Genomic DNA, 72,089 nt, shown 5'->3' on the forward strand with positions numbered 1-72,089 from the left:
CCTTAGAGGCAATCGCAAAAAGTCTAGTCTCATTCGCCGGTAGTTGGTTGCAGTCATGAAACTGTAAGTTAGAACAAACAAATTATATACTTCCGCCAATTTATAGTAGATAGAGTTTAATAAGTAGAAAAATCATATTGGCATTCAAATCGTTATTAACTTTATCTAATATGTAAAATTCTTCTGTCACGGTGTTAGAGGCTTAACTCCTTCGAAACGGCTGAAACGATTCTCATGAAATTTTGTGAGCATATTGGGTGAGATTCGGCCACCGTCTACCTTTTTTTCGCTACGTGCCTAGAGTCTTGAGATCGAAACGTGGAACCGGGTACCCCTAGAATGTGTTTATACAATATGGATAACAAATGAACGCTGTTGATGAGTGACTTAGTACAGGATAATTTTCATACAACTGGGTGACTAGGGTCTCGAGATATAGACCAAAACGTGGATCCGGGTACCCCTAGAATGTGTTTATACAATATGGATGTCAAATGAAAACTGTTGATGAGTGCTATAGTACAGGATAATTTTCATACCCATGGGTGACTAGGGTCTCGAGATATAGACCAAAACGTGGACCCGGGTACCCCTAGAATGTGTTTATACAATATGGATAACAAATTATCGCTGTTGATGAGTGCTATAGTACAGGATAATTTACATACCCCTGGGTGACTAGGGTCTCGAGATATAGGCCAAAACGTGGACCCGGGCACCCCTAGAATGTGTTTATACAATATGGATAACAAATGAACGCTGTTGATGAGTGACTTAGTACAGGATAATTTTCATACAACTGGGTGACTAGGGTCTCGAGATATAGACCAAAACGTGGATCCGGGTACCCCTAGAATGTGTTTATACAATATGGATGTCAAATGAAAACTGTTGATGAGTGCTATAGTACAGGATAATTTTCATACCCCTGGGTGACTAGGGTCTCGAGATATAGACCAAAACGTGGACCCGGGTACCCCTAGAATGTGTTTATACAATATGGATAACAAATTATCGCTGTTGATGAGTGCTATAGTACAGGATAATTTTCATACCCCTGGGTGACTAGGGTCTCGAGATATAGGCCAAAACGTGGACCCGGGTACCCCTAGAAACTGTTTATACAATATGGATAACAAATGAAAGCTGTTGATGAGTGATTTAGTAGAGGATAACTTTCATTCCCCTGGGTGACTAGGGTCTGGAGATATAGGCCAAAAGTGGGCCCGTGAACGCCTAGACAATGCTTTTACATTGTGGGTATCAAATTGAAGCTGTTGAAGAGTGCTTTAGTACAGGGTAGTTTTCATACCTATTGGTGACTATGGTCTCGAGATATAGGCCAAAACGTGGATCAGGGTAACACTAGGATGTGTTTATACATTATGGGTATCAAATTGAAGCTGTTGATGTATGCTTTAGTACAGAGTAAATTTTACACCGCTGGGTGATTACGGTCTCGAGATAGAGGCCAAAACATGGACCCGGATACCCCTAGAATGTGTGTGTATTATGGATATCAAATGAAAGCTGTTGCTGAGAGCTCCAAAGTTCATTGTGATATTCGATTTAGTTGCATCAACCTGGCAACACTGATAAATATGCATGCGAAGCCGAAATAAAGACAAGAATTAATAATACCCACATATTTACTTACATACGTCGATTTGCCTGAAATTTCGTATATAAAATTGCCTATATTAGTATTTACGATGCTTTTTTCCGGGAAGTATACCAGAGACGGACTGGGACTGGGATTAGGGCTAGGAATGGGACTGAGACTGAGACTCGGAGTAGGACTGGGACTGAGACTCGGAATGGGACTGGAACAAAATACATACCACCCTCTGGGACTGGCAATAAGAGATGAAGAAGAAGGAGAAAAACTTGAGAGAAAAGAAAAGAGAGAAGGAGACTGAGAAAGAGATAGAATGAGACGAAGATGGAGATGAAGCGAAAAAGATGGAGGGAGGAGTGAATAAAAATATTAGGAAAAAGTGTAGAGGGGTAAGGCAGAATTAGACGGAAAAAGCTTATTAAAATGTATGCAGATAGGCCAAATTTAGGGCAGAACAACGTCTGCCCGTTCTGCTAGTTATTAATAAAATCCTTAAACACTATAAAACTGCCTTAGCTATAAAATATTTATTATAGCACTCTCTCAAGGTAGCTTTAAGCAAACCTAATTAGATCGTTAACCCATTCGCCAATAAATATTTCAACGGAACAACTTCACATTCTTTTAACTATGTTTATCATTATTTGTTGTTCTACTTCTATTTAATAAATAGCTGATTACACGCATTGGAATTTAAGGAATTGCAAGCAAACACTTCAAATCAATTGGTTTTAGCGCTTACTTAGCAAACTAGGAATTCTCAACTTGTTTATCTTTAGTCTAGGTCGCACTTATGCGCGTTATACTTAGATCTATCAGCTACATATTTTGTTATTGATGAGCAAAGGTTTTCCCGCTGTCAACAACTAAATAAATATTAAATATTGTAAACAATAAACAGCTCGTTTTGTTCTCGTTATATTGTAAATTCTCTGCGGCCACTTCATAAATGACATTTCGCAGCTCAACACATTTCAAGGCGCACTTCACACTGTGCTTTGAACGATAGGTGTATCTATGTTTCTGAAATATATATGTATGTATGTACCTAAATATCTAAAAGACTTGTAAATGTTTTACTGATTTGTTTCTGTTTTTTACTGCTCACATTGCAATTATTACGAGCACTACCAGTGAGTAAAGTGCGGCCAGCAACATCTCGATGTTAAGCGCATGTGAATGCTCTAATTGGCAGGTGATATATTATTTTATGGCACGGCATATATGAGGCACGATGTAATCATAAATGTTATGACAGATTTACATATTTGTATATGTGAACAATGGCTTACGAACGGAAAGGGAGCGGGGGTGTGGGACATTGTAAACGCTTACATGTAAGATACATATGTATCCGCTGTTCGTTCACACTTGCGCTCATCTGACCACAATGCTTGTTCTATCTCATGTTTTGTGGAGGCTATTAGGCAGCGTTGTAAAACTTTGCTACACAATAGAGTAGTAGCTGTGGTACTGTGGAAAACTTTACTTCTGTGGTTGGATTCTAATAAAATTTTAAATAGGTCTCATATAATGCAAAGTGTCGAATATCATGTCTAGGTCTTACAACTTTGGACCAACAAAGCAACTAACTTACTTAATTTGCGCTTAACCGTTTAAATGGTTATGACCGTCCAACAAGGCGCGCCAGTCACTTCTTCGATCTGCCAACTGGCGCCAATTCATCACACCAAGGGAGTTTAAATCGTTTTCCACCTGTTCTTATGCTTCTATAGGCGGGTTGCGATAGAAACCCTTTCTTACCCGGTGCGTCACAATTCATTCACACAAAATGGCCTAGCCAGCGTAGCGGCTGCGTTTTAATTTGCTGGACTATGTTTATGTTTGCTTACATCTCATAGAGCTCATCATTAAATCATTTTCAGTACCCGCCATCGCCAACGCGTAGAGATCCGTAAATCTTTCGAAGAACTTTTCTCTCGAACACTCCCAGAGCCGCTTCATCTGCTGTTGTCATGGTCCATGCTTCTGCCCCATATAGCAGGACGGGTACGATAATTGACTTGTAGAGCATGATTTCGTTTGCCTAGAGAGGACTTCACGGTTCAATTGCCTACCTATTCCAAAGTAGCATTTATTAGTAAAGGATTAGCTGGATTTCAGAGCTGATGTTGTTGTTCGTGTTAATGCTGCCGTGGTTGCCAAGGCGCAAATGCGCTGACCATTTGCTGGATGATAGCAGATATTTCGTTTTATCCTTATTCTCATTCTTTTCCAGTTTGGAGTTGGCAGAAATTACGGCGCGGGTATTTGGCCGATGATATCAATGTCGGCAGCATGCGCCAGTAATTACAAGCTTTTATAAAATAGTATTCCAAAGAGTCGAGTTCTGCAGCTTGTATTATTTTCTCCAACATCAAATTAAAGAAATTGCATGATAGGGGGTAACCCTGTCTGAAACCTCATTATATTAACCAGGTCTGAAGCCTCATTTATAAGGTCCAATCAGCCGATTCACGGTGGACTTCAATCTATCGCCCAATTCACTTAACAGGACCTTATATGCGATATTAAGAGTGTTGATTCCATCACAGTTGGCGCAGTTTGTAGGATCCCCATTCCTTGTGGACTGGGCATAGGACACTTAGACTCCAATCGTCGGCATTAAAACAGAGAGGATTATAGACTCATGACGCCTATTCTGACTGGACAGAGCCTTCTGGCGCCACATGCCTTTGAATAAGGCTTGCTCAGTAATATCAGATGTACGAAGTGCACGTTGGTGGAGAAAACGATCGAGCGCGTTTTATGTACGTGCTCTGCGCTTGGCCGGCTAAAACTCTAGCTTTATGGAGTGATACGGCTGTCAGATGTTAAAGCAGCAAGTGGCATAGGTCCTAGAAATCTACTAGTATTTGCAAAGATGACGGAGGTTTTTTATAACATGGGTTCTGGTTTTCGATAGAGTTTTTCAGTACGGTCGTTAAACAAACTTCTGGTAATACTATGGAGTGGTGAGGTACTCACGGACCGGCGGTTCAACCTAACTTAACATTCCTTACTGAATTTATTACACCCCCTTACATTTTTTTCCCCGTGTGCCACTTCATATCGCTCAACATCCATGATTTGGTTTACACGTTTGTTAGTTGATATGTTAATATATAGATGAATAAAAGGGGGCAATTGTTTTGAATTTGTCTATTGAGTTGCTAACAGAAAATGTAAAGCAAATTGGGTTATAAAAAGACCAATAGTATTATGGAAATTTACATACATATGTATCTATAAATAGATGTACTAATTATACTTCAACATGTTTTGTGCCCATTTGGTTTTCAAGTGGGTTGCATGGGAATAGGGAAGGTACGGTATTACGAGTAACGAAGGCTGATATTGGTTTTCTCTTTTTACTTATCCTTTTTTCTTCTACTCTAGTTCTCCCTCTCTCTCTGCCCTCCCTCTCCACCCCTTTTTCTGCCAACCAACATTTTTCTGTTACGTAAGCCGCTCCTTGATGACCTACTGCGCAATCTAAAATGAACGAAATCGGACTATAACCACGCCCACTTTTTTGATATCGAAAAACCAAAAAAATTCATTACCAAAAAGTTTTGCAAGCTGTAATTTGGCAGTTGTTGATGCAAGATATCATGATGATTTTTGGCAGGAATGTTATTCCTATTACTCTATGTGTTCTAAATAAAAATTAGGAAAATCGGATGACGAACACGCCCCCTTTAAAAAAAAATTTAAAAGTAAAATTTTAATAAAAAATTGAATATCTTTACAGTATATAAGTAGATTATGTCAACTCCAATAATGATATAGTTCAAGAAAATACAAAAATAAAAGAAAATTTCAAAATGGGTGTGGCTCCGCCCTTTTTCGTTTAATTTGTCTAGAATACTTTTAAAGCCATAAATCGCAAAAAAATTTACCACTCCTTTGGTAAGGGCATAGCTTCTATGACGATAACTGTTTTGTGTGAAAATGGGCGAAATCGGTTGAAGCCACGCCCATTTTTTATACACAGTCGGCAGTCTGTCCTTCCGCTCGGCCGGTAACACGATCGCTTGAGCAAAAATCGATATATCTTTACTAAACTTAGTTCAACTACTTATCTGAACTCATTTTATCTGGGTATTAAAAATGGGCGTAATCCGAATATGACCACGCTTCGATATCGAAAATTTCGAAAAATTAAAAAAATGCCATAATTCTATAAAAAATACGAAAAAGGGATGAAACCTGGTCCAACTTTATGGCGATATCTCGAAAAGGCGTCCACTTATATAACTAAGGCCCACTCATTTTTAAAATACTCTTTAATAGCTTTAGTTTGATACCCATTTCGTACAAACAAATTCTAGAGTCACCCCTGGTCCACCTTTATGGCGATATCTCGAAAAGGCGTCCACCTATAGAACTAAGACCCACTCCCTTTTAAAATACTGTTTAATACCTTTCATTTGATACCCATATCGTACAAACAAATTCTAGAGTCACCCCTGGTCCACCTTTATGGCGATATCTCGAAAGGCGTCCACATATAGAACTAAGGCCTACGCCCTTTTAAAATAATCATTAACACCTTTCATTTGATACCTATTTCGTACAAACAAATTCTAGAGTCACCCCTGGTCCACCTTTATGTCGATATCCCTAAATGGCGTCTACCTATAGAACAATGGCCCACTCCCTCTTAAAATACTCTTTAATACCTTCCATTTGATACAGATGGTGATTTTCCCTTATCTTGTCTCCATAGCTCTCAGCTGAGTATGTAATGTTCGATTACGCCTGAACTTAGCCTTCCTTACTTGTTTAATATTACCATTTGTATGTATCCATGAAAAAGACAATTTTGTCTCTAAAGTTCTCCGCTGAGTATGTAATGTTCGGTTACACCCGAACTTAGCCTTCCTTACTTGTTGATAATATATATTTTTATACAACGAATGAAACTGCGGATTCAATTAACCTCACCCCGTTGGGATTTGGCTGACTGTAGTGGTTGTCGCAAGCACCTACTCTTCTACTGCTTTGCTCCGTCTTATCATAGTTATTACTGCTGCCACAGCTTATTGTCATTTTCAGTCACTGCGCGTTAATGGGTTAACAGCGGCCGCCGTTATGACTGATTTTATTAGCATGTAAACTCGTTATCAGATCGAAATACTATATCAACAGCAACAGCCGGTAGAGTAAACAGAAAGGGACTTGTTGTGCTCAAGGGTTGATGAGTGTTGTGATTTTGTTATATGAAATAACAGCTCAATTCAATTAATATTTATCTCTCTTTAACACACCTGTAAATATTCACTTAGTGCGTGTGTGCAAATGCTGTTCTATCTCGTTATATGACGTATGTACATATTGTAAACACTCTTTTATTTGTGTATTTACAAACATTTTCGATGTCAACCAAAAGGTTATTGGTGCATGTACACGGAAAACACTTGAAATAAATATATACAAAGGTTTGACAGTAGAGATATGGATGAGTATTTGCGCGGGGGTTGACGCATTCTTCTTCATACACATGTTGAGCGCTGATAATTCCATGAAGTCACAATGCCATAACTAAGTCTACAGAATAAAGTTGTCATGTTAAAAAGGTGGCAACTCCACTAAACGACCTAGTGATGTGTGTGATCGCGCTGCCTCATTCATTTGACGATTATTACCCGAGATGTTATTCGCACAGCTCTCGTCATTCAACTGCAAGTAAATTACGAAGTGTGCGGTAGTGGGGAGCGAATACTTGGTAAAGTGAATATTAACCGTGTTTTTTAACACGCGTATATCCGTTTACGCTTAAACTTTATATTGACTGCTAGTCGACAAACTATAAATACACCTCTGAAATTGCTGAGCATAAATTGTGTCCTACTAAATTTCAATACGCATTATACTCAGATGTAACTGAAATATGTGTCTTTGTTTCACCCTCTACACTAATTCTATGTATTCTATGTGTGTCCACAATTCATCGCAACTGACTCAGCTATATGTTATACCCTATGGCCATCAGAGCGTTGCGTCTCCGCTTTTCGGTACACCCTGTTGCTGTAGCTAGTTGTTTAACCACAGCCGCTAGATGGGTCTCCTAAGCATTATCTAAGCGAAGATAGGCGTTTTTTAACACGCGCAAACGAAACGTATACGCGCGTGTTAAAAAACACGGCTATTGATATTTGGAACGTTCTTCAACCTCACTGGCGCACTGGTGAACAATAGTCGGCAATCGCACTCGGATGAGCAATCGAACATTGGCTGGTTTACTTTTCCGAACGAATGATAATCTTATCTTGTGTGTACCATAAATTAAACGGCCGTACAAGCAATTTGTACGATATCGATAGGACGCCAGCAACAGCACTATACAATAATCATTTCAGAGATAACATTTGTACTGTTGCGGTATTTTGAGTTCGTTTAAAAGATTTTAGCAATGAATATTGACTAACAGTTGAAGGAGCAATTTTATAGCGTTAGCACACGCAGCAAATCAAAAAAGAAAAAGAAGTTAACAAGTTTCGGAAGTGAGTTTTGCTATTGGATCAAATAAAATTGATGTGTTTAAGTGAATTTTTGAAGAAACTAAAAAGTTTAATTCAAAAAAGTAAATAATTGTATGTAAGAAAAAGACGGCGGTAAATTATCAAAAGGAAAACTACAAGCCGTAAAAAGTCAATCAAAAGAGAAAACAACAAACAAAAGAAAACCGAATATAAAGTCGAATACGCGACAAAAAAGTGCACAAAAAAAAAATTGCTAGGGAAACTTGCAATTTGTGTAAAAATTTATATAACTAAAGATTATCAGTGCTTTTTCAAAATTTCCTTTTGGAAATATTTTCGTTTCACAAAAGCTACAACAACGTTGGCCAGAATGAAGTTAAGGTAAGTGAGAAATAAAATCGGAGTAAAAATAAGATTTTTAGTTTAGTTTGTGGATTTTCGTTCAGAAAAATAGCAGTAAAATTTTAATTTAACTCAAAAGTTTTAAGTTTAAGTAATTTGAATAGAAAAGTAAATTTCAATTTATTTTATTTATTACTTTTAATATAGACGGAGTTTTTTTAGTATTGTTTAGATTAACAAAATTTAAGTCCTTTGCGTTAAAAATAAAAGTCAGCTTATTTGATAAGAAAACTTTTAAGCTTCGTTTATTCAGGACTTAAAATTAAATTGAAATATTTTAGTTTCGTTTTGATTGAAGAGCTTGAGAACAGATTGTTTAGTCTTTTATTTGATTGGGAAGATTAAAGTCAGACTATTTAATGTTGCATTTAATTGAAAAGATAAAAATAAGATTTTGTAATATCGCATTTGATTGAAGAGATAAAAGTTGGATTATTAACTTTTGCATTCGATTGGAAAGACTAATTATTGTTAGGCCTTGAGCTTGGTTCGAAACCGCGGTCAAATGTCTTAAAATCAAAGTCAAATTACAACAACTAAGGCATGACGTAGCTGAATGCGTTTGTAATCATTTCAACTATCGTATGAGTACAGGTTCGAATCCCATTCCAGGGAGAAAAGGCTTCTTTGAAGAGATTTACAAGGTATAATCGAAACAGCTGTCGCCTTGTCCGTCCTGATGTCACGTTGTTTAAATTTTTCCAAAATTATTAAATAAAGTCAAATTATTTGATAGGGAAAATATTCAGATTATTTTATATATGACTTAAAAATAAAATTAAAAATTTTTAGTAGGAGTAGATTAAAGTCAGATTTATTAGTATTTTATTTGATTGGATAGATTTAAATCGGATTTTTAAGTTTTTGTTGTTTTGGTTATAAAAAAATTTGTTTCCGTTTAGAAAAGAAAGTTCCTGATTACAAAAAAAAACATTTTCTTAATAATTAAAATAATGCAAATTTCTTTGGTTTTGTAGTTGATTGACGATTTTTTAGCTTTAGTTGGTTTTGATTTTTGATTATTGACTTAAATAATATAAAATTCGAAATTTTTAGTAGGTTGGCAAGAATAAAGAATTTAAGATTATTTTATTCAATTTAAAATCACATAATGAAGATATGTTAGTAATGTTCAAGAAATTCATGTGTTATGCCAAAAAAATAAAAAAAGACTATTTGATAAAAAAATTGAAATTCTCTTATTCATGACTAAAAAATTTTACTGGTTTTGTATTTGATTGAGGAGATTAATTTCAGGATTTTTGGCTTTGTAATTTATTCTATTTTTTAACCTATGCCAGCTAATTTTTAGATTTTATGTTGAAAATAATAGCCAATCATATTTAAAGTTTATAAAATTTAAACTTTATCAGCAAGTACAACAAAAACCGAGTATCTGCGGACCAACGAAACTTGTTTATCAAATTTAACTGCTGGTAATTTAAACAAACACACATACAAATTTACATAAATTCAATTAACAGTATCGTAGCTATCAACTTATAACTCAATTAAAATTGTAAATATTTGTCGGTTGGATTTATTTGATTTTATCGAATTGGCTTGTGATCGGCCAGAATTAATTTATTATTTTGAGTGACTAAGTCTATTTACGCTTTTATGATTGGACTTTAGCGTTGAATAACCAATCTGAATATTAAGTTTAATCTTCTAGCATTAATTTCAATCTTTTGATTTCAAGTTTCTTAAAATTTTCATTGCCAAACTGACTGAACTCAGAGAGAGGGGTCGGATGATGGATAAGTAGGGGCGGGAGGGGGTCATATGTTTACAGAGTGTAGGTATGTCAAAATTTAAACTTAATTGGAAAATCTAAGTGGCTTTCCAAAACCAGTTAGCGTACTTAATCAAATTTAGTTCAAATTAAATTAGTATGCTTTGATATTTCGTCTAAACAAATGATGCGCCTAAAGTGTGTTTCTTCCACGAAAGAGATGTGTTTCTTATACACACATATACCGCTTAAATAGATATCTCTTCAAAGTTCGAAGTGTATTTTATCTGCACACATGAACTGTTTTTCTTCAACACAGGAAATGTATTTCCTCCAAAGATAAACCTGCAGCGTGTTTCTTGCAGCCCAAATGTATTTCCTCCACCCATCAAGCTAGGGTGTTCCTGAATTAAGGTTCTTCTTGACGCAAGATGTGCTTCTTTTTCATTCCAAGTGTGCTTGTTTTTCAAGAGAAAAATGTTCGTTCTACTAAAATGGGTCTCTACTACATTCGTGTCTGTTTTCTATATAATTAGTATTTTTCTTGATTTCCACGCCACATAACAGAAATGGTTGACCTCTAATACTACTTTACTCTATCCAAGCAAAATATCCAAGAAAAATTCTTCAATAAAGCAGTTAAACCAAAATATATGCCTCTTTACTCTTATTTCTACGAAATCAAAAACATCGTAATACACATTACAGCCAGATTTGTAAATAAAAGAAAAAAATGTCATAAACAATTTTAACATAAAATCGATCAGTGCACTAATGTGGGATTTAAAATTAACTACCCATTGATAGAGTCAATAAAAAAGTGATTTTCCTTATATATTTATGTAGGTATTACTGATATTTTGTTTATCAAAAAGAAAATGATTACATATTTACATATACATATCTACGTGTATTCTGTGTGTATGTGTGCATGTACCCATAGGAAGTTCTCTTATCTACAATGGCGTGCTGTTGAAAGAAAATTATATTCCCTTATCATTGGTGCTAATTGTATATAATTGAGATAGCTAAAGTCTACATGTGTTTATGCTTATATGTGTGTGTAAGGGTGAAAACATTGTAGGCGTTTCTTTCATTTAAAACGATATTTGGGCGTTAACAGCTATTAAGAGCTAATTGCTATGACTTCGTATTAGCCTTTGTATTATTTTACATACAAACTGTTGAAGGGTAATCGCGAAAAACGTAAGCGCCAATTTCTGCCAGCAATGACTTCTGGCAAATAACCTTTCTCATTTCCACTTTTCTCATAGTTTTAAAGTACTTGAAAACGAATAAAAAGCTCCAGCTGTTAATGTCAAAAATGCAAATTTGTGTACGCCAACATACGACTTTTTGGAAAAAATACTGTCGTTTTGGAAATTTATTTCTCACCATTTTTTTCTTACATTTTTGACCTTTGGTGAATTGTAATTTTTAGGCATAGTTCTGCAACACTTTTTTCTACTTTTCAGAAAATTTGAACAATTAACGAAGTAAGTAACGAAGGCTAAGTTTGGGTGTAGCCGAACATTACATACTCAGCTGCCAAATTACAGCTGGCCAAACTTTTAAATTACCTTCCTTTAAAAGGGGGCGGTGCCACGCCCATTGTTCAAAATTTAAAAAATTTTCTATTCTGCGTCATAAGGCCAACCCACCTACCAAGTTTCATCGCTTCAACCGTCTTTGGTAATGAATTATCGAACTTTTTCGGTTTTTCGAAATTTTCGATATCGAAAAAGTGGGCTTTCGTTCATTTTAAAAAGCGATCTGAGTGCCCAGGAACTTACATACCAAATTTCATCAAGATACCTCAAAATTTACTCAAGTCATCGGGCTTACGGACAGACGGACGAACAGACACGGCTAAATGAATTTCATTTTTCGCCCAGATCATTTTGATATATAGAAGTCTATATCTATCTCGATTAGTTTATGCCGTTACGAGGTACCGTTACGCGAACAAAATTAATATACTCTGTAAGCTCTGCTCAGCTGAGTATAAAAAGTAACTGAGATGTTTTTTTATTTTTCGACTTTGGGAAAAACTTAAATATTTGGCGTAATTTTGCAGAGCTTTTTTTCCATTTTAAATGTTTTAGAGCTATTGAGAGCGTAACTTACTCAGAGCAGTTTCTTAAAAATTTGTTTAGTTTGAAAAATTAGGAGTTTTTTTTAAATTTCTTTTTACCTAAAACTGTTTTGAACTTTTAGGAAAAAAATGAATACTCGGTATAATTCCGCAAAATATTTGATTCTCTTCAGGGGCTTTAGAACTTTTGAAGAGATTTTCAGAATAGGTTTTTTAATTTTTCGACTTTGCGAACATTTTCAGCTGTTGAAAAGTTCTTCACAATTTTTTGTTAATGTTTTGTAATTTTTGGTTTTTTGGAAAAATTTGAATATTTGGCTCAAGAACTAGAATTATTGCAAGGTTACTCCATCAGCTTTTGCTAATTTTTTTAACTTTTTTAAATTTAAGAAAATTTAAATATATGTAGTTTTGCAAGACTTTTTATATATAAATTTTATATAAAAAAAAATTGCAAGACTTTTTTTTTGCTTTTGAAGAATTCTAGACCAATTAAAAAGCTATTCAGCGTGTTTTGTTTAAGTTATTTTTAAACGTTTGAGAGAAAATGTGAACTTTTGCCGCAATTCCGCAAAGCTTTGATTTCTCCTTGAAAAGTTACTCAGACCAGGAAGAATTCTTGCTTTGTGCAACGATGTCATATAATTGAACACATTTTTCCGTCCTGATGTCACGTTGTTTAAATTTTTTCCCAAATTATTAAATGAACACATTTGAAAACTTTTCCATTGCACCACTTTGCAGGACATGAAATCCCCCATGCTTTTAAACTTACGTGTTTAACATTTCTAGTTTTCGCCAAATTTGAATTCTTGTCGTAATTTTGAGAAACTTTTGGTATTTTTTTTCAGCAATATAAGGCTGCTCAAAAATAGTCAGATTTTTTTTTTTAACTTTTCGACTTTTGGAAAAATTAGAACTTTTTTCATAGGATCTTAAGAGCTACACGATCAGTTTTAAATGTGAAAACCCACAGGTTATGTAATATTTGTTTGGCGCATTTGGCAGAACTACTTTGATAACTTCAAATTTATTGGACTGCTTTATTGTTTATAAAATGGAATACCTTTTAGCTCATCAAATTAGTCACGGAATAATCCTCAAAACAAGATTTGTACAAGTCCTTTTATGAATAAACTACATAGAAATGTGTGGTGGTAGCATGCCTACCACACCAAAAATCCTAGGTTCAATTCCCGGACAAAGTAACATCACATATTTAGAAACAAGTTTTTTCAATCAGAAGAAAGGTTTTCTAAGCGGGGTTGCCCCTCGGCAGTGATTTGAAAACACTCCGCGTGTATTTCTGCCATGAAAAGCTTCTCAGCCTTGCAGATGCCGTTCGGAGTCGACGTTAAACATGTAAGTTCCGTCACGCCAAGTTGCAAGAAAATCTAAAAGGAGCACGGCGCAAATTGGAAGAGGTGCTTGGCTTAATTTCTTCGGAGGTATATTGTGCCTTGCGTTTTGTTAGTTTGTTGTTTATATAGATGTGTGTTGTGAATGATTGATTTAAAAATTTACTGCTTAAATTTAACTCAAGCTAAGTTATAAATGTGATGCCATTTTTTGATATATTTAAATTGATTACTTGATAAATATTAAAACACAGAGGGAAAAGTATAATGTTTTGTTGTATATAAGTATTTGCTGAAAAAATGATATTCCGCGGACACTTGCTGGGTTAAAATGAGGGAGTTTCGATAAGGGTCTAGCAAATATAGGATTGGCTAATTTATAAAAAACAGATTTCAAGTTATTACAAGTTTAAAAAGAAAAAGCGCTTCCCTTGTCTTCGATTAAAAAGTAATAAATGAAACCGTAACCACAACCGTAACTGGACTATTTCAATTCACAAAAGTCTCATACTCATTGTAAGGTCTAAAGTTGTTTCATTTGTTTCCAACATAATAAAATTTGTTTAAAATATAGCACATGGGACGAGCATGAGACTTCGTGAATTGCTTAAAGATTTCTCTTAATTGAAATTTCATTTGATTAGTGCATCAAATGAAAATGAAGAAAAAATAAATAATGGAAAAAGAATAAAAAAAAAGAAAAGAAAATTGATTAAAAATAAGAAAAAGAAATAAAACAAGTAAGGGAGTCTAAGTTCGGGTGAAACCGAACATGACATACCCAGCTGTACACTTGAAATGCTGTAGTTGTTTGTTTTGTGTGCTTAATAGTGTTACAAGGCAATAATACATATGCATATGGTTCTATTATGAACTAATTTTTCTTCGAGTTATGGCTCCCGAAACATAGAAAATTGCTTAGTCATAAACGGGGCGGTGCCACGCCCATTTTTTTAATTTGAAGTTTTTCCTATTTATTGTTATAAATCCACTTGGCAAATGAAATACCATTGATATAAGGCTGTTCTTTGCAAATATATAGCTTATTTTATTCGTCCACGACCTTTTTAAAAATCTTTTATATAAAAGTGGGCGTGGTCCTTAACCGACTTCGCTAATATTTCTTCAAAGCATTCTTTACAGTAAAGGCAACATCTCTGCCGAATTTTGTTACGATAGGTTGAACGATTTTTGATTTATGATTAGATAATAATATTTGTAAAATTGATTTTATCACAAGTGCACGGTGCCACGCCCATTTTAACTAATTTTTTCAAATTTTTATCAAGAGTCTCAATATCCGTCCACGCGTCAAATTTTAACATTATTGGTGTGTTATTTACTAAATATTCAGGTTTTTTGTGTTTTCCATATATAAAAAGTGAGCGTGGCTATCATCCGATTTTGCTCATTTTCAATACCAATCTATTCTGGGTCCAGTTATACTAGGTACAAACACACACCAAATTGGCAATTTATACCATTTGGGCAATTTATTACGCAATTTATCATATAATAAATTGTAATAACAAATTGCCAATTTAAAAAAAAATTGCGTAATAAATTGTTTCAAACTGCAAATACAACCTTGTAAAATGTGTTTATTTAGTAGATTTAAACGTCAATTGCGCATGGCTCAACTATATGGTTGGCTCATCTCATCAGCTGATATTAATTTTTGCATTTCACTGGAGTAGGAATTGTCAAAAGAGGATGGCAAACTCAATGAAACCAAAACATTGAATACATTTTCTTGCAACACACAAAAATTTCAAAGTTTTATGTTTTCCATTCCATTCCATTCGCCTAATTCCAACACGCACATTTTGCCATTCTGAACAAAGGTATGTTGTTGCTGTAGAAATGAGCCAACCGGCTATCAAATTACTATTGTGCAAGCTAAATTGAGTTGTATGAACACCACTCAATTTAAATTGAAATTGCCTCAATTTATTTTTCTGTTTGAACATAGTATTAGGCTCGTGTACCAAATTTGGTGAAGATATATCAAAATTTACTCAAGTTATCGTGTTAACAGGCAAACGGACGGACGGACAGACGTACGGACGGACGGACATGACTGAATCAAATTTTTTTTTTTTTTGATACTGATGATTTTGATATATGGAAGTTTCTTTCTATCTCGATTCCTTTTTACCTGTACAACCAACCGTTATCCAATCAAAGTTATAATACCCTGTGTACAAGTACAGCTGGATATAAAAATTACAAGAAATTATCATAACAACAGTAATCACGAAAAATCGATGTTAAGACTCGTCTTCGAGCCCACTATCTCGAAAAATTAGTTAAATATTTAGTTCGCGCGTCATTTCTTCGAGTAGTTCGACAAGTTAAATGACTAAAGTCTTAAGCAATCAGAGATAATAATTTGTACTTTAAAACATAGCTATTAATCAATAATGTTATATTTTAATTAGTTTACCTTAAAAATTTTGTCAGTCGTGAAAATATTGCCTTCACTCATTTTGCCTCGAATTTCGGTGTAAACTACAAAATACCAGAAGGTTCCCCTGATAATTAAGTTGCGATTCACACAATCATTAGTTATCTGGGTAATTAATCTTTTGCCTGCTAGTTCAATTAAGTTAAATATATTAGTATTTTTTTGTCGTCTTCTTTTATCGCCATTCTTGATACTGATGACTTTTATCTTATCTCTTAAGCCAAACAAATATTTGTATTTGAAATTAGATTTTGTCACTATTTAAATTTGAACTTAGGTATGTAAATATTAGAATTTATGTGAAGCGTGGCGCTGTTTGTGTTTATTTTAATTACCAAAAAATTTACACATATTAAGATAAACATATATACAGAGTGCACATACCTAATACACTTGTGTATATTATAATTGAAGGCAACTATTAATACGCTTTGTATGTTATTGTCCTTTCTTATTAAATTAAGGTAAAGTAATTAAAACTTAAAAAATGGTTATAATAAAATCTTAAAAAACTTCCAACATACTCACATTTCTCATGAAGATTTCTAAATATGTACTAAGCATGTTCGGAAGCTGTTTTGTACGTAACCAAAGTAAGTACTTTATTGAAGTAAATTTTATTTTCATGAAAATTTTCTGAACTTTTTTGAATTTTGCTAAAATAATAAAAAAATTTCACCACACAACTCATGCAAATATACAAATATATCCTATACCAAAACAAAAATTACACAATTGACTTTCAGAAAGACTGTAAAAACTGAACTTTCCAAATATTTTTAAAACGTTTGCGAAATTGTTTTAGGTAGTTTTTAAATCTTGTAGCTTGGCTGGCTTGAGGTCCGACTTTTAAATTAAAAAACCAAAAGTACTTTTTGATTGTACCACAGTAGTTTTTAAAGAAAAATTATAAAAAAAAAAACATTTTTAAGGCTTGTAGGAAGCTTTTCAAAAACTTTTTAAATTTTCGAAAAAGTTTCCGAAATGGTTCCACTTTCAATTTTTAAATTTTTCGTAATATTTTTAGATTTACTTGAATATAAAATATATATTATTATATATTTTTGAAACTTGTACTAAAAGCGTACTTTCATGAAGATTTTCATAAAACTTTTGGAGTTTGGATTTATCGTAAATGTTTTCGGAATTTATTTACTTAATTTTTATCATTTTCTTAGCTATTAAATAACTTTCATAAAGACTATCAAAAACTGTTCGCATTTTAAAAAATTTTCGAACATGTTTTCGAAATTTTATTACGTACAAAATTTTTTACTTTTTTCTTAAATATACATACAAATTAATAAAAAAACCTACCTTGACGTTAATGAAGATTTTCAAAAACTTTTCGAGAATGATTTTGAAATGAACCCTCAATGCAATTAATAAAAGTTTTTTTTTAAATTAATAAAAAATATACAAATACAACGAGTAAGTTCTCAATAAGTCTTTAACAAGCTTTTAAAATTCTAGAAGCTGCTTTAATTGATTCCACGTTTATAAAGATTTTCAAAAACATTTTCGATGTTCGAAACTGTTTTCCAACACGTTTTCGAAAATGTTTTAAGAATGGCTATCGAAATCGGGCTAAACATTTCAATATTCTGTAAAATTAACGGAAATAAAGTAATAAACAAATAACGGAATTTACTTTTATAAAGTCTATCAAAAACTTTTCGAATTTTCGAAATTTTACGTATTGCTTAACGAAATATATACAAAAACAATCAAATAATTTTAGAATTTTCAAAAAGGTTTTCGAAATTGATTAATATTGTTATTATTACAAAATTCATTAAAGTGCTTTCTAAAATTGAATAAGACGCATAAAATATAACATAAAAACTGGAAACAAAAATCCAAAAATTCCTAGGATTTTCAGTCAGTAGCATATGTTCCTAATTTATCAGAGCATCTTACAAAATCTGACTGCTACGACAAATACAATAAAAATAGCACACAAACCTGCAAACACTCTGAAAAACTTATTTAATAAAACATAATCGAAAATACCCACAGCAAAAAGAAGTAACGCGGTGTATAGAATTCCGTGTAAAGGTAGTAGCGACGAATCATATAATGTTATGAAAGAACAACAAAATCCAAACTGAAAACTAGAATTTCCCAATACAATTTGGATTATGAACAGAATAATTATGTTTCAAATCAAAAAACTGCACTCATGGGCCACAGTGCATCTAGTGGCCACTGGTCGAACTTCAGCGCAGCCGAAATTCTTGCACAGGAAGAACAACATACGAAGAGATTGACTCTTGAATTACTACACATTATAAACACACCAACTAACATCAGACTAAACTACAAAACGAGCACAGTAAATGGCGCTCACTTGTACAAACATTTACTGACAAAGAGACAGTACAGAACTCCACGCCACACGGTGCAGACGTGTAAATAAACGTATTTTAAGAATATTTATTATTATTTGTTAATTAGTTGATTCATTGTCTAATGTTTTCAACAGTCGCCCTGTAGGCGGCTACCGTTGAGTAACCGCAATATATTGGTAAACAAGAAAAATACTTACGTGTTTTTATTAAAAAAATTTGACCTAAAGCCGGCAAAGAACAAATTTATATAACATAAAAACTTGTCGTAAATTTTGCTGCCAATTTTTTACACATTGTAAAATTGTGTATGCTCCTTTTTCTACTTCTTCTTTTGTATTTCATTTCAGACTTCTACGTTGTTTACGTAATACGAAACCTCACGCCCCTGATGAATTCCATACAACGCCCCAAGATGTGGAACAACAATTCATCGAATTGCGTAAATCTTTTCGTGCGGCTGTGAAAATTTTGCTCTTAGGTACTGCAGAATCTGGAAAAACCACAATTATCAAACAAATGCGTATATTGCACATAAACGGTTATACAGATGAGTAAGTATATAAACGGTTAAGGAAGGTTATCTGTTTAAAATTTGACTGAATATTTTTTTCGAACCCAATTTCGAAAATTTTAGGATTTTCATAGATTTTTTTTTTTTAATTTTGTAATATACAAATTTTCTGTTTTCTTTTATTACAGAGAACGTTGTGACAAAATCCCTGAGATTTATCAAAATATCCACGAATCTATGCATCAGTTAGTGCAACAAATGTCAATACTTGGTCTACAGTATCAGTGCATAGCGAGCCGGAAATCTGCGGACTATATCTTGTTATTAGGTGATCAGGCACCGGAATATATGAATGAGGTATGTATTTTTAAAAGTTATATAGTACATAATTAAAAAAAATTTGATTGAAACGCACCAATATTCTGACCAATTTAAAACAGCATCGCAATGTAAAAAAATCCGCTAGGTGCACATATATCGATATTATTAGAAGTTTATATGAAATGTGGAATCTGCCGTTCCCTGAAAAGAACGCGACATAGCAATCTATATAGTTCATAGGTTCACATCAGCTATCAATAAGGGTTTCTGTGAGTTTCTTAAATGTGTCGTGCAGGCTGGTGTCGCTTAGACGGCTCAAGTAGCTTTCGCGGGAGTTAGCGAATGAAAACTTGGAACATATTTCAGAGCCTGATTTCAAAGTTAGACACAATTTTGTAAGGTTAGTGTTTGTGAGTGGGATTTTGTCGCTGTTTGAGGAAAGACCCATTTAGATAAAAACGATTAGAAGTTCAGTAGTGAACATACTTTAATTTGTTGGTGTTATTATTATACACACACCATGGCGAAGAGCTGTAACTGGTTGAACGAAATGAGGGTAAAAAGGAAAGCGGTTTGGTAAAGGTGAAGTCGGAGATCGCTGCCAAAGTTTCTGGTAAATCAGTGAACTTTTAGCTGATGCCAAGAATGACCGAAAACACGGCGAATCATTTGATGGTCATTCTAAATAGTTGAGAAGTTGGTTAGGAGATTTAGGCCGAATTTCTCATCCAATTTGCTTTTCATGACACAAATATACTCGTAGTGTTTGCCAAACCACTACCGAGTGGCGACCCCGCTTATGAAAGCATTATTCTAATTGAAACAATCTTTTTCTAAGTTTCCGATATTGCTTTTGCCCCGCACTTAGAGCCGGGACTTTTAGTGTGGTAGGCAGAGAACGCAAAACCACACCACGAAAGCCTGCGCGGAGACGCCCTATGTCATACAAGAAATTGCTGACAACCGGTGTTATCATAATTTGTCGAATCAGCGTACTTGTAGATAGGTAATGGTAAATCGTTTGAGAAGTCCACGCGCTTATGCAATATCGCTAATCGTGTTTTCTTTGAGGGCGCAAATGGCGATATTGACTAAAGGTGTGAATACTTGTTATGTTACTGAAAGTAGCCAAGTATTAGAGGTGTAAATATTTCCGACCAGAATATTTCCGTAGTCGGTGCTCATAACGTGACACAGTAAGCGCGGACTTTCGGTTTTTGTTTGATTTCTATTCAGTGCATTATGCTCATGATTTCATATTGATCATCGTTCAACCTCCTTCAACAACCACCGCCTCCATTTAAGCACGGAGAGGACCATAAATATTCCGAAGAACTTTTCAGTCAAATACTCCTTGATTATAGTTTTGAAGGATCTACTTTAATCAAAAATAAAAACACAGATTCTTTTTACATGAGACAACAAATATAACAAAAAACATATAAGAAAAAGTTGACAATATTTCTTCTAAAATTTGTTTATCAATTGCAAATGTCATTGATTGTCATGTGAGTTCAAGTAGGTAGGTACATGAGCATACGTTCATGCGTTAAAATTAACCTTGGGTGGGTACTTATCGTGTTGAAATTTCTTGTCATTTCGCTAGCCAAAAAAATTCGTGCATAACTTGATTAAATAGGGGAGTTACCGGTTTCTAACGCAGATATGGCGTCATTGATGAGTGTGCGAAAGAATCTAATAAAAATTTCAATACAAATTAGAAAAGTAGCCACGCCTTCTATACTTAAAGTAATCTAGGTGTTATTGAGTTGCTAGGTGTTGGAATTAAATTTTCTTAAAAACGTCACTTTCGAGACCTCCCCGCCGAGAAAATGGGATATAATCACCAAAAAAACCCCATCCAACCCCAAAAAAACTTACAGTGAGTGTCTGTACTCCTTCAAAATGTGGTGAATTTTGAAACATGTGCTGAATTTCAAAAGTGTGGTGAATTTTCAAAGAAAATGTTTAGAGATAAAATTGGCCTCTCCATATGACTTGCTCAAACAAACGGGATCACTCCAATCCATATGAAAACATGGTAACAGTTATTGTTGTTGAAGGCACCCAAAAATATAGCTCACTCTTTGCATTAACATAGTAAAAAATAAGTACATACAAGCGTACATATAAATAAAAAACCAAAAAATGGAGTTTTAAGAAAAAATCAGAAAAAGGCGCCTAGTAAAAAAGAAAGAGGGTTGCATTAACTTTCTTTTTTCAAGGATCCATACACGCTGCGTCTGACTCACGAGTCGACTGTGCATGTGTTGATTCGACGTCAATATTATTGTGGCTGGCTATGACAAATTCAAATGGCCATAAGATCAAAAAGCATAATGAACACTTCAAATCGTAATAATGTCAATTGAGTGTTTTAAATTTTTTAATTGTCTTAACGACATTTCGGGAAAAAGACCATAAACGACGTTAAGACTTACTTACTTAATTGGCGCTTAACCGTCTAAACGGTTATGGCCGTCCAACAAAGCACGCCAGTCGCTCCTTCGGTCCGCCAACCGGCGCCCATTGGTCACACCAAGGGAGTTTAAATCGTTTTCCACCTGGCCCTTCCAACGGAGTGGGGGCCGCCCTCTACCTCTGCTTCCATAGGCGGGTTCCGATAGAAACACTGTCTTGGCCGGAGCATCATCATTTATTCGCATAACATGGCCTAGCCAGCGCAGCCGCTGCGTTTTAATTCGCTGGACTATGTTGATGTCTGCGTATAGCTCGTACAGCTCATCATTAAATCTTCTTCGGTACTCGCCATCGCCACGACGTTAAGACGCTTATTTGAATATGTTCTTATTTCAAAGGAGCCCCTTCTGGCCCAGCTTTTAATCCAATTTTGCAGTGTAATGAAATTAGCGTTAGGAAAAGGAGCACCGCAGGGGAAAATTTTCACAAACTTTCATTAAAATAAGTTGTTCTTATTCTAGTAAGTAGAAAGTCCGATATTTGAATAAACTAAAAGGTATCTAAAAAAGAGAGGACACTATAGCGCCAGATCGAAATGTATACATTTATATAGAAGAAGCGACGTATCTGAAAATTTGTAATAAAAATTAAAATTTTAATTCAAAAGAAAAAAATATAGCAAAAAAAATCGTTGACCTTATAGCCCCTTGGGAAAAAAAGAGTTGACTTCATGACCATTTCAAGACGTTGTGACCATTTCATATGACCATAACTTCAATTGACTTTGTGTAGTCATAAGGTCAATTGAGTTTGGTGCCATTTGAAGTAGTCATAAGGTCAATTGACGTTATGGCCGTAGACCTTATGTCACCCTTCCATTTATTTGTATGGCCCTAATTACTTTCAAGTGCTAGCATTCATTCTGTTAAGTTCGAAATGCTTTGTTATCAAATTCGAGGTACATGTGACGTAAATCCTTATAACGGCGAGCCTAATTGAAGAAAAGAAAAAATCTGCATCAAAATGTATGCAGCAATAATTTTCAATATAGTTTGTTTTAAGAAACAGAAAACATTCGTAGAACAATTAAGAGCGAATAATTTAACAAATATTGCTAAACCAAACACGAACAAATGTTTGTTTAGCTAACAAAATACGCGTTTTCAACTGAGTCCAATATTAAAAGGCACATTTTATGCTTGAACGAGCGTCACCCAAAGAATATTTGTACAACTGAAAAAAAAATGTATGCATTAGATCTTGAAGCAAACTCATTAGTGGAACAAATATTAAATTAAACAGTTAAATATAATTTGGAAATTCAAACAAACTGCTTGTCTCAAATCTTCGGAGAAAAACCAACATCTTTGACGCCTTTGGAGTACAATTAGTATTAATGAGCAAATAGTTTTTTTTTTTTTTTTATTTTGGAGTGTCATGTTCAAATTTTCTAGAATAGATGCCCTTAACTCTCGGCTAAGCTAAACAATGAAGTATTCAAAAATTAATTAACTTGGAAATATGTATTACTACCTTATGCCCGTGGTTTTTACCCCAATCTTCTATAAAAATATGCAGGCTACGCGTAACTGGCCATGGGTAAAACATGAGTTGGTAAGATTGCCTTCTGCTACAGCTAATGACTGTTGTTGTATGATATAATCATATTTGTAACAGGATTCCCCTTGCGTAGGTGAGGTTGACAATTGAGGTGCAGAAGCTCTGAATCTATAAAGGTTTGTATTGCGCTCATCAATGCCTTGATTCGCAGCTAATCGTCCTTGAGCTTCATTGATAGGGATAGGAAATTTGAGGCATTTAAAATTGAAAAGACAAATTTTTAAACGTTTTAAAGTTTTTTGTTTTCGAAAATTTTCCGATAAAATGAATTGCTTCAATGACATCCGTAAAATTTTTGTGATAAAAAGCCTTCTCCGACTACATAAGCGTGGAGAATCGAAATAACGAAGCATAAATATTATGATATTATGGGCCTTTTTTTAAGGATCAATCGAGGAGGAGAAATTTCTGATTGCTCAAAAGAGCTAATAAACTCACTGCTTGGGACTCTTCCACGACTGTATTAATAGAGTGATAAGTTGTCTTGGTTCTAGTGATATTAAAATCCTCATCTTTTTTCAAAGTCATTTATAGTTTGTAAAGATAGATTCAATATTTGGAAGAAACATTAGCTATTAAAGCTTCTGGTGATGTCATAATTTCTCAAAAACTTGCAGGAAGATGTTTAGTAGCAAAAGCTGCTGCTGAAGTGTTTCCGCCAAAATGCGCTTTCATATTTTTAAAGAGAGTACATTTTTGTACGTAAAGCCGTCTATAGACGAAAAAGCATGTATTCACTGCAGCTGTTCCAGCAAGTAACAGGAAAGCACCACCTTTGGGATGATCATTACACTTTAAATTCTTAAGGGTTTGGTCTAAAACTTGCAGCGACTGTTTATGAGTCATGGTGCACACATCGCACACCCTCACTTTGGCTTGACCCTTTGCTTATGTTGCATATCGGTGTATCAGATGTTTGCAGACAGTGGTCATTTAAATACAAAGGGTATCCGCGGTACCTGAGAAAGCAACTGCCACAGTGATTTCTGTTTTTGCTCTTACATCAATTAATATCAAATTAAACAGAAATGTTTTTTCCCGTTCCTCCAGGCGTATCCAAAAATACCAACCCTAAAGAATACTAAAGGAATAACAGCCAAATCTAACTCTGCAATCAATCTTTACTTGTTGAAATAACCTAAGTTTTTAAGGCAGCCATAGTTCTGACAGTCGCATTTGTCTTGTTTTTTTCAATTCCTATATTACTGGTGATGTTAGGACTTAACGTCATATAGCTCCTAACTTATTTTCCTTATTCCATTTGTATGGGAGGTGCCACGCCCCTTCTTACGCACCCCTTATTTTCTTAATGGTGTTAGGGATTGATCCAATTTAACTCTTTACTGGATTTCTATGTTCTTGCATTAATACTTCCAGAGTTATCAAACATTCCAGTTTTATGGTAGGTGCCACCCCCTTTTTATATATTGAAGTTATATTTAGCATATTACCATCTTAGGAAGGTTTCAAGCGGGTGATTCAAATTTAGTTGTGATCGGCCGCTCCATTTAGGACGCAACGCGATTTATACCTACATACAAACATTCATAGTTTTAACTTTATATATATATAGATAGAAGATGTGGCTAGACTGAAGTTAACAAAAAATTTTAACGGCGGAAGATTACTAAACATGCAAAAGGAAAAACAGCCAAACAACTCTGTAGTTAAACTTTAGCTGTTATAATCACCTAAGTTTGTACGGCAGCCATAGTTCTGAAAAATCCCATTTTTGGGGAAGGTGCCACGCCCCCTTCCCCCAATTCCGCAGTTTACTGGAGGTGTTAGGAATTAACCTCATATAGCTCCTTACCAATTTTCATTATCCTACCATTACTACATCCAGAGATATGCAGTATGATAATTCCCAGTAAGACAGACTATTGTGTGCCTAAAGCTATCACCTGTGTGAGCATTAACAACTTCATGCCCTAGGAAAAGGAAGGTGTGGTGGAAAGGGGATGGGGAGTGGTCTCAACTAATTGTTTTATATTTGTGTATTGCACATTGCTCTCTCTCTCTCCTTTCTCACACTTCTTTTTCGCCTACTTGATCCTCCACCTTCTATCTTATAAATCTATCCTTACCTTCTCTTTTCCCCTTCACTCTCTGTTTTCGTCACACCTTCCTCTCCCTCGCCGTCTTTGTCTCTCTTTCCCTACTCCCTTCCATTTAGTTCCTCCTTCTGCCTAACTTGTCCCTCTCCGCGTCCCTATCTCCTTCCGACCACCACTTCTTCTACCACGCTACCTTCTCTTACTATAAATACCAAGTTTTTAAAATAGGTCGATCCCTGATCCAAGATTTTTCGGGAGATAGTGGCAAGGCGTTCTACTGTAATCATATGGAGTGCTTTAGTGTTAAAGCGAAAAAAGTGTGTGTAGCGATAAGCATACTCCCCGAAGGCCTACGGCAGTGTTGCCTTTGCCGGATGCAGATCCGGTACGTTCCGGTAACAAGCACCATAAAGGTACCAGCCCGACTATCTCGGGAACGATTTGATATGACCACATGATACCTTTTTCGGGGTCGCCAGAGCCTGTTAATGAAACAGGATTTGCCACGGATAGTTGAGGTTGACAATTGGGTAGGAGAAGCTATATATTGCGCTGGCAACCCTGTGTGACGGTTACGCTACATAACTGCTTGAATCAATTTGGTATTTTAGTCGCCTCTTTCGACAGGCATACTTACCGCGGGTATATTCCAAGCCCCCCGCTGGGGCGCGAAAAAAGCGTCAAAAGTGTTTATGTATGTCAGGCCTTAAGACAGATTTACATACACGGTTTGGAAGGTTCAAAGCGGCAAAGCGTTTCGTTATTATCTTCTGAGGCAGACAAAGCGAAGCAACTCGACCATAGTGCTTATGTAAATCTGCCTTAAAAGAGCATGCAGAAACTTTATATATGATGAATTTCATATCAAAGGCTGAAAAAAACGTACATTTTGAACCCGACCCCCTCAGAATTTGATGAAATTTTGCATGGGGTTACATCTTACCCACCCAAACATAACCTCATTTTTAGAAATTGCATTTTCGAAAAATTGTGGGCGTGGCAAGGTATCGAAATATCCGAAAATATTAGAAAAATGACGATAATAGGTACTTTTAAAGTGTGATTACTACGGAATGGCTTTACCGATTTCAAAGATCTTCATACCATTAGAAAGGTATTGAAATAAGCTTTCAAAAAATACACTGTAAAAATTTTTAGTACACTAAAAAAAAATTTGTTTTTAAATAAAATTTAAAACTGAAAAAACACTTCAAAGATCAAGCGATTTTGAAAAATAAAATTTTATTTATAAAGGTCTATTTAATATATATAACATATCTGAAAACTAAAATGGGGTTTTTTTGCTTTTTTTTTTAATTTTTTTAAGTAAATGCATCTCTTGGTTACTTTCTGATATTTTGATATCACGCGTAAACTAATCAACCGATTTCAAAAATTTTTATACCGTTAGAAGGTATTAAAATCACCTTTGAAAACATATACTGTAAAGATTCTATATTACACTGAAAAAAAATTTTTTTTTAATTTTTTTCTACATTTTTTTTTCAAACTGGGAAAACACTGCAAAGACCAAGCGATTTAAAAAAAATTTTTTAGAAAGGGCGATTTAATATAAAAACTAGAATGGTGTTTTTTTTTTCTTTTAAAAAAATTTATAAGTAAAACCATCTCTTGTTAACTTTTTTTTATTTTGCTATTATTGTGTGACAAAAATGGTACCTAGCTATACTTTGGAAGTTATACAGATACAGATACTATGACTAAGTATTCTAATAGATTCGAACAAGAATCGTATTATCAAATTTTTCAGACACGCACAATAAATAGACATACACTTGATAAAGTAAATTTTTTATTTTTATTTATTTAGATTTAATATACAACTTTGCGCAGCTCATACTGCTGACTTTCGGAATATTTGCTTACTTACTAGTTTGTTCAGGTAAACTACGCCTGTCCATGCTAGAGCGTTTGACGTCCGAAAACTTTGTTTTATTTTTTTGTATATCTTCGCTAATTTTTATCATAAATCATGCCCAAAAATGTCTTTAATTTCCTTAGATGTCATGGTGTTTGGTAATAAAGATAATTTTTTTGCTTATCCAAATTATTTGAGCAGTTTTCGATTTGATATTTCATGTTCTCCAAAATTTGTTCGTAGTAAGCTTTGATCATCTTTAGGTCTTCTGATAAAGTTGACAGTGAACCACCTCCAAGTGAATCCGAAATACTTTACGCAATTTGCTGTTTTTTTTTTCAGTATGAATCCCTTTCTAAATATTTTCGCTTCATTGGCGATGGATGGCTTCCAAGATGAGGAATAACATGCTTATTTACATTGTCGACGAGTTCGTTGCGTTCGAGTGATTTAGTATAGCTGCTGCATGTTGGAACTTCCTTATATTGTTGATACAATTCACCGATAGTCAAGATTTCTTGTGCCTCTTCACTTTCCGTTTCAGTAGAACGCTGATTATCAGCAATCTTGATAGCATCCTTAAGTTTAAAGCGACAACTTTCGCAAATACGGCAAAGATGAATGTCGGAGACTGCTGGAAAATGCTCAGATATCAGCGCTGCTTCGTTTAAGCTAATGTTTCGAAGTTGAGAGGAACATTTTCTTGATAGCTGCATACATCTGTATTTATTAGTTGATTCCATATCAATGCCTAGTTTCGTTCTGGTCTGTGTCTATCCGTTGTGTTGTTTTTTATAGTCCATGGATGCTGTGGCAGGTAATGTCAATCTATGTGTCCGTGGTAGGTAACGCGGTATTGATACGTCCGAATTGTTACCTTTTCCAAGGGTTGTTTTTGTAGGTATCTAGACATACCGCTTGTTAGCTAAGCGGTAGGTTGAGGTAGGTAGAAATCGGTGATTTTTGCCGTTTGGTAAATTTTTCGTTTTTGCTTGTTCATTGTTACGTGTTAGGTTGCTGTACCTTCTGGCTTGTGCTATTTTTTGTAAACTAGTTTTAACGGTTCAAATATTTCGTCAGAGATAGTGTTGGTTTGTTCGTTTATAATCCTGCCGTCAAATGTTTTTAACTTGTATATCGCCATGTTCTCAAGTACATTGAGCCGCCGACCTTTTCCTTGTACGTGAAGTATTCGAGCCGTTGTTTTGGTGTTAGCTGGGGTGCACCCCACTGGAATAAAATTTTTTTACAGTGTATTTTTTCAAAAGGTGATTTTAATACCTTTCTAACGGTATAAAAATTTTTGAAATCGGTTGATTAGTTTACGCGTGATATCAAAATATCAGAAAGTAACCAAGAGATGCATTTACTTAAATAAATTAAAAAAAAACAAGAAAAAAAAACACCCTTCTAGTTTTCAGATATGTTATATATATTAAATCTACCTTTCTAAAAAAAATTTTTTTTTTAATCGCTTGGTCTTTGAAGTGTTTTCCCAGTTTGAAAAAAAAAATTTAGAAAAAAATTAAAAAATTTTTTTTCTTTCAGTGTAATATAGAATCTTGACAGTATATGTTTTCAAAGGTGATTTTAATACCTTTCTAACGGTATAAAAATTTTTGAAATCGGTTGATTAGTTTACGCGTGATATCAAAATATTAGAAAGTAACCAAGAGATGCATTTACTTAAAAAAACTAAAAAAAAAAAACAAAAAAAATCCCATTTTAGTATTCAGATATGTTATATATATTAAACAGACCTTTCTAAAATAAAATTTTATTTTTCAAAATCGCTTGATCTTTGAAGTGTTTTTTCAGTTTTAAATTTTATTTAAAAAATTTTTTTTTTTAAGTGTACTAAAAATTTTTACAGTGTATTTTTTTGAAAGCTTATTTCAATACCTTTCTAATGGTATGAAGATCCTTGAAATCGGTGAAGCCATTCCGTAGTAATCACACTTTAAAAGTACCTATTATCGTCATTTTTCTAATATTTTCGGATATTTCGATACCTTGCCACGCCCACAATTTTTCGAAAATGAAATTTCTAAAAATGAGGTTGTGTTTGAGTGGGTAAGATGTAAGCCCATGCAAAATTTCATCAAATTCTGAGGGGGTCGGGTTCAACGCATATTGGATTTGACATGAAATTCATCATATAGGAAACTTTAATAGAGAAAACGAATTTAATGCCAACTGCATGAATGCTTTTCGCAGTCAGAAAAATGGTATTTGTAAACACACATACATTATATGTGGTTGCCCCTCAAGATATCTCAGCAAGAACGCTCAAGTTCGATCTCTCGCCAACAAATCGATAAAAGAGAAGAAGGCTATGTGTTGTAAACGAGTATGTGTGATAGAAGGTTAGAGTAATATGCCGTTTGGTTATTTTTTCAAAGCATAAATGGTTGCAAGGTAAGTGGGCTCGATCCCGTTAAAAAATTTTATAATTTTAGTAAAACATTTTTTTATAAAAATTAGAATATACCCCATGGAAATCTAGGGCACACATATCTCAGTGGGTCGGCTGTTTTGCTCTATGCAAGATTGGACCTTTAATTTTATATAGATATAGTAAAGATAAAGATAATGGGAATAAATATACATACATATTAGGTGTCTGAACTCGATTTCATTTTTATTGTTGATAATAATCATAATCAAGTTAATTAATTTCATTCTGGATTTATTGTACTAAATTTCATTGCGAATTTATTTACGTGCTTGCTGAATACAGTTTATATTAAGTACTCTGCATCGATCAATAACAGTTATAAATCAAAGTCTGGGAAATACGCCAAATCAATGTGCAAATTCGAAGGCCATGGTAGTAACAAATTTGTGTGTTATACGAACATATATATGGATGTATTTAGCATAGTTGGCTACAGTGGAGAACGACTTAAGTAAAGAAGACAACTATGTTGTCGACTGTTAGTTGGCATCTCATCACAATGTATCTGCACCTACACATATGACTCGCGAGTCAGACTCACCGTGTGCAGACCCTATTCAAGTTTTTTAATTCATAAAAAGCCAAATCATATGGTAAAAGTCGACCGTACCATAGGAAATGACTCATCGCCATTTATGTGCATATGAGTTTCTAGTGTGCACACATTTCGTACATGGCAATAAATAAGCTCCTTATCATTTCTATATGAACTTAGTTCAAGACATTTCTTTTTTGCGACCAGATCGTTTTTGAAATACTTAGCAAAGTTCGTTAGATAACTAAAGAAACAATGGATTGTTAACCTTTTAAGAACTATAAGCAAATTAAACAGATTATAACATAGATGATTCAGTCACTAAAAGCATAACGGATCCATGAACAAATAGATAATGTAAACAAAACGTTCTTTCAAGTGGCGGTGGTCCAATTTTATCTTATCCCAAGTATTATCGGGCGGTTGCTACAAAGCGTATTTGAGCTGGATATCGACAATTTTTGCCAAGTTTTTTATTCATATTCTCCATCGTGTTTCCTAGCCATGTCTTTCGCACCAATTTTTGTAGTATTAAGAGTTAACTTCTAGTTGCCTTGGGATCATCAATTTCGTTAATATTACGGTCTCGTTTGAAGATAATTTCGGCAGTATTTAAACACAGAATATGTTTGCGACTGGTCAGGTAAAATTTTGATAGTATTTGCGGTTCATGGTTTCAAGACTATATTGTTTGCAGAATAAATTTGAAAATAAAAATAAAATAGTCCAGTTTTTCTGTTGGGACAGCAACTCGATTGTTTAATGATATTTTCAGGATAATTTCCAAGTTATTTTGAAGCTATTTCGAAATAACTGCTGTACTATTGAAGATAATTTATGTTCGTTTCAGCTCTATTTCGGGAACATATTAGTTTTTGTATTGGATTAGTTTCGCGACTGTTTGATGATTATTTCTGATTTGTTTCGGAGATCATTTGAGCAGCGTTGAAGCCCGTTTTAAAGACTAATGTGAGATGCTTGTAGGGAGAAGTAAGGCTGTATACGACTATATCTAAGATGGATGAAAAGGTTCTGGATGAAAAGGTTTTGGAATGAAAAATATTTAGGAAACAAAAATAATTCACTGCTGATTATTAGTCGATGCGCTTACGCGACATGTAGGAGAACGCCAAATTAATTTCCGACGCTTTGCGTAGCATCCCTCGTCTGGGACTATAGCTGTGGTTGTAAGCTCAGCTTTGGTGGTTCGAACGGCGAGTAATAAGTTTTTTATAATTTTATTATTTTTTGTTTCAGTGGACTGTATATTATTATATTTTATTTGTTCTTTTGCATCTTGGAATATATTCAATTCGGGCAGGGCAATTGCGGCTCTGACATTAATACTAATTTCACACAGACGGCTTAATGAATAATAAAGGCAATTTTCTACATTAAGACGCTTATTGAGCTCAATCTTCCCTGCAAAATTCGAATCTATTATTATTTCATTAGTAGCTAATCGAATGCCTAATGAAGTCAAAGGCACAATGCAACTCTGTTGGCAGCGTTCCGCTTCCGTTTCCGTTTCTTAGTTTTCAAAGCAAATGTCATTGTCTGCATGGCGGAACGATACAAGGTGGCCGCATCGAACAGCTGATTATAACCTTTTTTATTTGATTTGTAACATCAACTACCGGCGCAGAACGATTTTGACATTTGTCCATCGAATTTACAAGTACATGGAATTTTTTTTGTTTGTAGGTATGTCACCATGCTCCCACCTTGTATCGTTCCGCCATGATTGTCTGTCTCATCCTTCATACTAATCGAGCAGTTACTTCTGTGTGAAAGCAAAAAATTTACGATTTCATTAGCAGGTGAAATGAGATCATTAAGTTTCTGTGTGAAAACAGTATAAAGCTTCTTAATTTATATGTGAAAAACCCATGAACCAATAAACACATCCCGCATTAATAAATGAGAGAGCACAAAAATCATAGTTGGCTGGGAAATAAATTTTCTCGGCGTGACGTCACGCTTTTGACAACATGTTTCATTGCTGACGCAGTGCTCAGGCTTTATTCCAATCGCAGTATTTTGCTCCGCTCTTACCTCCTACTAGTAAATAGTATTACTACCTAATATCTTTTGGTTGAAGTTTTCATAGCATACGTATGAAAAGCTGATTGTTTACAAGTGACGACTAGATGAATTGGCGTGTCTAAAGACATTTTTGATCACATTTTACTCACAGTTTTCGTAAATTTTCGCACGGAATGAGAATAGAAGATTTATCGACCTCTACGCTTTGGCGATTACCGAAGAAGATTTAACGATGAGCTGTACGAGCTCTACGCAGACATCAACATAGTCCGGCGAATTAAAACGCTGCGCTGGATAGGGCATCTTATGCGAATGAAAGATGACGCTCCTGACAAGATAGAGTTTCTATCGGAACCCGCCTATGGAAGCAGAGGCAGGGGACGGCCCCACTCCGCTGGAGACCACGTAAAAAACAATCTAAACTCCCTTGGGGTGAAAAATTGGCGCCGGTTGGCAGGGAGAAGGAGCTGCTGGGGCGCCTTGTTGGTCCGTCATAACCGTTTAAGCGGTTAAGCGCCAATTAAGTAAGTAAGTAAAATGTAAGCAAAATATGTGTCCGGATGCAATCTGTAAAGTCTGCCAAAATTCAGCATACAGCACTTATTGCAGTTTTATATAAAAATGAAGTACGTGGAGTCAGTGAGTTCAGTTACCCCTGCTTTGCGATAACAGTTGCCGATTGGGGGCACCAAGCGAGGTCAAAGCTTCCTCAAACTGTATCTCCCAACTCAGTGAAGGTATTCTCTTTCCTCTGCTTACAAGCTGCGGGCGCATATTCGTTCATCCGCATAACATGACCTAGCTAGCGAAGCTTTCTGTTTTTATTCGCTGCACTATCGTCATATCTGCGAAAAGCTCATATAGCTTATCATTATAGCTCCTTCGATACTCGCCGTCGACATCACGGTTTGGACTATAAATCTTCCGGAGAACTTTTCTCTCGAATACCCCAAGAGCCATCTCATCTTCTCTCTACACCTTCCATGATTCCGAGCCATACATCAGGACAGCTTAAAGAAGCACTTCTTGGCAAGAGTTATTATCCGTTTGTTTATTAGGCCGACATTGTTTTTGCTTGTAATGCTGCTTCCCAAATAGACGAAATCCCTCCCAGTCTCGAATTTATATCCGTCAAAAGCGGCGTGGCTACAAATTCCACGATGGCAGCAGGTATTTCGTCTTATGCATATTCAGTGAAAGACCCACTTTTTTTGGTTCTTTATCTTATACCAACTTTTCGCCTCCATGTTTGAACAGCCCCGCGGATGTCCCGTCATTACTTGGCACCTTGTGATTTTTTAGCCGTGATATTGCCATTCTCACTTCGCCATAGCTGGATGCCGGAGCGTGTATTTCGTCATCGGCAATCGGGGTATCGGTTTCATCTTCCCCAACACTCTGTGCGTCAGCTACCAGGTCACCATTATCGTTCCTATAGGAATCTGCCCCGGTCTTGAAACCTTCTGTCATTAGAAGAGCATGAAATATGTATGGTAAACCGAAAATAATAAGGATAATATTTTTGAGCGATAAACATCCGGGGAGATAGAGCCCACCTTTCTTCCAGAATATGGTGTGCTTATGGGAGCATTAATTAGACATCCTACAGGTTATAAGCCGACTCCATGTGCATCTGATAAGGCAGATAAAACACAATCGAAGGATTTGCCAAGCCACCAAATCAATTTGATGTTTTGTTTGATGGGCGAACCGCTCTCAAAAAGGAAGAAAAAATAACTGTGCTCCGAGAATTTTATTTTTTCTCCGGCGTAGTCGTTTACTCAGGTAATAGTTTTAAATACTTCGAACACTGGTAGCGAAATATGACAGAAACGAAATAAATCGAAAAACTTCAAAAGCGCTACGTCATCAAACTTTTTTTTCAAAATCGATTACAAATGCAATAATTCCGGAATGCCAGATCTTGGCGCATTTTTTTATGTGAAAAACCCCACTGTTGCACCTTATTGTATACTCATTGGAGGTGAGTACTTGGGATATGAGGCATTGACTGCGCGTTGAGCCATCTCATTTTGCTTTGAGAAACCCCGTTTGGGATAGTTATTTTATTTAGAATATTTCACTAAACAAACGAATGAAAAATGTTTACAGCTTAATTCATTCAAAGAGTATCTATGTGAGTTCACTACATAGTCAATCTAATAAATTTAGTGAAAGTATTTTTTAGATTAGATTAGATTTATTCATTCTTTCAATAAGTTTTTTACATATATGTATACAATAGGAACTTAACTTAAAAAATTATTAATAAATGAAAGAAAGTTAAGGCATTCAGTAAAATAGTATGCAATTTTAGTGTTGAATGCCGTCACAAATTAATAATCATGAACATGTACGATATGTGTGGGGTGAAGGTAAAGATAATCCATAAGTTCAATGAGTTAAATAATGAAAATAATAAAGAATTAAAAATAACAATTTTGGTTTCAGTTCACTAAGTGACAGGGTTCAGCAAAGTTTTGATCTCGTCGTGTGACAGCTCTAATAAAAAAGATTTAACATTTTTTAAAAATTCTCGCAAATTCCTAATGACACGCATAGTCGCAGGTATCTTATTGAAGACTTTACAAGAAACGATAGTAAAGAAGTTATTGAAATGAGTAGTACGAGAAGTGGGAACAACAGCAAGTCCCAGTGAGTTTTGCCTTAAGTTATAATTATCAGAGACGAGGCTGTGTAAATACCCACAGCGAATAAAAAATATTTTTAACGTTTTATAATAGTACATGTGCTTTACCGGAAGATTTTTCATTTCCCTGAATAAGTCCATGCTGTGGTGAAAACGGTTAACGTTGCATATCTTCCTTATGAAAAATTTTTGAGTAATAAGAAGTTGCTGGATATTATTGTGAGAAGCACCCCCCCAACAGCATATGCCATATTGAAGCCTTGAGTGAACCAACGCGTAGTAGATTGTTCTAAGCGTTGCGTTTGAACATATCTTCCTCAGACTATAAAAATAGCGAACCGTGGATCGCATGTAGGACTTCAGGCGAGAAATATGTGTTGACCAACTTAAGGATTGGTCCACAGAAATTCCCAGATATTGGAAGACTTTAACTCTTTCAATTGGAAAACACTTGTCGCTACAAGTTGTTTCAGAATTATACCACGTTCCAGAGCACAACAAATTGTTTAGAGCAAAATGTTCGCAGTCAGTGGCGTGGAATATAATATCAATATCGGGAGAGATTTTTGAATGTAAATCGAAATACATCATCTGTGTTTTCCTGCTAACAATCATTTTATGTGTAGCAAACCACACTCTCAACAGATGAACATCATAGTTGACACCTGCTACCAAATCTAGATAGTTCGTTGAACTATAGGCTATAGCAAGGTCATCTGCAAACGCGGTAACCTTCCCAAAAAAGGGCAAGGAAAATAAGGAATTCAAATAAATTAAGAACAATGTCGGACCTAAGACAGAACCTTGGGGTACTCCCAGGTCAATAGTAACAGAATCACTGAAACAACTGCCAACCTTAACTTTTTGCGCTCTTCCTGATAAGTAAGATTTCAACCAATTATACATAAAGCCACGAAAGCCCACGCAATGTAATTTATTTAACAAGATTTGGTGATCTACCATATCAAATGCTTTCGTGATACCTACGAATAGGCCAGCACAGTTCTTTTTTTTGTCTAACTCGCTATATATAAAGGAACAAAAGTTCAAGAGGGCATCTTCGGTGGAACGTCCACATCGAAAACCAAATTGCATCGGGCTGAAAAAATTTTTGTTGTTAAGAAATTCAAGAATTCTACGTTTAACAAGCTTTTCAAAAGTTTTCGAGATGGAAGAGAGCAAAGAAATTGGTCGGTAATTGTTTATATCCTTTTTGTCACCCTTTTTAAATAAGGGAATGACTACAGCACATTTCAAGTCAGTAGGAAAAATTCCAGAAAAGATGCTTTTGTTAAACAAATAAACTAAAATATCGACTAAATTTAAAGCGACATTTTTCAAAACCTGATTGGAAATTCCATCAGAGCCACGCGATCTGGAGTTATCTAAAGAATTAACTGCCTTTAATATTTCAGCGCCGGTAAAAGGTACAAAGTAAAAACTGCTGCCTGAGGTCGAAAATATAGGGTTAATCATCGAAGTTTCGCATGTGCCTGCAATTGTGTGAGTTAGACCGACTGAAGAAAAGTGACAGTTAAAGAGATTTGCTACAATTTTGGGATCAGAAATGTTTACACCACTTTGTAATAAAATAATTGATGAGTCGACTGATTTAGAACCCCGATTAAAAATATTGTTTATTACCTTCCATTCCTTCTTTGGGTTCCCATGCGATGCTCTGAACTCATTTCTATAGAAACTGTCGCGTTCAAAACGGACTTCTTTCCTTAACTTTTTACATAAGCCTCTATACCGATTACGAATCCTCGTATTGGACGAATATTGAGCACACTTTCTCCCAAGCTTATTTTTAAGGCGGATGGTTTTAACCAACCGCTGGCTGATCCAAGGCTTCAACTTTATTTCAGACCTAGGTGGAGTGAAAGAAAAGCTTGCTGCCTGTATATGGCTAATAAAGATATTTAAGAAGATTTGGTATGCAACAGAAACGTTATCTTCAGCATAAACTAAGTCCCAGGACTCAAACCGTAGGCTTTGGTTGAGGGAACCGAAATTAATCCTGGTGAATTTAGAATTAGCATTACTGCTATTCGGGGTTGTTTTTTTACGTGTAATGTTTATTACTAAGCCTGTCATAGAATGATCTGTAATGTTGAGGTTGAGATTTATACCAGTAACAATATTAAATATATAACTGCTGCTGCGAACAAATACATGGTCGAGACAGCTCCCAGAAACACTACGAGTAGGTTCATTTAAAAAGGATGTTAGCCCATGATTAGTCATAAGCATAAGGTAGCTATCAGTTATAGCATTTATGTTGAGGATATCTAAATTAAGGTCACCTAGAATAAAAAAGTTACCAGAATTTTCACTGCAAAGAAGATTTGAAAACTCATCCAAAAATATCTGAACAGCGACCGAGTGTAGCCTGTAGACACATATGAAACTGAAAACTTTGGAATCCAACCTTAAAGATATCTTTAAAATGTCAGCACTCGTAATATCATATTCTAAGTATTCACATTCGTAATTACTTCTTACAAAAACTCCAACACCACCCGCTGAATATCGGTCATTTGTATTTGCAAAGAAAGTATAGCCAGGTATAGTAAATTCACGTATTTCGTAACAGTATATCCATATTTCGGAAACAAAAATTAAATCCGGTTTGAATTTAAATAATACCAAATTACAGAGCAACAAATCAAAATTTTGCCGAAGACTGCGTATGTTTTGATGGACAACAACAAAAGAGTCACTAGTATTACATAATAAATTTAAATCTTTGATTGGGCTGACTACGGAGTGGCTGTTATTATTTAAAAAATCGAAAGAGACCATTAAAATTATTATTAATAAAAAGAAATAAAAAGGAAAACTGACTCACTTTTGACAAATCGTCAAAAGTTCTTAAATAGACAACCACGTCATTATCAGCCTTTTTCATCAAAATACTGCCATTCTTAACCCACAGATATTTATAACTTTTCTCTTTTTTTATTTTTTTTGCCACTGTGAACAGAGCTCGATTGTAGCTGGTGAGACTGTCGTTAATAAATATATTGCTTTTGTTTGTATCACCAAGAACTTCGGTAGTTAATTTTCTCTTCATCTTACGTTTGCTCGACATTATTTTACTCTTCATTTCAACTGAAGCAAAGTGCACTCGCACCACATTTCTCAAATGAGAAGATTCAGTTCCCTGCTTTATTTTTTTTACATAGCATCTGCTTATGTCGTCAGAAGTGACAGTTATGCCAAAAGCAGAGCCTAAAAGATTTTTTGTGACTTCACTTGCATTGTCACTTGTTAGTTGCGGCACACCAACAATGTCCACAGCACTGCTGAACAGTTGCTGTTCTCTCCAGTTCAATAAACCTTCCAGCTTGCTCACTCTATCGCACAATTTTGCGTTTTCCTCTTTGAGCTGCTTCACTATGCTGAGGAAATCAGAGTTTTGTTTCTTTAAGCCCACGTGTTCTTCATACAGCAATTGCAATGTTACTTCTTTCGTACCTGTGTTGGTTTGACTTGATAGCAATTGCTCTTGTTGAGGGCGGTAGAGTTGACCCGTTTGGTTTACATTGAGGATATTGCTGTTGTTGTTTGTGGATTTATGTAAGTTGTCGCTATTATTACCAATGATCTTTTGTGTTTGTTGTTTTTGGCTGTTGAGCACAAGCTGTTTTTGTTTAGCAAGCGCCGCTGATGATGGTTTGGTGGATGTTTGTGCGGCAGACTTCGATCCTGATGTAGCAGACCCATCCATGGCAACAGTAGGCACAAAACCTGGTAATGGCTGTTGTTGTATGGACTTGCGCCGCGAAATAGTGCATGCACCACAGCGATGTTTAATGTTCTTGGACTTCATATAGTCCAAATCATCAGCAGTAATACTTGCACATGAGGCATGAAAAAAGCTACCACAATCAGCACACGCGACTTTAGATATACGTAATTTAACCAATATTTCTTACTTAAAGACTAAGATGATATAGTATACAACATTATATCTTTTTATTTTTGCAGGAATATTGCGATCACATAATCACCTTGTGGAACGATGTTGGCATAAGAACGTGTTTTGATCGTTCCAATGAATTCCCATTGCTGGATAGCACGAAGTAGTAAGTATTTTCTAGCCCTACAAATTTTATGAACGTAATTCCTAACTTTTTTCCATCACTTTTTCTCGTACAGTTTTCTCGACAATTTCGAACGCATCTCAGATCACGAATACATACCATCCACCGAGGATATATTACATAGTCGTAAAATCACCACCGGCATACACCAGATCACATTCAAAGTGAAAGTGCCACGCACAATGGGTGGTGGTGTGCAAGAGTTTCGCATGTACGATGTTGGTGGTCAGCGAGATCAACGCAATAAATGGATACAAGTCTTTGAAGGCATACAAGCGGTACTCTTTCTTATCTCATGTGGTGATTTTGATCAAAGTTTACGTGAAGATTCACGTCAAAATCGTTTACAAGAAGCACTCAACTTATTTCGTAGTGTTTGGCAAAATCGTTTTCTAGCCACAGCTGGTTTCATTGTTTTCTTGAATAAGCACGATGTGATGGAGCGTAAAATACGCGCTGGCAAGCACATCGTTGACTATTTTCCAGAATTCGAAGATTTCTGTAACTCAACACAAGATGGAAATTACTTTAGTGAATCGGATTGGACGAAACGTTTTATACAACAAAAATTGATTGATATTACACATGAACCATTTAAACGTAATTCTCGAAATAATGTTGATTATTCTAGGCGTGAATGTTATTATCATTTCACGGTGGCCACGGATACGTGTTGTGTACGAAAAGTTTTCAATGATGTTCATCAAATGATTCTGCATCAGAATATGAAAATGATGGGGTTGATGTAATGAGACTGTAAATGTGAATACCTAATACGATAATGTAGTATTAGATGTATATATAAATATTAGATTACAATTAGAGTATAATACCACCTAGTTTACTTATTTAATAATTAATTTTAAGTGTGAAGCGAATATTTAATTTGTTTAACTTTTTATATTAGAACTAGTGAATTCCTATTCTGCGACTGTGATTATAATAGGGATATTTATTGTCAGAAACACCATTTTTATATAAAATATAAGTTTTTCTACTGAAATTTGCGTAAAAATAATATACACATATTTCAAAATTAAGTTTATAATATGAAGGCATATGCTAATTAGATAGAACTTAACTTTTCATTAATGCGATAGGAGACTTTAATTAAAGACGAATTTTCAGAATTCAGATAAATAAAATAAAATGATAAACTATGTTGGTGAATTTTTAATCGGCTATAGAGAAAAGCGAGAAAACTATTAAATTACCTACATGATTTGCTGAATCTCAGTGGCTGTGCCCACATGACGTACAGGTGAGTACCGAATGGCTTTGCGTTGTTGGTGTCTTCTCAACAACAAAGTTGTTTTAATCTTTTACGCGTTTCGATACAATTTGCACCTCTCTCAGGGAGTGTCATTCATTATATACTACAAACATTATAAACTACCTCAAAACTTCTTCCTTCGAAAACGCCCTGTGCCGGAGTTCAACTGAATAGCGCCTGATCTGATTTTTGTGTTTAAAAACGGGCGTGTTTAAAAAGAAACCTCAAACAGGCCCCATTTTAAGGCATTCTTAAAAGTTTGCTTGCTTATTATTTTATTATTATTAGACTTCGAAGCGCTGAGACCCTTATTTGGATATATTGTGCTTGATATTTCAACATCACGAGGCTATAAGAAGTCACGCCACCTAGATCGGAGGGTCTCGTCCTTGCCAGGGAGACGCATTTGCAGAGTATGTGGATCGGCGTTCCTTCCTCCAGCTCGCAAAACCGACGGAAGGATATATTTAATTTACTTGGGTGATATCCTAGACAAAAATGTTCCGTATATTAGAAAGGTTACCCTGGAAAAACTTCCCAGTGTTGCCTGAAGTGCCTGGCTTCACAGATACTTGTGGTTTCCGTAGTGTGTGCTTTTGTGAGTCTGCAGAAGGACTCTGGATCTGATTAAAGAAAAAAAAACTGTTCACACCTTGTACCGAGGAAAATTAAAAAAGTCAATACGAATTTCGAGGTCCTATAATTTGTATTTCGTTAGACTGAGCTACAGAATTATGAAAAGAGTTCAAAGAAAATTTCAAAACATTACGAAATTTTCGAAAAACTTTGTCGAATTTTTTAATGTTGTTCGAGCGGGGACAAATGAAGTCGGAATTCCTCCTGAATTCCGGAAATGGGGAACTTTGGGGAACCGGTTTTTGAAACTCGCGATAAAAGAAAAACTTACCAGCTGTACCTAGCTGTCCAACAACAAATAGAATAACACTCTTCTGTTAGATGTATGAATGTTGGTATATATATATGCTAACCTATCACAAAGGCCTTTATTCAAAATTTAGATAAATCAAAAAGTAACAAGTAAGGAAGGCTAAGTTCGGGTGTAACCGAACATTACATACTCAGTTGAGAGCTATGGAGACAAAATAAGGAAAATCACCATGTAGGAAAATGAACCTAGGGTAACCTGGAATGTGGTTGTATGGCATGTGTATCAAATGGAAGGTATTAAAGAGTATTTTAAGAGAGAGTAGGTCATAGTTCTATGGATGGACGCCATTTAGGGATATCGCCATAAAGGTGGACCAGGGCTGACTCTAGAATGTGTTTGTACGATATGGGTATCAAATGAAAGGTGATAATGAGTATTTTAAAAGGGAGTGGGCTTTAGTTCTATAGGTGAACGCCTTTTCGAGAAATCGCCATAAAGGTGGACCAGGGGTGACTCTAGAATATGTTTGTACGATATGGGTATCAAATGAAAGCTGTTAATGAGTATTTTGAAAAGGAGTGATCCTTAGTTCCATAGGTGGACGCCGTTTCGAGATATCGCCATAAAGGTTGACCAGGGGTGTCTCTAGTTGTACGGTATGGGAATCAAATGAAAGGTTTTACTGAACATTTTAAGAGGGAGTGAGCATTAGGTCTATAGGTGGACGCCTTTTCGAGATATCGTCATTAGGGTGGGCCAGGGGTGACTCTAGAATGTGCTTGTACGATATTGGTATCAAACGAAAGGTGTTACTGAGCATTTTAAGAGGGAGTGGGCATTAGGTCTATAGGTGGACGCCTTTTCGAGATATCGCCATTAGGGTGGGCCAGGGGTGACTCTAGAATGTTTGTACGATATGGGTATCAAACGAAAGGTGTTACTGAGCATTTTAAGAGGGAGTGGGCATTAGGTCTATAGGTGGACGCCTTTTCGAGATATCGCCATTAGGGTGGGCCAGGGGTGACTCTAGAATGTTTGTACGATATGGGTATCAAACGAAAGGTGTTACTGAGCATTTTAAGAGGGAGTGGGCATTAGGTCTATAGGTGGACGCCTTTTCGAGATATCGACATTAGGGTGGGCCAGGGTGACTCTAGAATGTGTTTGTACCATATGGGTATCAAATGAAAGGTGGTAATGAGTATTTTAAAAGGGAGTAATGCTTAGTTCTATAGGTGGATGCCTTTGCGAGATATCGCCATTAGGGTGGGCCAGGGGTGACTCTAGAATGTTTGTACGATATGGGTATCAAACGAAAGGTGTTACTGAGCATTTTAAGAGGGAGTGGACATTAGGTCTATAGGTGGACGCCTTTTCGAGATATCGCCATTAGGGTGGGCCAGGGGTGACTCTAGAATGTTTGTACGATATGGGTATCAAACGAAAGGTGTTACTGAGCATTTTAAGAGGGAGTGGACATTAGGTATATAGGTGGACGCCTTTCCGAGATATCGCCATTAGGGAGGGCCAGGGGTGACTGTAGAATGTTTGTACGATATGGGTATCAAACGAAAAGTGTTACTGAGCATTTTAAGAGGGAGTGGGCATTAGGTCTATAGGTGGACGCCTTTTCGAGATATCGCCATTAGGGTGGGCCAGGGTGACTCTAGAATGTGTTTGTACGATATGGATATCAAATTAAAAGTATTAATGAGGGTTTTAAAAGCGAGTGGCCCTTAGATGTATATGTGAAGGCGTTCTCGCGATATCGACCAAAATGTGGACCAGGTGATCCAGAAAATCATCTGTCGGGTACTGCTAATTTATTTATATATGCAATACCACTAACAGTATTCCTGCCAAGATTCCAAGGGCTGTTGATTTCGCCTTGTAGAACTTTTTCATTTTCTTCTACTTAATATGGTAGGTGTCACACCCATTTTACAAAGTTTTTTCCAAAGTTATATTTTGCGTCAATAAACCAATCCAGTTACCATGTTTCATCCCTTTTTTCGTAGTTGGTATAGAATTATGGCATTTTTTTCATTTTTCGTAATTTTCGATATCGATAAAGTGGGCGTGGTTATGGTCGGATTTCGGCCATTTTTTATACCAAGATAAAGTGAGTTCAGATAAGTACGTGGGCTAAGTTTAGTAAAGATATATCGGTTTTTGCTCAAGTTATTGTGTTAACGGCCGAGCGGAAGGACAGACGGTGGACTGTGTATAAAAACTGGGCGTGGCTTCCACCGATTTCTCCCATTTTCACAGAGAACAGTTACCGTCACAGAATCTAGGCTTCTACCAAATTTGAGAAGGATTGGTAAATTTTTGTTCGACTTATGGCATTAAAAGTATTCTAGACAAACTAAATGAAAATGGGCGGAGCCACGCCCATTTTGAAATTTTCTTTTATTTTTGTATTTTGTTGCATCATATCATTACTGGAGTTGAATTTTGACTTAATTTACTTATATATAGTAAAGATATTAAATTTTTTGTTAAAATTTGAATTTAAAAAAAATTTTTTTTAAAAAGTGGGCGTGTTCTTCATCCAATTTTGCTAATTTTTATTTAGCACATATATAGTAATAGTAGTAATGTTCCTGCCAAATTTCATCATGATATCTTCAACGACTGCCAAATTACAGCTTGCAAAACTTTTAAATTACCTTCTTGTAAAAGTGGGCGGTGCCACGCCCATTGTCCAAAATCTTACTAATTTTCTATTCTGCGTCATAATGTCAACCCATCTACCAAGTTTCATCGCTTTAGCCGCCTTTGGCAATGAATTATTGCATTTTTTCGGTTTTTCGAAATTTTCGATATCGAAAAAGTGGGCGTGGTTATAGTCCGATATCGTTCATTTTAAATAGCGATCTGAGATGAGTGCACAGGAACCTACATACCAAATTTCATCAAGATACCTCAAAATTTACTCAAGTTATCGTGTTAACGGACGGACGGACGGACGGACGGACGGACGGACGGACATGGCTCAATCAAATTTTTTTTCGATCCTGATTATTTTGATATATGGAAGTCTATATCTATCTCGATTCCTTTATATATGTACAACCAACCGTTATCCAATCAAAGTTAATATACTCTGTGAGCTCTGCTCAACTGAGTATAAAAATAAAAGCTATGGTAAAACACTCAGCTGGTGGTCGCTGGTAAAAGATAAGGGAGAGTCCATAGCTGTTCGTCCCTTTAATAGGCCCTAAGGAACTGACGCCATTTAACGGAACCGTTTTTCGTAGAGCAAAGTCCAAAAAAGGAAAAGAAACGAGTGCTTGCTGCAGTTTCCACCAGCGACCTCTCCAGGTGAGGTTTAGGGATGATAATGGAGGCTTTAACAAATGTGTTAGTTATGAATAAAATTTTTCCTGTTAATACTATGGTGAATGTTAAAACTTATATAAGTAGTAAAGAAAAGTAAAATAAAAAAAAATGTAAGGCGCGATAACCTCCAAAGAGATTTTAGGCCGATCTTCTCTTCTTGTTTGCGTCGTGCTCCTTTTAATTTTTCCTACAAATTGGCTGGATGGGACCTACATGTTTTATGCTGACTCCGAACGGCATCTGCATGGCAGATGAGTTTTCACTGAGAGCTTTTCATGGCAGAAATACCCTCGAACTTCTTTTTTGTTAATTTTGATGTTGCTTTGATCGGGGTGTGAATCCAGAATATTCGATGTGGTAGGCGGAGCACGCAACCATCACATCACGGTGGCCGTTCATAAAAAAAATATTGACAGTTATATGGGATATACTATATATACCACCCATCTCTATAATTTTTTAAGACAATAATATATGCTATATACGTAAGTATTTGGTGAAATTTGAAGCTTCTAGTTGTTAAAATGGTGTGGAAATTGCGAAAAGTTTCTTATCTGAAGAATCGTTTGTAGGGGACATATGCTATATATACGACCGATCTATACAATTTTTTCAGACAACAATGAATTATTTATACGTAAGCATTCGGTGAAATTTGAAGTCTAGCAGTTAAAATGGGCAGTGATTACGAAAAGCTTCTTATCTGAACCGTCGGTTGTTGGGGATATATGCTTTATATACGACCGATCTCTTCCATTTTTTCAGACAACAATATGTGCAATATACGAAAGCATATGGTGAAGTTTGAAGCTTCAATCTGTAAATTTTTATTATTTTTATTTTTTTCTTTATTGACAACAAAGTTTAAAATAATTACAACATTTCTCAAAAAAGCGAAGTTTTTTTATATTTTACTCTATTTGCTATAAATTGAGGGGATGTGTGGAATAATGGTATAAGTGGAGTTACTTCATTTTTCCATAAATCAACTAAATAAAAAGAACACGATTACATACATAAACCATATTAATCTTAGAAAATAATAGTGATATTTAAACAAAGATATTAGCTTCATTTATGGAAAACGGTATAAATCTCTAATAAAATTTTGCAGTAGTGAAGCATCGAAATAGTATGAAAATATATTCAATGTCCTAGACCCGAAAGAACTGAAAAATAAAAGAATTGAAATGGTTTCAAAAACGATTAAACAGACAGGGAACTCCATTGTTAAAAATAGATAAAGGTTAAAAATGACAACAGTAGTAAAAAAAGATTGCTAAAAATAACAAAAGGAAATAACAAATAGTTATAATCATTTCTAAATAATAGAATATAATGTATTTAACAATAGTTATTAATGTATCTACTATATTGTTTAATAAAGTATCTCAATCAAAATATTTGATATTCGATCTATGGAATAACGGTATAACTCAATAAAAAATAAATCATCCATTTTCTAATAAAATTATGTATATATAAAATTTATTACTTTTTCTTATCAAAGAATCATACTATCTAAAATCTTACCAAGTAGGATTATTATAAATTTATTTTTACCTGTATTGTTAATTTTTTTCACTTTTCTCAAAAGGTTGATTTTTGAGTTATACCGTTATTCCACACATCCCCTCAATTATTATGAGAGGATACAATGAAAGACAACAGTAAGGAAATAATAACTAAAATTTAAATAAAACTAAAATTTAGCTTAATAATTTAATATTATATGATTACAATTATAAATATAGTGTAGAACGTACTTTGCATTTAGATATTAAAATCAAAATTTGTTAGAAGTTGCCGTTTGACCTCGAATTTGAAGCATTGCACATTTCTTGCATTTTTAACTTCAATTGGAAGTTTGTTGAAAAATTTAACACCATAATGACTTAGTGGTTTTGCACATCTTTCCGTTCGATACATAAGTGGTTTCATATTTATTCTAACTCTAAGTGTATATTCTGGGGTTGATTCTTCTGGAATGTCTAAATTATGCTTTATTAAGTTATTTTTAATTTTATGAAATAATATTAAAGTTTGAAGGATGGAGTTCTTGCGTACATCAAGCCTGTCTTGGAATAGCAGTTCACTTGCTGTCCTTAGCGGTAAATTTAAAATGTTTTTAATTATTTTATTTTGAATTCTTTGTATTTCATTTGTTAATTGAGGAAGACATGACAAAAATCCTCTCTTCTGAAAAATCGGTTGTACGGGAGATATACTATATAGTGGTTCGTTCCGGTCATTTCCGATATGCTTATGTCTAATCAGATACTTAAATATACCCGCTCATCAAATTTTATCAAGATATCTCAAAAATTAGGGACTAGTTTGCATACAAACATACATACGGCCAGACGGAAATGGCTAAATCAACTCAGCTCTTCATCATGAACACTTCGGTATACTTACTGGTGGGTCTATCTACTTTCCTTTAAGTACTTATAATTCTGAGATTCGTAAAAAACTAAATATACCATTTAATTTTCATGAAAGGTATAAAAAGTAGCGTTTGTATTTGAAGATGCTAATACTCATAAATTTCTACTTATTATGTACATAATGAGTTTACATGCAATAATTAATTTTGATTTGCTCCCATACGAATGTGTCAACTCCCTTTTGCTGCACGCCAAGTAATGAATTTGAAGAAAAACAAGTAAGAAAGCCTAAGTTCGGGTGTAACCGAATATCACATACTCAGCTGAGAGCTTTGGAGACATAATAAGGGAAAATCACCATTTAGCAAAATTAACCTAGGGTAACCCTGGAATGTGTTTGTATGACATGGGTATCAAATGGAAGGTATTAAAGAGTATTTTGAAAGGGAGTGGGCCATAGTTCTATAGGTGGACGCCATTTAGGGATATCGCCATAAAGGTGGACCAGGGCTGACTCTAGAATTTGTTTGTACGATATGGGTATCAAATTAAAAGTATTAATGAGGGTTTCAAAAGGGAGTGGGCCTTAGTTCTATACGGGGACGCCTTTTCGAGATATCGCCATAAAGGTGGACCAGGGGTGACTCTAGAATATCTGCTGTACGATATGGGTATCAAATTAAAGGTATTAATGAGGGTTTCAAAAGGGAGTGGCCCTTAGTTGTATATGTGAAGTTGTTTTCGAGATATTGAACAAAATGTGGTCCAGGGTGACCCAGAACATCATCTGTTGGGTACCGCTAATTAATTTATTTATGTAATACCACGAACAGTATTGCTGCCAAGATTCCAAGGGCGTTTGATTTCGCCCTGCAGAACTTTTTCATTTTCTTCTACTTAATATGGTAGGTGTCACACCCATTTTACAAAGTTTTTCTAAACTTATATTTTGCGTCAATAAACCAATCCAATTACCATGTTTCATCTCTTTTTTCATATTTGGTATAGAATTATGGCATTTTTTTCATTTTTCGTAATTTTCGATATCGAAAAAGTGGGCGTGGTCATAGTCGGATTTCGGCCATTTTTTATACCAAAATAAAGTGAGTTCGAAAGTACGTGAACTAAGTTTAGTAAAGATATATCGATTTTTGCTCAAGTTATCGTGTTAACGGCCGAGCGGAAGGACAGACGGACGACTGTGTATAAAAACTGGGCGTGGCTTCAACCGATTTCGCCCATTTTCACAGAAAACAGTTAGCATCATAAAATCTATGCCCCTACCAAATTTCACAAGGATTGGTACATTTTTGTTCGACTTATGGGATTAAAATAATTCTAGACGAATTAAATGAAAAAGGGCGCAGCCACGCCCATTTTGAAATTTTCTCTTATTTTTGTATTTTGTTGCACCATATCATTACTGGAGTTGAATGTTGATATAATTTACATATATACTGTAAAAATATTAAATTTTTTGTTAAAATTTGACTTTTAAAACATTTTTTTTTTTTAAAGTGGGCGTGTTCGTAATCCGATTTTGCAAATTTTTACTTAGCACACATATAGTAATAGGGGTAACGTTCCTGCCAAATTTCATCACGATATCTTCAACAACTGCCAAATTACAGCTTGCAAAACTTTGAAATTACCTTATTTTAAAAGTGGGCCCATTGCCCAAAATTTTACTGATTTTCTATTCTGCGTCATAAGGTCAACCCACCTGCCAAGTTTCATTGCTTTAGCCGTCTTTGGTAATGAATTATCGCACTTTTTCGGTTTTTCGAAATTTTCGATATCGAAAAAGTGGGCGTGGTTATGGTCCAATTTCGTTCATTTTGAATAGCGATCTGAGATTAGTGCCCAGGAACCTACATACCAAATTTTATCAAGATACCTCAGAATTTACTCAAGTTACCGTGTTTACGGACGGACGGACGGACGGACGAACGGACGGACATGGCTAAACGAATTTCTTTTTTCGCCCAGCTCACTTTGATATATAGAAGTCTATATCTATCTCGATTAGTTTATGCCGTTACGGATTACCGTTATGCGAGCAAAGTTAATATACTCTGTGAGCTCTGCTCAGCTGAGTATAAAAAAGGTAGCTAAGAATGAGAATTAGCATATGTGCAATGTGCATGTGTGTGTGTGAGTAACTGTGTGTACTCGAAACAAACACGCAATAATTTAAATATTTTGTAACAATTACATGTAATTGCAGCGTTGTGTAAATTTAGCAACATGCTATGAGTACAAAGAATAGACTCGTGGGACAAAATGTACTCACATTGTTAATTTAATTCTAGAATGTTTTTTAAAAGGTGTTGAAAATGTTGTTTAGATTATATTAGATATTTATAAGCATACATATGTACTATATTTGTTTGTATGTATGTACATATGTAGGCTAATGAGCGTTTTAAGCACGCGACATTAATCGTATTAAGAAGTTTAAGTTGAACATATTTATGAATTCACATAGTCATACTTATCTTTATGTGGTTACTTATGTTATGCCTTAATTTCGTTATCTAACACATGGAAGTAATGTTTGAAGAGCTATAATAATACTACTTTTGTATTTAGATCTATTTATTAAATTCAAAGTTAAGGAAATTACGCTGCACAAACTGTCATGAAAGATTGATATGCGTTTGACCATTAAAATTCATTTTGGGTCTACTATGTCATATGTTATGTACCTCGACTTAAAAGTAGTCGTCACCAGTAGTGGAATTCACTAACTTATAACCATGCGATTTTTCGAGATTTTAATTAACGATTTTGTCGCTTGCATTATCGATTGTACTATTCACTAACTTAGTTTTAACGGCTCGATATAAATGACATTTAAATTTTGTTTTAATAGTAGAAAAGTGGCAGCACAGCTTAACGAAATATAAAAAATGTGAAAAGCACAAAAGGAATGCCAAAAATAAATAAATTCCGTAAATTAACTGCTTTTAAAAGTCATTATTGTGAAGTTTTTACCTATATTAACAAAAGATAAGTAAATGCGGTATTCATTACTTTTTATTCTCTGTTGATATCGCAGTTATTTTTGTACCCCTTAATTGACAATCAAGTTGAGAAATAATATCATGGGCCAAGTCCGCGGTTAGTCGGTACAGCTTTCGAAACTCCGTTGCATTCAAGTGGAATGGGTTACCTACTTCTCTAAAGTGGCGTCTGTCCACCGGCGATGGACTTAGTAATTCTTCATTTTGTAATAAAACGTACGCCAAGTACTGAAATGCCATTTGATTTATAAATAAAGCAACTTTTCGTGTTTGAAAGTATTTAATTAAATTTCCGATTTTCTTTTTCAACTAAAATTGCCAGATATGTCAATTTCGTCATTTTTAACGCAGCCAATTTACTTGCCGTTTATTTAACAACACAGCTGATCGTCGATAAACGAATATCGATACAAAATAGCTACTGAATAACCAAATCGTTATAGTTATCGATTCGCGAATAAAGCTATGACAAATGTCGTTAAAAAAGTTAGTGAAGTCCACTACAGGTTATTGTCACAAATTGCACAATCAAATAGAATACAATTTTCAATCTTGAGGTAGCCGGCGACACATTTTAAGTCGGATGGCTAAAGTTGCTAGTAAGTCAGTTGACAGCGGAAAACAACTAAATTGAAGCTCCTAACAGCTTCGCCTGGATCGACGCAGGGCATAAGTGCGTTCCATATTTGATAATATTAGGGATCTGAAAGAGGTATAAACTTAATGGTTGTACCCCGGTGCAATATCTCCTCAAAAACGAAGGTAGGGCATATGTTGTGGTACGTTAGCGAAATAAACTAAAGAAAGTAGGTCAGCGACAGGCCCAAAAATTTAACTTCCATATAATCTAAAAACAGTCCAGCCAAATGAGTTAGGTCTCTAGAGACACGTTTATACGTACCGTATATAAAGTTGCTGCCCAGTCGCTGGTAGCATGAAGATATTACCTACGTAGTGAGATAAAAGCCTCTGCAACTTTTGCTCAAATCTCAGTAAGGTTTTTAATTTCTGCTACTCAAATACTGACTTTCAGAAGCTTAGCGAAGATAAGATCTTGGCAAGGTAATTGCAAATCGATTGAGGTCACGAAGTACTCAGTAATGCATGATTAAATTATTGGTATAGATGAGAAGTTTGGTGATCAGCAAACCAAGGCTCTTCACGGTCTTACATATATACACTTTCCGCATGTGTGGAATAGAGTCTTTTACCATCTTAATAGCGATTCCGTATGGGACGGATTTACTTCTCCTTAAGAGGAAATACAGGCCACCCACCTTTGAACTATTAAGTGTAAACGAATAGAAATAATTATTTCACCTAGAACCAAGTATAATCAGTTGCAAACCAAATTAGGAAGCCAGGAGTGGATCCGTAAAGAAATTTTGCGGAAGTACTTCCCATAAAGAAGAGGAACGAAATCTGAAAAAGCAGTTTCTGTTAAATACTCAGATATCTGATTAAAAAAATCCAGCACGCAAGAACTAAGCCGTTTGAACAAAAAGAGCATAACGGAATGCGCTGTTTGGGAGAACCGATTTCACAGGGAGGCGCTTGGCACTCTGGAAAAAAATTCGATCTGAATACTATATTAGGTAATTTGTCTCCACATGACACCAACCATTTATTCAATTGTAATGTCACAGAACCAGCCGTTGAAACTGCAAATTTCCTTGGACTTCATATTGGACGATGATATTGATAACAATTTGTAAGTAATATCACCTATAGATGCAGTGAAGCACTGCCACAACAACAACAATATGACCAACCTACCATTAGAGAACAAGAAAAGACTGCTTAGTAGATTCCGCGCCGATATCCCAAAACTTAAATTATCCTACTGCAGTCATTGGGCTAAAGCACGCATACAGAAAAAACGCGTTTTGAACATAATGACTCCTGAAGAATTTGCAAAGACGTAAGTACCAGAGAAACTGTTGAGAATTCTCTGTGAAAATGTCCACCTTCCGCTGAAAAGCATTAAAGGTGCTGCTGCTGGACATCATACAGTACACTTATGATCGAAACACTCCGAGAAGCTAGGGGTAAAAAGTTATGGAAAGTAAATGAAGTAAAGGAAACGGAATGTAGAGTTGTGCAAGCTCTATGAAGATATGAACACGTGGTCTCTCACCACGTCCCAAGGGCTTCGCTGAAAATATGCAGTTAGGCAAACGGCTGAAAATGCTAAAGCACAGAAAGTATTTCTATTGACAACAGTATTTGGAATCAGAGAAAACGGAGAGCTGTACTGAATTGGTGGAGAAAAACTTTATCTCCAGTCGCTATTTAATTAATTCACATTGCTCATATTAGAATAACGACTTTGATAGATTATACTACTTCTCTCCGAGTAGCGGTTAAAATAAAAAAATCTGCGTTTTTCGCGGAAATTGCAAAGTTTGAACTTCTAGTATAAACCAAAATTAGTTTTTGTTCAAAATATGCACAACTTAACTTCTTCTTAAATGTTGCTTCTAAGAAAAACCGAAACTCGAGCTCTCTTTGCATTGAATTCTTTCAAGTTGTTTGGTGATTTTGGTTTTTGTTTTTTCTTTAATGAATTTTGCATATATCAGCCAACACAACCTAGCTGTGGGTGACGTTTTGATATAAAACTCGAACATCATGTCACTGTGGCCCATACCCCAAACCATTTCCATTTATGCTGCGTTAGCCTTTTCGTTCAGCATCCACATTGTACACTTTTTATTTTATTTATTGATTCAATGCTTGTGAAATATGATATTTTTCATTTTCAATGTAGTGTTTTTAGCAAAGATCGAGCATTGGATGCAATTTTCTTAACTTAACTTCAACCAACTGAGCTGCACCACCTCAATCGCCAAAAACCAGAAATACTTTTTAACTTTTGACATAGTAGTTCAAATTGTATTCGTTGTTGTTGTTGTTATCCTTCTTCGGTTTTTCGAGTGTTTGGTAGTTATTTTTTTGCTATAAGAATTTTTATTATAACTGCTCTTGTCTCAGTCACTTTTTGTAGATGCTGGCACTTCCGCATCCGTTGCTTTGCTGTTCTGGTCACCACCGCTACCACCACAGTATCAGATTCTTCATACTTTCTTTCATTTCAAAAATTTGTATTTTGCTTATTTTCGGTTCTTAATATTTTTTTTGCTCTTTTTCCTTTGCATAGTTTCTGCAAATTGTTGGTTAGTTTCGATTTCTTTTACTTTGTTTTGACGTTTCCATATTTCGTGCATTCTTAAGTTAGTTTGCTTCCGCTGGTTTTTGACTCCAGTTGTTTCAAGAAGCTTGCTTTCCTTCAGCTGAAGTTGTTGTTTTTTTTTTGGTATATGTACATATGTAAATGATTTTATGGATTTTAAATGCTCTACTCATGAAGATAGTTTTAGTTTAAGAAAATTTAACAAGTTTTTGTTTTTAAACGGTTTTATTTAGCTTGACTTGACAGGCTGGTTGGTTGGATGGCTGGCTGGCACGAATTTTGTAATTGAAATTTAAGTAACTTCCCTATAAGATACAAGGTTGAAACTTGGAATATAGTTCAGAACCCGATGACAATGCAATAATAAGAAAAAAAAAATCGCCGCTAGGTGGCGCAAGCATCGAGATATTCACAAAAATCGTAGTTGTGGTCCGAATTGGCTCATATTTTGAACACATAATACATACAAGAATAGAAAGCGACCTATGCAAAAAAAAATCGCCGCTAGGTGGCGCAAAGATAGAGATATCAAAAGAAAGCGTATTTTTGGTCCGATTTGGTCCATATATGGAACAAATATTACATACAGTCCGGTAGAAGTGACATCAAAATATTTTGGAGTTGGAGGAGGGACAAGCATATGTGGCGCAGAGTCGAGTAAAGTCTTTGGAAAGATTATGTATTGGGGACTTATATTGTAACAAATGTTTAGGAAAGAGTCCTTGTAATAATGCGTTAGTAAATGAACTAAATAGAATAAGAAATAATAGGCAAATAAATAAAGACTAAGAACTAGAAAATAAAATAATTAAAAAAAAATGTTTAAGTTAAACGGTTTTATTGAAAACAATAATTACATGAAGTAATAATAATACTAAAAGCTAGAAAATAATTAGGTAGGTCCCAGGTACTAGTCATAGTACTCCTCAAATGCCCCCTGAAGATGCTAACAAAGATTAGCGAAACGTTGGGATAATAGTGGAATAATCTAGTTTTATTTGCACGCTGGACTTAGATCAGAAAAGCCTGTTATTGATAAATTTTATTTTAAAAAGAGAACTGATCGGAATATACAATTAAAACCGTTTAACTTAAAACTTTTTTTTTTAATTATTTTATATATTACAAAAATAAAAAAACATGAGTAGCAAATACTAGAAAACTAATATTTTTAAGTTAACTAGAGCTCGACCAGGGTTTGAAGCTGCATAACAACAGAGTATTCTTGTCATTAAACAAATATTTTCTGCCTAATTCGAAAGAGCTTCGTCGACATTTTTTCAGTCATAGCTAATACCGACAAGTTCTTGTTTTATTATCAGCTTATTATCGAAAGTGCAATTATTCTCGAGTTATCGGCTTGTTATCGACGGGCACCAAACATGCCATAGATTTTATATTGAAGTTTCATAGGTATCTATTTCATAACAAACCGGTGACCCGTCGATAACAAGCCAATAATAAATTGTGAAGAGTCTGATAAAAAATGGACAACTTTTCCATAAGGCTCGCTAACGTTTTGATAAGAAGTCGATTATTTTTCAAACAACGATTATTTTTCAACAACAAATCAATATGTTTTTGATAACAAATCGATAAATAATAGATAGCTTTTGTTCTTGGAGTCGATATCTTTTCGATTAAAAATCAACATTTTTTCATAGCATATCGACAACTTTTCAATGAATAATCCATTACTTTTGATAGAAAATCGGCGATTTTTTGAGTCGATAATATATTGATAACAAATCAAAATTTTTTGATAACTTATCGATAAATTTTCGAGAAATAGTCGATAACATTTTAAAATAAATCAGTGACTTTTGGATAATAAATGTATTACTTTTCGATGCCAAATTAATACTGTTGTAGCCAGATTAAACCTAATTCTATTTTTGGGTAGCTACAATAGGTGTAGTCCTTTTTATTTTTCCAATAAAAAATAAGTAAAAAACATATAATAAAATCAATATTTTGGGAGTTTTCTAAACATAATTAATATTTTTATTTTAATTTTTCGCTACTGTTTGCTATAATTATACTCAGTTGAGCAGAGATCACAGAGTATAGTATAAAGGAATCGATATAGATATAGACTTCCATATATCAAAATCATCAGTATCGAAAAAAAATTTGATTGAGCCATGTCCGTCCGTCCGTCCGTCCGTTAACACGATAACTTGAGTAAATTTTGAAGTATTTGGTATGTAGGTTCCTGGGCACTCATTTCAGATCGCTCTTTAAAATGAACGATATCGGATTATAACCACGCCCACTTTTTCGATATCGAAAATTTCGAAAAATCGAAAAAGTGCGATAATTCATTACCAAAGACGGATAAAGTGATGAAACTTGGTAGGTGGGTTGAAATTATGACGCAGAATTGAAAATAAGTAAAATTTTGGACAATGGGCGTGGCACCGCCCACTTTTAAAAGAAGGTAATTTAGAAGTTTTGCAAGCTGTAATTTGGCAGTCGTTGAAGATATCATGATGAAATTTGGCAGGAACGTTACTATATGTATGCTTAATAAAAATTAGCCAAATCGGAGAACGACCACGCCCACTTAAAAAAAATTTTTTTTTAAAGTGAAATTTTTACAAAAAATTTAATATCTTTACAGTATATAAGTAAATTATGTCAACATTCAACTCCAGTAATGATATGGTGCAACAAAATACAAAAAGAAAAGAAAATTTCAAAATGGGCGTGGCTCCGCCCTTTTTCATTTGATTTGTCTAGGATACATTTAATGCCATAATTCGAACAAATATTTACCACTCCTTGTGAAATTTGGTAGGCGCTTAGATTCTAGGATGGTTCTGTGAAAAAGGGCGAAATCGGTTGAAGCCACGCCCAGTTTTTATACACAGTAGGTCGTCTGTCCTTCCGCTCGGCCTTTAACACGATAACTTGCGCAAAAATTGATATATCTTTACTAAACTCAGTTCACATAAATTATCTGAACACACTTTGTATTCGTATAAAAAATTACAGAAATCCGACTATGAACACGCCCACTTTTTCGATTTCGAAAATTACGAAAAATGAAAAAAATGCTATAATTCTATACCAAATACGAAAAAAGGGACGAAACATGGTAATTGCATTAGTTTATTAACGCAAAATATAACTTTAGAAAAAAACTTTGTAAAATGGGTATGACACCTACCATATTAAGTAGAAGAAAATGAAAAAGTTCTGCAGGGCGAAATCGAAAGCCCTTCGAATCATGGCAGGAATACTGTTCGTGGTACTACATATATAAATAAATTAGCGGTACCCGACAGATGATGTTCTGGGTCACCCTGGTCCACATTTTGGTCGAAATCTCGAAAACGCCTTCACATATACAACTACCACAACTCCCTTTTAAAATTCTTATTAATACCTTTAATTTGACACCCATATTGTACAAACGCATTCTAGAGTCACCCCTGGTCCACCTTTATGGCGATATCTCGAAAAGGCGACCACCTATACAACTACCACCACTCCCTTTTAAAACCCTCATTAATACCTTTAATTTTATACCCATATCGTACAAACACATTCTAGAGTCACCCCTGGTCCACCTTTATGGCGATATTTCGCAACGGCTTCGACCTATAGAACTAAGGCCCACTCCCTTTTAAAATACTCATTAACACCTTTCGTTTGATACCCATATTGTACAAACGCATTTTAGAGTCACCCCTTGTCCACCTTTATGGCGATATCTCTAAAAGGCGACCACTAATACAACTACCAACATTCCCTTTTAAAACCCTCATTAATGTCTTTCATTTTATACCCATATCGTACAAACGCATTCTAGAGTCACCCCTGGTCCACCTTACAAAGGCGACCACCTATACAACTACCACCACTCCCTTTTAAAACCCTCATTAATACCTTTAATTTGATACCCATATCGTACAAACAAATTCTAGGGTCACCCCTGGTCCACCTTTATGGCGATATCTCGAGACGGCGTCCAGCTATGGAACTAAGGATCACTCCCTTTAAAACACTTAGTAACACCTTTCTTTTGATACCCATATTGTACAAACATATTCTAGGGTCACCCCTGGTCCACCTTTATGGCGATATCTCGAAACGGCGTCCACTTATGGAACTAAGGATTACTCCCTTTTAAAATACTCATTAACACCTTTCATTTGATACCCATATCGTGCAAAAAAATTCTAGAGTCAACCCTGATCCACCTTTATGGCGATATCCCTAAATGGCGTCCACCTATAGAACTATGGCCCACTCCCTCATAAAATACTCTTTAGTGCCTTTCATTTGATAGACATGTCATACAAACACATTCCAGGGTTTCCCTCGGTTCATTTTCCTACATGGTTATTTTCTCTTATGTTGTAACCATAGCTCTCAACTGAGTATGTAATGTTCGGTTACACCCGAACTTAACCTTCCTTACTTGTTAATATTTGTGGCTGCTGCGTTCAAAGTAATCAAATAGCCAAGGCTTGGCTACGGTCGTCGTCTTTGCGTTATTGTGGTTGTGGTCTGTAGATACAGTGCTGAATGTAATCAGCGCTAATATTATCGACATTGTTATTATATTGGCGACCACCGTGGTGTGATGGTAGCGTGCTCCGTCTACCACACCGTATGCCCTGGGTTCACACCCCGGGCAAAGCAACATCAAAATTTTAGAAATAAGGTTTTTCAATTAAAAGAAAATTTTTCTAAGCGGGGTCGCCCCTCGGTAGTGTTTGGCAAGCGCTCCGAGTGTATTTCTGCCATGAAAAGCTCTCTGTGAACACTTATCTGCCATGCAGATGCCGTTCGGAGTCGGCATAAAACATGTAGGTCCCGTCGGGCCAATTTGTAGGGAAAATCAAGAGGAGCACGACGCAAATTGGAAGAGAAGCTCGGCCTAGAATCTTTTCGGAGGTTATCGCGCCTAACATTTATTTTTTTTTATTTTTATTTATTATACTAATTTTTTCTTTCATCCCTTCCTCTATTGCATCTACTTTCATTTACTCTTCTACGTTTACGCTTACACTAACCTAACTCATAAATTCTGAATTTCCCCATACCGTGAGCAAAGAAGTTTGCACATAAACAATTTTACCGCATTTTCACCTTAAGTTTTAGAATAAAAAATAATATACACCTACGTCATGGTTCAACTATATGGTTGGCTCATCTCTACAGCAACAACATACCTTTGTTCAGATTGTCAAAATATGCGTGTTTGGAGTTAGGCGTATGGAATGGCGAGAAAACATAAAATTTTACAATTCTTGTGTATATTAGGAAAATAATGCGCTAAATTAGATGCATTTGCTAAAAACAAAACTTAAAGTGATGTGAATTTTTTTTATAAAAAATTTAGCACCACGTCAGTAAATAATTGTCAATGTGTTGGTTACATTTTTCGTTCTCCATCTCCTTTTCACAATCCCTATGCCAGTGAAATAAAAAAACAATTAAATCAGCTGATGAGATGAGCCAACCATATAATGGAGTGTAACCATATATTCAAAAAAATTAAAAACTTCACACACACAAACAGGTTATTTAATAAGGTGACATTAATGCTTTCAAACTACTTCCCCAAGCTACCTTTCACATTTCCAATTTCATGGCTAACCCCAGCTGATTTCAAACCATGTTGCTGTCATAACAGATTCGCTTGATTGCTGTAGCGTTTTAATTGAGTTTAAGTTGAATTTCTCATATTACCTTCATGTTTTCCTTTTTTCTTTTATTCTCTTCACACTCGTATAACACTTTGGTTTTATTTGACTTGTATTTACTTGTTTACAAATATTAAGTGTTTTGATATCGATGATATATTTCAAAATGTGTACTCGTTGGTATGTACGTCTGTATATATTTATGATGTATGGCAACTACGGGCTTCACAAAGATCAGCTGCGCTTTAATTTGGTTTGTTTCAAGTGGTATCTAATTGTTGTTTTATTGTCTAACAACATATATAGTAATTGAAGTGTTATTTATCATTTCGTTAGCTACCGATTGTGTATTCATTGACTTTTTATCGTGTTAATATTATGTCTTTAATATCAGCTTTTATTTTGTTGATTTGTTTTATAAGCGGATGGAGCGATTGCTATGTGCCGACATATCGAAAGAAACACACGATCTATTCGTCAGACGAGATTTTAATAACATATTGTAAGCAATTTACTGAAATTCCTCTTATTTTAAATCTTTTGTTAACGTTCGAATCACTAAACTGTTAAATAAATAACTCCAATATTGAATAATGTAAAAAATCGTCTTTATTAGATTACTTGAACGTAACACTTATACTTCGCAACTGATAGCTTGCTTAAATCAAACTGACTTGTCGTTGCTCAACTGTGGCTGCTTTTATAGTGTTTGGTTTCCTCGTTAACATATTTCTAGGCGGTTCTATTCTAGAATTTACTAGTTAGTTAGCAGCTATAAAATTATCAACTATAACTACGTTTATAGCTTCTCATATGCGCGTGTATATGTGTGTGATACTTGCACAAATTATTGCCTACCTTTGAGCGCATCTCAGATAAGATATATGCATGTGTTTGTGCGTTTTCTCTCCGCTGCGTGTACGTACATATGTGTAGACATAATTATAGACTTGTTGATGTGCATACAAGTCACTGCTTAGTATTGGCTCTGAGATGATATTATCCCTTAGAGTTGCTAATATTCGTCACAATATCAACAGAGATGGTTTCTTAAGCGTTTGATAGAAAAAATGTCAATAGCTATTATATATGTACTTTTTACGTAGCATTGAACTTATTTGGAAATATTTAAGAATTGAAATTCTCAAGAATTTATATCCAGCACGGTAAATTACTAAATGTGTTTCAGAGACATTCAAGCGCACAACATGGCCTTTTCCTGAAAAATTATTCTAAATATCATTCAGCATTACTTCACTCTCTGGCGAGGGATTGTGAATTGGTATGGCCTTGCGTTTAAAAGCTTAATAGTGAGCCCTGCTCTCTGCGTTGCTTAGAGAATATATATAGTAAAATATTGAATTTGGCCACGTTTAACCTGCGTTTTCCGAACTTCCTTGTCTGTACTTAAAAATATTTTTGAAGCTGTATTCAATTGGGTCTAGTATCTGAATGAGGTAGTTCCAGAGAGTGCGGCATCCGTGTTAAGCAGAAGACTTTCACCTTGCCACAACTCATCAAAACACCAAAACCTTCGTGATGCATAAAACAAAAAAACCATTCACAGATAAGCTGCCGACCTGCAAAAATGAAACCCCTTGCGAGAAACTAAGTAATTGAAAATCCTTCGCGAAGAGTATTATTTGATAATACAATAACAATTATAGCCTCACATCACGTGAAAAAAGTATTCATGTGGAAAATAGTAACCGGTCGCAAAACAATATCTGAATGTAAGGGATTAAATGACTGCATTAAAGTAACCCATTTGCAAAAGCAAATCAAAAGCTTCCGCAGAAGAACCTGCTTATTAATCGAATGCAAAAAAATATTGAAAAAACAATAAACTAGTTGCGAATAAGAAATCAGATTTAAAAGTATTGTAGTATCGCGTGGAATTCACCCCATTTCAAACAGGCTTAACATTACAAACGCTCGTTCGTTGACCCAGGTAACTACAATAAGTTCATTCGCATTGACCAAACCATTCAATATGCATGAATCACATTATCGGTATGTAGGTCACTACACATTATGCTGAATATCCATTATTTATTATGAAACTATGTACATTGTAGTATGTAAGTATTAATGTAAGTATGTATATATGCATAGGTTAAGAACTTCTGTATAAATAGCAATGAATTTCTTTAATATAATGTTTACTGATCAGACTTCCAAAGTCTAAACACTCTTTTATCAATTTGTCACATTACAAGGCGATCCTGCCAGCCTGATCTTCAATTAGCTGAAAATTTGGTCATAAGCAAAATTCGCTAGATCTTGCTGAACAGAGATCCTGCCCAGATTTTTTTTTAAAAAGTTAAAGAAAAAGTTTTGTTAAAAAACAAAAAAGAAACGATGTTAGCAGCAGCAGTACAATCAAGAAATTAAGCAGCGTTTAGATGGCATGAAATACGGACATTGGCAACAATTTTGACTGACAGCATGCGAGCATATAAAGAGTTAAACTCTTGCATTTAAACAAAAGGTACTACTATGTGGCATCAATAAAGATCTTAACAAAGAAAGCCTTCTTCGGCAAGGATTTGGCGGAAATAGAAAACTAAGTTGAAAACAAATATTTGGTGGTAACAAAACGGGATCGGAGGACACCTTTCAATTGGCACAAGTTAACAACAAAATGAGCTCGGAGGCGTACCGGTCGGGGCAATTTATATAAGTATATAACAATTTTAGAAACAAATTGGGCGGCCTTTACGGACGCTAAACCATGAGCAAAAGCTTCGTTTTTGCTTAGGAATTTTTTTAAATGGTAGGATGAACAACATTTTTTTTACAAAATTTTGATGTCAGCTTTGAAAATGATACAAACTAAACCAAAAAATAAGAAAAAGATTGAAGCCCAAAGTGGCATAGAAAAATCACAATAGCATAAAATTCAATTTTAAACAATACTTTGTAAAGTAAATTCAACAAAAAAAAAAATAAATAAATAAAATAAATTTCAATTATAAGAAAAATGTCAAAAATATTAAATTTAAAAACTTTTTTTAAGAAAATCAAAAATTTTAGAAATAAATTGTCTATAATGTTAATTAAATAAAGAAAAATAGCAAAATGGCATAAAAATAAATTTTTAAAATAATTTGTAAATTGAAAAAAAACTACTATTTCTAAAATTTAAAGAAAAATGTTAATTATTTTGTAAAATTAATTAAACAAAAAGAAAAAAATAACATAGAAATAAGGTTTTTTAAATACTTTGTAAAATTAATATTTTGAAAATTTTATAAGAAAATTTGAAATGTCTGAATTAGAAATATTAAATTTAACAAAATTTTTCCTTAAGAATAAAGATTTTTTTTCTAAACAAGCCTAATTAAATAAGAAAAAGAAAAAAATAATTAAGTTACATGGAATGCATATGATAAAGAATAAAATCAGAACTTTTTTTTTCACACAGAAGCAGGCAAAATAGGGTCAAAGTTTGCCCACGGCATCCTGATAGCTATAGCCGGATATGAATTAGGGAAGGAAAATTCTGAAGTACCAGAGAATAGACTAATAAAATATGAACAACCAACTGAACCAGAGACAGGAATTACACCAAACATTCCAGATATTTGGCTAGCCGTTTTGCTTTGTATAATCGGGCTATTGTTCATTACAATAGCCACAATACTAACGAAATATATGAAGCATAAGTACAAACAACTAAAACCCGTTCAAGACCGTATCTAAAATTTTTTCCCCCCAATTTACAAAAATTCACTTTAGCACCTTTTACTCAAAATCAAACCCAAAGCTGAGGAAGAGCAACAAATAATTAAAAATCAATATATAAACCCTTAAAGAGTAACCCTCAAAATGTCGCAAACGACATTAAAGGCAACTTCATTAAACCTGCCCAAATTTAATGGCAAATCAATAATTTGCATACCTCACAGTAGTAGTTTCCATGGAAGTTATCAAAATAACATCCTTGAAGGCTGTCAAAGGAAAAGATTAATAAAACAGTCCTAGTAAAATTTGCGTCAGTGGACATATGAAAAAAAAAATTTTTTTTTCACAACCAGCCAATATTAACAACAAAAATGAAGAAAAGTCACACAGAGAACATATATATATATATATGTGAAGCGCTATATAAATTTGCAATAAAAGACCAGTCGCGCTCATTTTCATCTTAGGATAGAAAAATGTTAGCGTAGAAAAATTTTCAAGCGACCAGATTGTTGAGGAAGTTATTGACTTAGGACAATATTCGACCAGGCATAAAAGAAATGCCGGCAATCCAGGACTTGAAATTTATAAAGAAAAACATAGTTGTCCTGAGGCACAAACTGGTGATTAAGAATTGAATATTCACTGCAGTAGGCGAATTTATAAGATAATAATTGGTACTCAAGTTCTCTAAGATCAAATAATTGCACTAACCAAAGAGGTTGTGCATGTGACAATCCCGAAAAAAAAAACTAAAATAATTCTTCATAAAAGTCATGACGATTCTGTCTTGGTGGCCACCGCAGAAATCGCATGACATATAATATCAAAAAAAAAAGATATAATGCTGGAAAACATCGAAGATATAAAAAGAACATTTAAATTATACGAAAAACTTCTGCATCCACTGTACCTTTCATCTACCAATTAGCTGAACTCCTTCTACTACTACAAATCACCTTGCTCTTCCATCAATTACAGCTCTTCAATTGTCTATGCAGTTAGTTACAAATTTTATATTCAGAACGTTTAAAAACAAAAAAAAAAAAAAACTATTAAAAAACTGTTTAGTAAGAATAATAATGAAAAGGAAAGGAAATACAAACAATTTTTTTGCCTATATTCTTTGTTAGAAATACTATTTTAAAGAAATTTTTTATACATAGAAATATTTTGATAGGAAAATAACTTTGCACAAGTTACTAAATAAACTATTGGTCCTAATAAAAATAAGGAACTAATTTAAACCTTCAATAATAAACAAAATACGTTAATCAAGAATCTTCTAAATATACAAACAATAAACGTTCAACGTTACCCAAACACAAAAAAAAAACAATAAAGAAATGTTAACTCAATATGTAAACATACAAAAAAAAAAAAAACGAGAATCAGCATAATGTGTACTTCGCAAAGCAAATGTTAACAAATAAAAATAAAGAACACATAAGCAAACAATTAATTACTTATAGCATCAAGTTACCACTATGACATAAATTACAATTGAATGTGAAAAAAAAGAAAATAGAATGTAAAATTTGGTAACACCAAGTAGTCTGGGTCATTCAACGAAAAATGAAACAACACGGCACACTTATCACAATAACATTGGAGTGACCGTCTATAATTAAACATACAATTATATACGCTCACTTAAAAGGCCGATGGTGTAGTATCGCGTGGAATTCACCCCATTTCAAACACGCTTAACATTACAAACGCTCGTTCATTGACCCAGGTAACTACAATAAGTTCATTCGCCTTAACCAAACCATTCAATATGCATGAATCACATTAACGGTATGTAGGTCACTACACATTATGCTGAATAACCATTATTTATTACGAAACTATGTACATTGTAGTATGTAAGTATTAATGTAAGTATGTATACATGCATAGGTTAAGAACTTCTGTATAAATAGCAATGATTGTCTTTTATAAAATGATTACTGATCAGACTTCCAAAGTTGTTGTTGTTGTTGTAGCAGTGCTTCGCCCCACCTAACAGCCGCGACCGATCGCAAATTGTCATCAATATCCTCTAACGGGAGTCCAAGGAAACTTGCTGTTTCAAATGGGTTGGACCATAATGAAAGGGGTGTTAGAGGCGTTGGTTCCACATTGCAATTAAAGAGATGGTTGGTGTCATGTGGGACACATTGCAAGCGGGGCATACATTTTGTATGTCGGGTTTGATTCTGGATAGGTAAGAGTTTAACCTGTTACAGTATCCAGAACGACGTTGAGCAAGAGTGACACGCGTTTCCCTGGGGAGTATGCGTTCCTCTTCCACAAGTTTTGGGTACTTTCCTTTGAGTACTGGATTCACCGGGCAATTACTGACATAAAGGTCCGACGCCTGTTTGCGGAGTTCACCAAGGACCTGCTTATGTTTTTTTGCTTCATACGGCTGGGTTCTCAGGTGCCATATTTCCTCAAAATGCTTACGAAGATGACTCCTTAAGCCCCTAGGCGGTGTTGGCTCATCAATCAGATATCTGTTTGGATGCCCAGGTTTCTGGGTATTCAACAGGAACTGTTTGGTTAGCATCTCATTTCTCTCCCTGATGGGGAGTATTCTCGCCTCATTATGTAGATGGTGTTCTGAAGACATAAGAAGGCAGCCCGTGGCGATTCTGACTGCAGTATTTTGGCAGGCCTGTAGCTTCTTCCAGTGGGTAGTTTTTAGGCTTGGCGACCATATGGGTGACTTCCAAAGTCTAAACACTCTTTTATCAATTTGTCACATTACAGTATACATAACTAAGGTGACAAAGAGTAACGTTTACACAACTTTTGGAAAAAATGATTTGATTCGAAAAGAAAAATTGGTATTATAAAAGTAACTGTGACCCGGCTTAAGAAAAGGTGGCTTATGACTCAAAAAAGAAATTGCGAGAAACAGCTGTTAAAGATAAACCATGCATTTATTCAGTTTCTTAGTATTAGTAGTTTTTTTTTAGTCATAAGCCACCTTTTGATAGGCCGGGTCACAACTATAGTTTTACCGATATTTTCTAAAAATAAACCCAAATTAGCCCAGAAATGGTTCTATAAACTGTCTCAGAATCATCCCAAATAAAGGTCGAACATATTCAAATAAGATTTTGCAATCACCTACGCACTGGTTTTTTAAATTATACCGATTTAACTCTAATTCCAAAAAGAGCCGAAGTTTGTCCTTATTACAATTTAAAACCCCTGAAAATATTCCAAAAAGCAATTGAAGGAATGTCGATTAAGGTTTGAAAACAAAGTCGAAACTAACTTGGAAATAGCTTTTTGCGTAATGTAATTAACCGATCGCATAGCTGGACTTCCTAGCAGCTCTATGCATTCTCTGACTACGTTTATATGGAATCAATCAGATATCTTAAGACAATGTAATGCAGTACTCCTCTTACGGATACAATTTAAGAAGCGGTGACTCTATTTGCTGTGACTTGCTAGGCTTTAGCGAATGAAGGTGGGATCTGGCTTCTACTCAGCATTTTTCTCGGATTCACAAAAAAATTTCAAAAAGAAATTTTAATTTTAATAATTTATTTGGGCCTAATGAAGATTGCAGATAGAATAAAAAAAAAGAAATACAAGCTGCTTTTACACACAGACATAAAACTTCTCGTTGTCATATCATTTGACCACGTAACATTCTTCCGGTCATGTTGTGGAAGGTTAAAGGCGTTGTTGCTCTTTCATCTTCATCCACCCAACCTGCTAAACGAAAATCTATCCATGCCTCTTGGTGTTACCTTGGTGCTGCCTATTTCACTTCATAGGGACAAATTTGTACTAGTCGTAGTCCCATCTTAGAATTCTTGTTCGAAATAATAACTTAACATATCCGAAATTACTCATCCATTGTTATAATACGTGCTCATCATCTAAAGTTTAAATAAGATTTAGATTTTAAACCAAATTAAGATTCTATACTAAAGAAATGTTAATTTTGAAATATCAATACAAACGAACCGCGTCTATTTCCTATAGCGACTTTATGTGGGAAGTATTATGGCCGACTCATACATCTTCCACCTTACAGTAATATTCTTCCACTTGCTTCACTGCTGTACTAACAAAAACAAAAATCTGCTCCTATGAGGGCCTGCTCTCATTACTTAGCCGTAGTTTTCTATTATTTCAAACAAAACGAATCCTATGCTTTTTTTCAGCCTGGCGACGATTTTCACATATACCTAAAATGACACCACTGCCACTACGTCAAATTTTATTTATAACGAGTTACCTGCAAGGAAGGCAAAAATTATTAAATAAAGACCAACTCTAATTTTGGCGAATGGTCTTTGAATTATGGGTGCCATAAGTAGTGAGTCGCCATGAAATTGCCCCAAAGTTGGAGGAGTATACAAGAGTAATGCAAAATGCCACTTCGCTTTTTATATGGATGAACTTGACAGTGTGACCCGAGCACAATATCAAGGTTCTTAGTTCTTTCAGTAAGCCCAATAAAAGTTATTTTTGCCCTTTTCACTTTAATAATAAAGACCAAACTCTTAAAGAGGAACGCCAGGAGTGAATTACACACAGCTCCACTTTTGCTTCGAACAAATTTGTATCTTTTTGTTCACCCACAATTACAGCTTGTAAAAATATTTAAAGCAATCCATCTGAATACAAGCAAGTAAGGAAGGCTAAGTTCGGGTGTAAACGAACATTACATACTCAGTTGAGAGCTATGGAGACAAAATAAGGGAAAATCATGTCGTAGTAAAATGAACCTAGGGTAACCCTGGAATGTGTTTGTATGACATGTGTATCAAATGGAAGGTATTAAATAGTATTTTAAGAGGGAGTGGGCCATAGTTCTATAGATGGACGCCATTTAGGGATATCGCCATAACGGTGGACCAGGGCTGACTCTAGAATTTGTACGACATGGGTATGAAATGAAAGTGTTAATGAGTATTTTAAAAGGGAGTGGGCCTAAGTTCTATAGGAGGACGCCTTTTCGAGATATCGCCATAAAGGTGGACCAGGGGTGACTCTAGAATTTGTTTGTACGATATGGGTATCAAATGAAAGGTGTTAATGAGTATTTTAAAAGGGAGTGGGCCTAAGTTCTATAGGTGAACGCCTTTTCGAGATATCGCCATAAAGGTGGACCAGGGGTTACTCTAGAATTTGTTTGTACGATATGGGTATCAAATGAAAGGTGTTAATGAGTGTTTTGAAAGGGAGTGGGCCTTAGTTATATGGGTGGACGCCTTTTCGAGATATCGCCATAAAGGTGAACCAGGGGTGACTCTAGAATTGGTTTGTATGATATGGGTATTAAATGAAAGGTGGTAATGAGTGTTTTAAAAGGGAGTGGGCCTTAGTTCTTTAGGTGGACGCCTTTTCGAGATATCGCCATAAAGGTGGACCAGGGGTGACTCTAGAATTTGTTTGTACGATATGGGTATCAAATGAAAAGTGTTAATGAGTATTTTAAAAGGGAGTGGGCCTTAGTTCTATAGGTGGACGCCTTTTCGGAATATCGTTATAAAGGTGGACCAGGGTTGACTCTAGAATGCTTTTGTACAATATGGGTATCAAACGAAAGGTGTTAATAAGTATTTTAAAAGGGAATGGGCCTTAGTTCTATGGGTGGACGCCTTTTCGGGATATCGCCATAAAAGTGGACCAGGGGTGACTCTAGAATGCGTTTGTACAATATGGGTATCAAATGAAAGGTGTTAATGAGTATTTTAAAAGGGCGTGGGCCTTAGTTCTATAGGTGGACGCCTTTTCAAGATATTGCCATAAAGGTGGACCAGTGGTGACTCTAGAATGCTTTTGTACAATATGGGTATCAAACGAAAGGTGTTAATAAGTATTTTAAAAGGGAATGGGCCTTAGTTCTATTCGTGAACGCCTTTTCGGGATATCAACATAAACGTGGACCAGGGGTGACTCTAGAATGCGTTTCTAAATTTATATTTTGCGTCAATAAACCAATCCAATTACCATGTTTCATCGCTTTTTACGTATTTGGTATATTATTATGGCATTTTTTTCATTTTTAGTAATTTTCGATATCGAAAAAGTGGGCGTGGTCATAGTCGGATTTCAGCCATTTTTACACCAATATAAAGTGAGTTCAGATAAGTACGTGAACTGAGTTTAGTAAAGATATATCGAGCGGAAGGAGAGACGGTCGACTGTGTATAAAAGCAGGGCGTGGCTTCAACCGATTTCGCCCTTTTTCACAGAAAACAGTTATCGTCCTAGAATCTAAGCCTCTACCAAATTTCACAAGGATTGGTAATGTTTTGTTCGACATATGGCATTAAAAGTATCCTAGACAAATTAAATGAAAAGGGCGGAGCCACGCCAATTTTGAAAATTTCTTTTATTTTTGTATTTTGTTGCACCATATCATTACTGGGGTTGAATATTGACATAATTTACTTATATACTGTAAAGATATTAACTTTTCTTTTAAAATTTGACTTTAAAAAAATTTTTTTTTTAAAAGTCGGCGTGGTCGTTCTCCGATTTTGCTAATTTTTATTAAGCACACATATAGTAATAAGAGTAATGTTCCTGCCATATTTCATCATAATATCTTCAACGACTGCCAAATTACAGCTTGCAAAACTTCTAAATTACCTTCTTTTAAAAGTGGGCGGTGCCACGCCCATTGTCCAAAATTTTACTAGTTTTCAATTCTACGTCATAAGTTCAACTCACCTGCCAAGTTTCATCTCTTTTTCCGTATTTGGTAATGAATGATCGCACTTTTTCGGTTTTTTTCGAAATTTTCGATATCGAAAAAGTGGGCGTGTTTATAGTCCGATATCGTTCATTTTAAATAGAGATTTGAGATGGGTGCCCAGGAAACCACATAACAAATTTCATCAATATACCTCTAAATTTACTCAAGTTATCGTGTTAACGGACGGACGGACGGACGGACGGACGGACATGGCTCAATTGAATTTTTTTTCGATACTGATGATTTTGATATATGGAAGTCTATATCTATCTCGATTCCTTTATACCTGTACAACCAACCGTTATCCAATCAGAGTTAATATACTGTAACGAAATTGCTTGCAAATCCTCTTATTTGCAACCCTCTGCTAAGTTCGTATCGCTAAACTGTTGAATAAATAACTCCAATATGTAATAATGCAAAATGGCCTTTATTCAAGTACTTCACAATAACACTTGTACTTTGCAACGAATAGCTTACTTAATAACCAAACTGATTGACAGCTCAAATGAAACTCTACTATTCAAAATAATACTGCTATAGCTCGCTAGACAGCGCTTAATCCAAATCTCAAATCAAACTGAATTACTTCTTACTCGCCTGCCCCGCTTTTATAGTTTACGCTGCATACTTCTAGGCTCTTCCATTTCCAGAACTTACCAACTATATTCGTGTGTGTATAGTTCTCATATAGTTTCTACTTGTTTACAATTGTCTACTTTTTAGCGCTTCTCAGATGTACATATGTGAGTTTGTAGTTTACAGTCTCCCGCACACACATAAGCGTATAAGTAAATTCATCTGTGTGTGACATCTCATCTCTCGCTGCCTTGTATGTAAATGTTGCTCGTCGGAATGTGTACATATGTGTAGACGCAATTATTGATTCGTTTATGTAGATACATAATGATTGAATTATTGATGTGAATTCACGTCACTGCTTAGCATCGGCCTGGAGATGACAGCACTCCTTAGTTTTGCTAATATTCGTAACAATACTCTATGAGCTCTGCTCAACTGAGTATAAAAAGAGAGCAGTGAGTGTTTAAATGACAAGCAAAAGGACTTGAAAATTAGTCAAAATGGTGCATCATTAAATAAATTGCAAACCGCAAATTCGTTGTTGTTTTTGTGGTACGTAATATGACCACCGGCAGTGAGAGCAACAACAGTCGCAAAAGCTTAAAAAAATTCTAGAACAAATTATTTCGTTAAAATGTGAATCATATAAAAGAGACACTTTGATGATTTTTTGAGTGAGTCAAGTGAATTTTTGTGTACCGAACCAAAGGATGACGAAAAAGTACTCGAAGAGCGGGAGGTGGGTATATAATTTAGATTGCACACTAATTAGAAGAAAATGTTAAATTATACTGCTAATTGTCAGGTTCCGAGATTGCTTTTGCTGATGTAACAAAAACTGATTTGAAAATGTGATTCGGAATTGTGTGCTGCAACTGTCGGCAATTTATTTTTGGATGTGGGTGGTGAAATAGACGCGCTATTTTTATACTTGACCAGAGCTCACAGAGTATATTAATTTTGTTCTCATAACAGTACCGCGTAACGGCATAAACTAATCGAGATAGATATAGACTTCTATATATCAAAATGATCTATGCGAAAAAAGCAATTCATTTAACCATGTTCGTATCTTAATGAAATTTGATATGTAAGGTCCTGGGCAGATCGCTATTTAAAATTAACGAAATCGAACTATAACCACGCCCACCTATTCGATATCGAAAATTTCGAAAAACCGAAAAATTGCGATAATTCAGAACCAAAGACGAATAAAGCGATGAAACCTGGTAGGTGGGTTGACCTTATGACGCATAATAGAAAATTAGTAAAAGTTTGAGCAATGGGCGTGGCACCGCCTACTTTTAAAAGAATGTAATTTAAAAGTTTTGCAAGCTGTAATTTGCCAGCTGAGTATGTAATGTTCGGTTACACCCGAACTTAGCCTTCCTTAATTGTTTGGAGAAATTTGTTTCAGTTTAAAGCTGTTTTTTTATGTAGCAAAATTATTTTAAGGACTTATATTGTGAAACGTACAATGATATACAGCAGCGAGCAGTAAAATAGCAGCGGAAATTTTTATCAAATTTCGAGAAATTAACTCTTTTTTTTTATAATCGTTATTTGAAGAAAAAACATCTTACAATTTTGTAACTGAAAATATTCAAAACAGTCTCAAAACGTTTATGGAAGTTTCGAATTTTTTTTGGGTAGCTTGGATTTTGTATGCAAAACAATCTCAAAAACGAAATTTTCAAAATTTTTATTTCGAGTTCGATTGTTTTCAGTTTTGTATCAATTAAAGTCCAACAAAGTACATTTTATAGAGTTCTCAAAACACGCATTGAGTTTTGCCAACCTTTTTTCGAAGAGTGCTCTGATTTTCCTCATATTCTGTATGGAGGAAAACACCAACTTTTAGGCGCCCTTTAACCTACTTCTGGTTGGATTGAAATCTGTTGGGCTAAAAACTGCACGTTCAAAAAAATTCAAGCGAAGTACAAATAATAAGTCCGAAATATTGTTAAAATACCTCGAATTGTTTTGAAAATTTGTTTGAGATTGTTATACTCAGCGTGCTTTGCACACAGAGTATGTTAGCATTGATTGAATAACAGTTGGTTGTACAGTTTTAAAGGAATCGAGATAGATATAGCCTTCCACATATCAAAATCATCAGTATCGAAAAAATTTGATTGAGCCATGTCTGTGCGTCCGTCTGTCCGTTAACACGATAACTTGAGTAAATATTGAGATATCTTCACC

General features: G+C 34.9%; 1 protein-coding gene across 2 annotated transcripts; it reads left to right on the top strand.

Moving 5' to 3' along the window:
- The first annotated feature begins 7,803 nt into the window (after positions 1 to 7,803).
- Positions 7,804 to 40,281, top strand: Galphaf (G protein alpha subunit f). 2 transcript variants are annotated; one of them, XM_067790016.1, is made up of 5 exons: positions 7,804 to 8,487; positions 18,862 to 19,065; positions 19,214 to 19,382; positions 39,006 to 39,103; positions 39,177 to 40,281. In XM_067790016.1, the coding sequence occupies exons 1-5, from the start codon at positions 8,477 to 8,479 to the stop codon at positions 39,868 to 39,870; spliced, it is 1,176 nt and encodes a 391-aa protein (XP_067646117.1). In that variant the 5' UTR covers positions 7,804 to 8,476; the 3' UTR covers positions 39,871 to 40,281. The 2 variants fall into 2 exon arrangements, with proteins under 2 accessions (XP_067646117.1, XP_067646118.1); XM_067790017.1 differs by lacking the exon at positions 7,804 to 8,487 and adding an exon at positions 18,546 to 18,690.
- Positions 40,282 to 72,089: the final 31,808 nt, after the last annotated feature.

This window comes from Eurosta solidaginis, chromosome 5 (genome assembly GCF_040869045.1).
Source record: "Eurosta solidaginis isolate ZX-2024a chromosome 5, ASM4086904v1, whole genome shotgun sequence".
Taxonomy (NCBI): domain Eukaryota; kingdom Metazoa; phylum Arthropoda; class Insecta; order Diptera; family Tephritidae; genus Eurosta; species Eurosta solidaginis.

Excerpts from the sequence above, each read along its gene's own strand:
- Galphaf (XM_067790016.1), top strand. Across the intron at positions 19,066-19,213 it reads ATAAACGGTTATACAGATGA|AGAACGTTGTGACAAAATCC; the intron begins GTAAGTATATAA and ends CTTTTATTACAG. Across the intron at positions 39,104-39,176 it reads TTGCTGGATAGCACGAAGTA|TTTTCTCGACAATTTCGAAC; the intron begins GTAAGTATTTTC and ends TTTCTCGTACAG.